A 72,089-nucleotide genomic window follows, 5' to 3' on the forward strand; every position below is an offset into this window, starting at 1 on the left:
CGTGTGAGAACTAAAATCATTTTTTAAAAATAAAAAAAGAAAAAAGAAAAATTTTCTCACAGGGTATACCAAAACCTTTTTATTTGTCTTACTTAATATAATAAGGGACTTATACTCCATATAATATACTACCTGGAACTGTAAGAAGAGGAAGAAGACAATATACTCTTTGCTCTGTTTTACTAGTACCTGGAGAAACTTCTTTTCGTTTTCTTTCCCTCGAGCCAGCTTTCACGCCACCAATGCTAACAAGAACCAGACTCTACGTTCTTTCATTCAAAGGCAAATTTCTTGTCATGGTTCCCTTGGTGGATTTGATGCCAATATTGAAAATTCTCATGTTACTGAATTTTAATTTGCGTGACTATTTTTCAATCTTTAATGGCAATTTAGCCACATCTGTCAGCATCCAATATTGTTATAATTAACATATACTCGAGATTGTTTAACGCAGGCCTCCAAGAAATCTATTAACTGTGTATTCTTCGATTCTACAGCTTGAGCTGTTTGAATGTAATGAAGAACTCCTCAATAGATGGTTCATGACGACGAGGTCAATGAGGCAGATCTTCCTGACCCGCATGTTATTGATGGAATGGGTTCTCTTCCTCTTCCTCAATTTGCTCCATGCCTGACCCAATTCGTCGATGACGACCGGGTTTTCCTTGCTATAAGATGGCAAGGCGTTACTGTATATGTTGTTTCTCTCGCTGCAAATCCTCAATCACAATTTCGTCGACAACATGCTGAAGGTCCGTCCAAGGCGACGCCTTTCCTAATCTTGTGCCACGAGCTTAGGAAAGGTGTTGCCCCAGACGAAGCTTCAACATGCTCTCGCCAAAATGGCACCGCAGGTGGGTCACGAGCTCCTAAGTTTGTCGAATTGTGGGAATCACTGCCTTCACGAACGAGGACAGAGCGTAGGATGGAGTGCAAATCTTGGATTGGAAAAACATCTGAGCCAAATGATTAGGACAATGTGGAAAGAAACCCGTCAAGCTTATATAAAATGGCTGCAGGGCAAAAACAGATGTTGCCCTGTTCTTTACTTTATGTTTACGAACTGATTACCCACAGAAAATGTGTACATGAAGCAAAACATAAAGCCAGAAAAACGGCAACAGTGCATTGAAACATAACCGAAAACAAAATTTGAATTTTTTACAGGGAACAGATCTATATTGCTCTGCGTCAGAGAAAAATTTTTCTGTTTTTCTTCAAGAGAGTCTTTCAGGTGTCCTTTAGTGCTCATTGTCTTCTCGTTCTTGTAGCTGATCGAAGATTGCAGGATGTTGAATGAACCATTCGTTATCTCTGTTACTATTCTTGATAACATTTCATCACCGTTATTAAGCAAACTTTCTGAACATGTTTTTGCGGTGGATCTTTATTTGTTTCAAGTTAAGGGTCTATTTATGACAAAGTTTTAGGCTTCATTTGGTACAACTTTCTTATTTCTTTTTAAAATTAGTTTTTAGTACAAAAATTTATAGTTCAAAGAATTTTTGTACTAAGAAGCTTATTTTAAAAACAATAAGAAAGTTGTCCAAATGTAGCATTAGTTATTTCGCTTTAACACAACAATTACAACTTTAGTTGCTAACAATTTTCTTAATGACTTTTCACTGCTTTTCCTAAATTTCTGTAATAGAAAGTTGATTTCTACAACTATAGTAACGAAATTATTTTTTCCACACCAACTTTACAATCAACTTTATAAAACGTTGTAGTTATCCCAAATAGACCTAAGTAACTGTTGCATCAAATATGAATTGAAAAATGGAGTAAGATTCGATATTAAATTTAGGATCCGTTTGGGATGACTGTAGCTTTTTATAAAGATGTTTGTTAAGCTGTTGTGAATTTTTTTTTTTAAAAGCTGTTATAGAATGCAACTTTCCAGTTCAAAAATTTATTAAAAGTAGTAAAAAATATATAGGCACGCAATAACTATGATTATAGTTTTAAAAACAAGAGAAAGCTATCTCAAACGAAGCCTTTGTTATTTAAGAAAATTAATACTATTATGTGACACATATAGGGTTATAAATGATTGGTGTGGAGTATTAAATTATTTAAGTTTATTCCTTTTTGTTGCCCCGGTTAATAGGTTCTCATATTGGTCTTCTCCCAATTCTAATTGTTTAAAGCTGAATACTCATACTGTGTTGGCTGAGACCAAGTGGTGTATTGGGGGCTTAATCAGGAACTCTGAAGTGATGTACATTGTTGGTTTTGCTGGGATGTCAGGGGCGGTTGATAACCTGGAAGGGTTTTCGTTGGCTGTGCTTTACGGGCTTTCCCTCTGTGTTAGCCTGGATGTTAGTAATGTGGTTGTGGAGAGTAATCTTAGCATTGATCAATCTGTTTTGTTGGACGTGGATGGTACTAGTTGCGGGCATGCTTTATTTTATAGCCATAGAAAGGTTATGGTCTTAACAAACTCTTTGGATTGTTCTTATAATGTGGTTAAGACTGAGATTAATGCTGCTGCCAGTGCCTTGGCCCTCTTTGGTACCAGGTTTTCTGAGATTATTGATTTTACTTTTGCTAATCTACCGGTGCAAATTCAAGGCTTGATCAATTTGGATAAGAGGAAAGTTCCCTATGTTTTGGGTTAATATTCGGTCTTTCCTTGTTGGGGTGTTTCTTCCTCTGTTTGTTGGTTGCTGGGCTTTTTAATGTGGTATTTGGTTTGCTGTTCTCTGCTGGCTTCTTCTTGGTGGTTGTCCTGCTTTATTCTTAGTATTAGCTGCTGCATTTTTCTGTCTTTTTGTCCCTGCTGGTGATGGGTTGTGCTGGGTGTGGCTGGATGGAGCGGACCTCGGTCGGCTGTTTCTTCATTCAGGGAGTTTCTTTTTCCACAGCTGCTTTGTGTTTTTTGTTTTTTTGCTTTTTTGTTGGACGGCTTAATCCTTTTCTGGTATCTCTGCTTGCCTGGTGTGCAGGTTTTTGAAGCATCGCGCTCGTTTTGTGCAGGGTTCGTGTGCTGATTGGTAGATTAAGCTGTCTTTGTTTTTCTCTTCCCATGGTTTTTTTGGGATCTTAGAATGTTATTAGTGCTCATTGTATTTTGTTTAGCATGGAATTCGGGCTCTTAGGTTTTCTTTCTATTTTTGATTGTAGCTCTTCGAGCGTTAGCGGGCTAGAATTCCCTTTAAGGACTTGTGTATTTTTTTCCCTAATTAACGCGTAAGCCCGTCGGTGGGTTTTAACCAAAAAAAAAAGTTCAATCTAAATTTTAATTTGCATGATTGCAAAAATATTATTGTAATTCATTAATTTTTATTTTTTTATTGACTTTGAACCATAATCTAATTATAATAGGATGAAATTAATAATATAATTGATATTAATAATTTAAAAATAAATTTTATTATTCAACATATTTTATTTTAAATTTTAATCAAAATTGATATAATTCATCAGTAAAGTTATTTAATGAAGTTTAAATACTAACAAAAAATATTATATTCTATATAACTACTTTTTTGTTGGTATTTTCATTATACTTATATTTCTAATTATTGCACGCTAGAATATTTATGGCAATAAAGTATGAAAAACTTAGAGAGAATAGAAATACAAGAATTTTAATGTGAAAAACTCTAAAGAGAAAAATCACAAGACCACACCCAATTGAAATGAATTCACTAGTGTGTTAATAGATTACAAAGGATTGATTCGTCCATGAAGTTGAGAACAATCTGATTACAATATTCAACTATCAAGTTGAAATCTAGCAACAAACAGAGATCAAATGGAATTCTGATGAAGGTTGGTGGCTAGGTGTAAATTCAGCATCAATTGGTGGCCGGGCGGATGTCTGAAGACACCTTATGGTCGGTGTTTGTGTTGAAAGTTGTTTGAAAAACTAGTTTGCAAAGTTAATTTTCTTTGAGATAATTTAATCTTTAGAATTTTAATTTTGAAATTGAGCGCATCATTATGAATAATATATCTCCTCAGAAGGAGAAGATATCGTTCCGTAATGGGTTTGGATGACGAAACTGAAAGTTTCATCCATATTATGATAGTCAAATTCGAGCAAGAACTACATCTGACTCCGAAGGGTTTGAATGACATTTTACTAAGTATCTAACTATATATCATAGTCTGGACAAAATTTCGTTATTTTCACATCCAAAGTCATGACGATAAATGATATATTCTCCCGAGGGAAGAGGACATCACCTATTATTGATCATTCAAACATTAACGATAATGATTGTCGTTGATTTTAATTTTCCCAAAGAAGATTAATTAAATTTTAAAAATTAATTTTGAAAATTGATCTTGGTTCTAAATCTCCTACAAGCACGAGCCCTCATAGTTAAATACATCATAGGAAATCTAAATTTCCTACGAATACTCTTAATTAAAAAATGACATAAATTCTATTTGAAGATTTTCGAGGAGTGATATAAAAGGAAGTGAGGTTTAAATTTTCATTCTAGATTGGATCAAATTTGAATAATTATCTGGAGACCAAAAGGCAAGAGGTATGAGATGTTTTGGATTCTAAAACACTTTAGAAATACTCCAACCTATCCTATGTGTTGGGCTTTAAATTTTGGATTGAAGAAGATTTTAATTTGAGTTGATGATTTTTTAGAATGGTGGGATTATATTTTTGAAGGCGGGGACTTAAGATTTTGATTCTATCATGAATTCTAAATCTAATCTTGGCATTGAATGATAGTATCCTGATCCTAATTAATGTTGTGTAAAACCAAGATTTATCCCAGCCTAGATTAGGGAGCCAGCTAATCACCTAAGTGCTTTAAAACCATGAGTTTGATCTTTTTTATGAAAGAGTGGTAGGATGCTAATTAAATTTTGAGGAATAGGGGACGACATCTAGAGCATATCCTAATTAGCCCATTGACTTTATGTAGGTTAATGCTTTGAGAGGAATGAAATTAAAACTATTGATATTTATAAATTTATTTTTAATGCAATAAATGCTAATTAACTCGATATATGCATAAACTAGATATAAAGTAGTTTTAAAATCAGGCTTAAAATAATTTTATCATAGAGATTACACAATATCTGCTTGACAGAACTGCTCCCTAATATATTAGGTGGTCTCCTAGAACCCGCAGGTGATGAGGTGTCTAACAAGGAAGAGAAGTAATTAATATGATGCATGAAAGACTCTCGGCTGTCCCGAGCTTATTTCCTATATAGTTAAAGTATTTATGTCAGCCTAAAAAAATTTATTTTAATTTTGAGCAGAAAAGATTTTTAAGCGTTCCCTCACAAACCTTTGACTGCATCCATGCTAAAATAAAACACAACATGCAATCAAAAGAAGTTAAAAAAGCAGGCATTTGTAGTGCACAAATAATGTGAACAAATCATCAAATTAATTAAATAAATTAAAATTTTAATGTGATAAGTGACACTTAATATTACATCCCAGAGTTTAATTTTGTATAATTTAAAAGTGGACGGGTACCACAGAAAATAACTTGAATTCTACTCCTAAGATTGACTCAAGTGATTTTGAGAGTGGGATTCCTCTCCATCATCACTTCTTCATCCTTCAAGCTCCTTGGATTCGTCGGGTCTGGGTATCCAAAAGAAAAGAAACTCCTCCAAGAATGAGAATTTTTTTTTCTCTTTAGATATTTAAAAGAAGTCTTGACTTAGCTCTACAATTAGAAGGGAACTCTCGCATAAGGGATGTTCCCTCCTCTTTGGACTCTGTGTTGGAAATGTATCTCATCTTAAAATTTACTTTTATATTACAACACTTGACTTGAATTAAATACATTAAACATTAAAAAAATATATAAAACTACATATCACCAGCAGGATTATCCTAATCAATTAACATTAAAATTAGTTAATATTTACGCTCATATTTCAAATACATCCATTTTGGCCATACTCTTTTAATTTAAAGGGGGACTTAATGTTTTTCATATATATAAAACATATTTATTGAAAGCTTAATTTTTTTCTCCCTTTATTTATATAGCCCTGTACGAGCATGACCACCTATAAAAAATTATGTGAGCAATCAGATTGTTCCTATACTAAGGATAATCTAATGTCCATCAAATTAATTCACAGATTGGTTTAAAATTTAAATAAATAATCACATCAAATAATTCTAGCAATAAGTATGTAGTGAAAATATGGAAAACTTGGCACACATAAGTAACAGAAAAGTAAATACTGGTCTAGCCTAAAATTAGAGTTGATTGTCCTAGCAAATCATCTAAACTATGTGAAATAGATTGTTTGGCTTGGATATGTCCTATGTTGGACAATTAGTTAAAATTATCTAGTGTTTTGATTGGTTGAAAGTTTAAGGGATATTAATTTGAGATTAAGTATTAATGTCTTAATGTCAATTTTAAAGATATATTTTAAGTGTTAATTAATTACTATCTTTATTTATACTAGGGCTGTGAATTTTATTTCTTTTTTTTTTTTGGGCTAAGTTAATAGCCTCATAGGCTCGGATTACCCAAAAGTAATCAGTATAAATTAATTGATTTAATTGGTTAAGTTTAAGATGGTTGATAATTTTTATTTAAATTTTATTTGTTGTTGATTTTAATGTTTTATATTAATTAATTTTCCATCAATCAGTTCATGGCTTTATCATAGTGAGCATGATGAACTAAGCCTCCTTAGGACATGTAGCCTTGCAGCTCAAGCTAGTCTAGCATAAAAATCTAGTTAACGTAGTTGAATTAAAAATTTTAATTTAGTAAGTAATGATTAATCAATTAAGTTTAAAGTTGTATACTTTATTGAATCAGTTCGTGGCATTGACATAGTGGGCTTGAGGAATCAGACCTCTTTAGGACACTTAACCCTGTAGCTCAAGGTAGTCCATCCTAAAAATTCTATCTTTGAGTGATCATTGTGTATTAAAAGGTTTATTGACTGATTTTAGTTAATTATTAGATTTTTGGTTTTTTTGGGAATTATTTAATATATAAATTAGACGGTCAAAATTTGACTTTTTAAATTAAAATGAATTCTATAAAGTTGAGTTTTTTTAAAATATTTGACCTTATGATGCTTAATTATATACTAAGTTTGCTAGAATTTGATTTTTTAGTATTTAGTTATGAATTTTTAAAGTTTAGACTTCAATTTGACTTAAGGCTGACAAAACATGACTTAAATAATTAGAAAATTTAAAGGGAAGATAATTAAATTCTTAATTATCCATCAATTAAATACCCATTAAATTTATTCAATCATAACCAACTTTTGTATAAAATTTCAGAACTCACTCAAATGCATGCAAAGGATTTAAGGTATATAATTTAAAATTAATTTTTCCAAAATTATATATGAAAGTATAAATCTTGAATTTTATGAATTTTAAAATAATATTAAAATATAATTTAAATAATTTTAGAAAATTTAATAAATATTAGAAATGACTTAAAATAATTTTCCTTAAAATTTGAAAATATTTAGATTTATATTTAATTAACTATTAATTTAATACCTAATATTTTAAATTATTTGTATTTAAATTTTGGGCTGAAGCTGTCAACACTGCTGTCTATGTGCTAAACAGATGTCCTACAAAAGCTGTGAAAGATATCACACCTATTGAAGCTTGGAGTGGACACAAGCCTTCTGTTGATCACTTCAGAATATTTGGGTGTCTATGTTATGTTCATATTCCTAAACAAAAAAGGCATAAGCTTGAAGAAAAATAGGAGAAAGGAATCTTTCTTGGGTACAGCTCTCAATCCAAAGGATACAGAATCTTTAATCTCAAAACACAACAACTAGTTACTAGCAGAGATGTCAAATTTGACGAGGATGCTATTTGGAAATGGGAAAACACTGATGATCCCAAGCTATTTCTTCAAGCACAGTCTATCAACAACACTACAGAACAAGCCACAGCCGACACTGTATTACCAGCGGATGACCTCGGGCTAATACCGACATCATCTACCTCAGTCAATAATGAGGAGTACGAAAACACTTCTGAAGGCGAAATTTCTTCCACATCTTCACCAGGATCTACTCCAAGAAGGTATCGGGCACTACAAGAGATCTATGAATCTTGTAACTTCACATTAGTAGTACCAGAAAGCTATAATGATGCCTCAAAAGAGCCTATTTGGACGGATGCTATGAAGGAGGAGCTCAAAATGATTGAAAAGAATAACACTTGGGAGATAGTGCCTTATCCTAAGAATAAGGACATAATTGGAGTTAAGTGGATATACAAGATAAAACTTAACTCAGATGGCTCTTTAAACAAATGTAAGGCAAGACTTGTTGCCAAGGGCTACACTCAGCAAGCAGGAATAGACTACACTGAAACTTATGCTCCTGTTGCTAGACTTGACACCATCAGGACTGTAGTCGCTCTTGCAGCTCAAAAAAATTGGAAGATCTCACAATTAGATGTAAAGTCAGCCTTTCTAAATGGAGAACTCGAGGAAGATGTGTATGTTCAACAACCTGAAGGATTATAAAAGAAGAAAAGATAGTTTATAAACTTAAAAAGGCTCTCTATGGGCTAAAACAAGCTCCTCGAGCATGGTACAGCAAAATTGATAACTATTTTTGCAACCATGGATTCACTAAGAGTATAAGTGAACCAACACTCTATGTGAAAATCAAAGGAAGTAATCTTATCATTGTCTCTCTTTATGTGGATGACTTAATCGTTACTGGAAATAGTCCAAGGCTGATCAACTCGTTCAAATATGAGATGATGAAGACCTTTGAGATGAGTGACATGGGGCATATGCACTACTTTCTTGGGATGGAAGTACATCAAGAAGAAGGAGGTATCTTTATTTCACAGAAAAGGTATGCTACTGATATGCTAATTAAATTCAAAATGAATGAATGCAAACCTGTAGATACTCCTTTAGTTACAAATGAGAAATTGATGAAAGAAGATGGTACTAAAGAGACTGATGCAGCTACATATAGAAGCTTAATTGGGAGTTTACTTTACCTAACTTCTACTTGTCCTGACATCATGTATGCTACAAGCCTTCTTTCAAGATTCATGCAAAAGCCAAGTCAAATTCATTTCAGTTCTTCTAAAAGAATATTAAGGTATATTCAAGGCACAAAGGATTTTGGTATATGGTATAAACCAAGTACTCAATCATCCTTAGTTGGGTTTACAAAGAGTGATTGGGCTGGCTCTCAGGATGATATGAAAAGCACATCAGGCTATTGCTTTACCTTGGGTTCTGGTGTGTTTTCTTGGGGTTCTAAGAAGCAAAGTTCAGTTGCACAGTCCACTGCAGAAGCAGAATATGTTGCTGTCACTGGTGCTACAATTAAATCAGGCAATTTGGCTTTGCAAAATACTTGAAGATATGGGCTCAAAACAGGAACTTCCTATAGTGATCTATTGTGACAACAATTATGCTATCGCTATGGCTAAGAATCATGTATTTCACAACAGAACAAAACATATTGCTATAAAATATCACTACCTACGAGAAGTAGAAGCTAAAGGAGAAATAAAGTTGATACATTGCAAATCTGAAGAACAACTGGCAGGCATTTTCACAAAGGCTCTATCCAGAGATAAATTTCAAAAACTTCGTGATAAACTTGGAGTCACAAAATGAGCAGCAAGGAGGAGTATTAGAAATTAATGCTTCTCATTCTAGAGTATTCCCTTATCTAGATTATTGCACCATTAAGTATTAATGTAGAATCTTCTAGGATGCTTATCTTTTGAAGTAAATGCTTATTAAAAATAGATGTTTCTAGAATATATAGAGAAATCTAGAACTACTTGTAACCACTAGTATAAATAGGGATGATGTATAGTTGAAATGGTAAGAGAAAAAAATATATTCTTCTACTTCCATCAATATCTCTTCATCTCTTCATTTCTCCAACAGAATGTAGAGAGGGCTAAGGAAAACTCAAATGAATTGAGAATTGGGCTGGAGAAGCACTGGATAGTGAGAGAGTCTTGGGGTAAGTGTGAGACTCATTTTGATTCTTTTGGCTAATTCAAAAGTTCAAGACCATTATAGATGGGTAGGATCATTTTGGTTGGATCCCAGATGCAGGAAAACTCAAATGAGAATGTAGAGAGGGCTAAGGAAAACTCAAATGAATTGAGAATTGGGCTGGAGAAGCACTGGATAGTGAGAGAGTCTTGGGGTAAGTGTGAGACTCATTTTGATTCTTTTGGCTAATTCAAAAGTTCAAGACCATTGTAGATGGGTAGGATCATTTTGGTTGGATCCCAGATGCATGCCAAGTGTCCAAAATGACTTTGAGGGTAGGAGAAAGGACAACCCAAGGACACTTGGGTGGAAAGATGTTTTTGGCCTCATATGAACTTTTGGGACCACTTGGCTTAGTTTAAGTTTAATTTAGGGTTTAAAGCTAGCTTAAGAATATTCTATAAAGTGATTAAGACTTTTAGAATGATTTAAAATGGATGAGATTAGATTAAGCATATAGATTTGACCAGTTCAAAGGGATTTAATGGCTTGTTGACAAGTTTGGCTAGTTAAATTGACTACCAAGGTGGTATGTGGGAGGGTCTTGAGTGCTGGTGGTATGGATTGGAAGGGATATGAGGCTAAGGGATTTGAAATTAAACGAAAGTGTAAGACCATAAGGTGATTTGACTAAGTTTTGTTGAGTTGACTAAGTCAACTTGACCATGACTTAGCTCATGGTAGGCTAAGGAATATCTAAATCATCAAATGGCATGGGTTCAAAGATTTAGAGGGATTTTATTTAGTGTTAGAAATGGTTTGATTAAAACCATAGGGGTTTGATCAATTATGAACAGTTGACTTGGTCAAACTTATTTAGTTTGAGTCATGGGAAAATTTATATGTATATAAACCATTTAAACGAATGGATATGAATGTTTGATGGGGCTTGGATACACTTGAAGTTTAATACAATGTAAGAAAGCTTAATGGTGATTGGGGTCAACTCTGATTGACTTGGTAAACCAAGTTGACTCAGGGCTTGGCTTTGGATTCAAGAGGGTTAGTTTAATCAATGGAATATATTAGAGGTGGTCATAAGGGTTGAAATTATTATTTGGGTCAAATTAACCAGGTTTCAACCATCTTGACTCAGGATCTGGGCTTAGGCTCAATAAGTTTGGTTTAACATTTTGAGTTGAATGGAAGTGATCTCATGCAAACATGAGGCCAATTGAATTAAAATGACCATTTTAAACCTTAAGGGATATTTTGGTCAAAATAGATTGACTTGGTCAACCAAGCTTGACTAGGGTCTAAGCTTTAGTTCAGTATATTCCTAATGGTGTTTAAGATGCATTAGAGGAAGTTTTAGTATTTGATTTGATTAGGCATGTTGAAGTTTAAAAGAAAGTTCAATTTTACCCTCAAGAGACATTTTGATCATTTTAACCTCTGGTCTAATATAGGCCAATATGGGTCTACAAAAATATTATTTAGTGCTTAACATATCATAATTAAGGTTTTGGATATGATCAAAGGTCTTGGGGAAGTTCCCAAGATCAAATTCCATAAGGTGGAAGGTCTAGTGGCATAGATAGTAAATATTTGAATGTTTTATAACCTTTGGAAATAGATTTCATTTTTAGGGCTATAGGTCTGAAATTAAGCTCAAATTTGTAAGGTTGATTATAAGGATATTTCTAATCAATATGCAATTAATAGATCAAGAATTAGAGATCATTTGACTATATTTTATAGAGATTAAAAAATCACTCAAAGAGGTTTTCAGGACATAAGACTTTAACTTTGGATTTTGGTCTAGATTTTAGGGTTTGAGCTAGGCTTTAGATTTGAATGATTGAATTTGAATTATCCAAATAACTTACAATAAACTGAATGAATGTTAATGTTTGGGTAGGATTAAAGTTTGATAGGAGGCTAGATTGACTTGAAGTTTGGATAGGTTTGAAGTTTGCACTGATTTGAAGTTTGAATTTATTTAAGATAAGGATTAACTTGAAGAATTGAATAGATTAAGTCCTAATTTAAAATCTAGATGATTGACACCTAGAGCCTTGTCAACGTTCCATCAGATTAATGGCTAGTATAGGTTGGTCCTGATTAACTCACACAAAAATAAGGTCAACAATTAGGAGGAAGTCCAGCAACAGTCAGTGGCCCGGCAAAGTTTAGCGAAAGTCCAATAACAGTAGGTGGCCAGGCAGTGGTAAGGAAAGAGTCTGGTTGCAAGAAAACTCTGATTTATCTTCCTTTCTTGACCCTTTCTCAATAAAGAATGGGGGGTCTATTTATAGATTTTTTTTTGTGTCATGACCAATAAATAGAGAGAAGATCAAGGGCATGTTGAGAGTGTTTTGAATGGATGGATGATATTAACTCCCATGATTGTGAACTAATTATTAAATATTTGAGTGTCTTAATGATATCAAATGTTGATGATCTTAAGCTCGTTGGATTTTTGTCAATGACTTGCTCAATATAAGCATGTCATATTTGGAAACTATTTGGTTATCTAATGCTAGGAAAAATTCTCTGGATGATGTTTTAACCATTGCCTCCCGACTATAATCTTCTGAATACAGTCTCCCAACCATCATTACACATGTATAGTTTTCGACCATCGTCACCTGACTATGATCTCCATATCACCATCACCTAATTATGATATCATGACAACTGTCACTAAAAAATAATCACCCAACCACCATCACTTGACTATGGGCTCCTGACCACCATACTTGATCGCAGTCTTCTAAATCCTATCACCTTAATATAGTCTCCTAATTACCATTATCTGACAATGGATTCCTGACCACCATTGCCTAATAATAGTCTCTTGATCACTATCGTCCAACCATTATTTCCAAACCACCATTGTCCAACTATGACTTCATCACTAGACTACTATCTTGTGATCACTATCACTGGACTAAGGTTTCTTAATTATCATCGCTAAACTGTAGTTTCCCAACTAACATTGCTAGCTTGATTAAGATCTCCCAATCTCTGTCTACTAATTATGGTCTCTTCATTATTGTCTGTCGAGCATGATCTCTTGACTTGTATTACACGATCAGATTTTCCTACTACTATTGTCCGATCATAATTTTCAAACCATCATCTCCCAACCAACATACTATGATGTCAGTTGTCTTCACCAATGTTGATGCATGTCATTGTCTATAAGAATGATGCATGATGTCAACACCAACAATGATACCTGCTACATTCATCGTGTGACATTGTCAATACATCATTGTATGTGATCATCACCTATAAGATCAATGCACAACGTCGATACCAATATCAACACCCACCAACTTTTTTTCTGCCATCATTACCAATGTCGAAACACATTATCGCCAATACTGTAAATGTATGTTGTCTATATCAACTTTGACTCCTATCATTATACTTTTTTTTTTTTTTTATCTTTCTCAACTCAAAAGAGAACAACCAAATCAACTAGCTACAAATGATTTCTTGAATATAGATCCAATGACGCAGTAGTCATTCAGATTCCATCATGAATTTTTTTTTTAAAACAATTCATACCTACCATACTATATCAACACCTTGTCTATTTATATGAAAAATGTATTATTTGTAATCAATAATATTTATTAGTGGAAATATTTTAATTTGGCTAGACCTCATAATTTTTCTTTTTCTTTTTCTCAGTTTTTTTCACATACAAATATTAGTATCTCTTGCAATTATTCTTGTATATGCATGTATATATGCTAAATATTTATACAAAACTAAAACCTTAAACACTTTTTCTTTATCATTAAGAATTATCTAACATGCATTAATTACTACTTATTACATTAATAATTAAAATAATCATAAATCATTTTTTATTTATAATGAAATAAATTAAAAAATTTATTTAAATTTATTTATTTACGTATGTATGAATGACGAATAACTCATACACTGGACAAATGAACTTCTACGCCCTCTTCACAAAAGAGGAAAAATCTCTCCCTTGAAACACGCACACTCGCAAATGCAGATCTTCATTGAAGCTAAACTGTTTCTTCCACCCACGTCACCAAAGCGTGGGACTGAGCTCATCATCACCCTCTCTCTCTCTCTCTCTCTCTCCCTCTTGCGCTCTGCTAGTGGTGGCATCATTCCTTTCTTTGAACGCTCCAGCCAAAAAGGGCTCAAAAGACAACGCCCCTCCTTCCTCTTCCCGGGGACCAACTCGATCACTTGTGTCCACGCTCATCTCCCCCAAACCCTAACACGCCCTAATCTCCTCTTTTCCCACTTCCAACCCCTTCATCACATAATATACTTTACTCCCTGTCCGTACCATTTCTCTCTTTCTCTCCATGTATATATATTTTTATAATCTCTACAGCACTAGCGAGAGAAAGGATCATTGTATATCTCAACTCAGAGAAAGCCCAGCGCAGAAACGCAAGAGATAGTAATAGAAAGAGAGAGAAGCAGACATAGAGTGTATTCCAAGAAAAATCATTACGTGGTTTCGGAGAAAGCAGGTAGAGAGGCGTGGAACTGAAAAGCAGAGATAGAAGCAGAAAGGCAAGTGAGTGAGGGGTCGCAGAACGTGGGCCTTGACCCGACTACTCCTTTCTCTCCACCGCCCCTCTCTCAAACTCTCTTCTTTTTGTGCTTGTCTCTGCTCTCGCCTGCTCGCTGGTCGGTCGGCCTTGCCTGCAAGCCTACACCTTGCTGCTACCCTTGTAATTATGAACCCAGTTTTAACCCTTATAATATTCTTCAGAGAAATGGCGTAAGAGTAAAGTAAAACGCAGCCGCGCAGGGGCTTTGCCGTACTCCCCAACCAGAGACACCGAGAGCCAAACAAACCTACACTTATTATACAATTCCATCTCATTCACTTATATATATATTATATATTTGTATATATATATATATATATACATCGATCTTATTGGAGATCGATTGAATCCCACAGTTTAATTTTATGGAAAACGACGTTGGAGATATGCATCCTTCTTCGTCTTCCCAGTTGGATAGCGTAATTCGTTACTCCACCTTTCGAATGGATCAAGAGTCACACGACGGATCAGGAGACTCTTTGTTCCCTCCAATTCTCCCTTGGCAGGACAACAGGTCCTTTTTCCCTTCATCAGTACTCCCTCCGCTTCCTCCTCCTGCGGCTTTCTACGGCGATTTCTGCTCCCGGCGGCTGACCTTCGCTTACGACCCGATTGGGCTGGCCGCGTCCGACCCGATCGGGCTTGCCGGGCTGTACATGTCAGGACCCTCCGACGCCTTGCTGCTGGGAGGTGGTGGTGTGTCTACAGCTTTTGGTGGGCTTCACGCGGAGCTGGGGAAGATGACGGCGCAAGAGATCATGGATGCAAAGGCGCTCGCCGCGTCCAAAAGCCACAGCGAGGCTGAACGCCGCCGCCGTGAGCGGATCAACGCTCACCTTGCGAAGCTGCGCAGCCTCCTCCCCAGCACCACTAAAGTAGGTCTTTAATCATTTCAGCATAGTCTATAATCATCTGATCATAAATTATCAGGATTTCAAATTTTTTTTTCTTCCAATTTCTTGAATATTCCAAACAAATCTACCCTCATGATAAATCATAAAAAAGAAATCTTTGTAACAAAAAGCAAATTCTCCATTTTGATTCATCAGAGGATTGCAATTGAAGGTTAGTTTGTTGTCATGTTGCCCACAAGCTCTCAAGTGTTCTATGCAATAAAAAAGGAAATGGAATGAAGAGAGAGATAGATAGAGAGAAACACACCTTGTTGATATGTTAAAGAGGGGCAGAAGAACAAAAAGCTTACAGCAGAGTTGTGTCTGCCGGAAAATGGCGACACTGAGTAGAAAGATGAAACACGCGCACTACTTTCAGAGACAGAGACAAAGTTCTATGCGGCCATTATTTTATTTTATTTTTAAGTATAAAAAAAGTTCAATGATAATCAATCACTTCCAAGCCCACAAACACATTCCTTTACCATCTGGAAACGTGCATGCGGGCTTGTCCACCACTCTTTCAACTCCCGCACGCCATATCATTAAAGAAACCCCATAGCTACCATACGCACTCTCTCTGTTACAACCCTATAGCAACCCCACTCTCGTCTTTACCTCGCACGCCTGATCATCCTCTCTACTTATTTTCAGACCGACAAGGCCTCCCTTCTCGCTGAGGTGATACAGCATGTGAAAGAACTAAAGAGACAGACTTCAGAGATCGCCGAAGAGAGCCCATTACCCACCGAAAACGACGAGCTCACCGTCGACGCAACAAGCGACGAAGAAGGCCGCCTCATTGTGACAGCCTCGTTATGTTGTGAAGACCGCACCGATCTCCTCCCTGAACTCATCAAGGCGTTGAAAGCTCTCCACCTCCGAACGATAAAGGCTGAGATCACCACTCTCGGCGGACGGTTTAAGAATGTTCTCGTCATCACCGCCGACGATTACATCGACAGCACGGATCAGCAGCAGTACTCGGTTGAATCGATTCAGGATGCGCTGAAGGCAGTGATGGAGCGCACTGTAGCGGCTGACGAGCCTGCTGCTGGTAGCAGCAGTAAGAGGCAGAGGACAGCTAACCTGTCGAGCATACTTGAGCCCAGGTCGATCTAGCTTGCCAGTCCATGAAGGCCATGGCAAACTGGATGGAGATTTTATATGGTATTCATCATAGAAATTATTTCTCAGCGTTAATTTCTTTTTGTTAATATAATTAGACCAAGAAAAAAAATTCAATGAGGTACAAAAACTTCTTTTATTTATTCTTATATAAAAACAATCTTTATAGATTTATCTTAACAAGCAATGCAACACAACTTAGACTAATGATTGAGAGTACTATCAGTTTTCAATCAGGTTGAGAATCGAATGCCTTGCACTTACCTCCATGCATGTTAGTTGAGATTTATAAAAAAAAAATGTATAAATATATCATAATCTTTCTGTGTAAAATAGGAACAAAAATATTTAAATTCATAATCAAATTAATGTTATATATGATATTAACAATTACATTCAAAATTCACAAGCATTGAAGCATCCAAAATGAGAAGTTATTAGATGCAAATCAAGTCGCATATACATAATATGTGTATAATACACACACTATATATAAGATTGTACGAAAGTTGTATGCAGGCGATGTGACATACTTTAATTTGAGTTCGGATATAAGTTGCATCCAGACTTTGCACATAATAATTTCTCCTCCAAAACGGTTAGATTATCCTATGATAATTTTTCTTTTTTACCAAAATAAAAATCTTGTGAGTAGTTTTTTTATATAAATCTTTATGAGGAAGTGCTTGTTATCATTTAATTGTCATTGAGATTTTTTATATTTTTTATTTAAGAACATACATTAAAATCAAATGATGATGAGCACTTACATATATTACTGTGTGAAATTTCTTATAGGATCTCTGTCTACCAAACGTACCAATAGAAGGTGGAAGATCTCATATGGTATCAACATGCAAGTACTTCAATTTCTTTCTTTTTATTTTATTTACTATTAAGGGGATGGATCTTTTTCGTGAGAAGGGATATGGTTTGCAATAAAGGCTCTGATAGGGGAAAAGAAGCAGTTAATATGGATTTCTGGTGTTCTTCTATCTGCTATCTGATCAACAAGAACTGGTCATCTTCTGCTTCTTTGCTCTACGAGGCATGTGCAGAAGTACGAGTCCTTGTTATGTTTCTTTGGTAGTAAGTGAAGAATGGCTTGCTTCCATGGCTTCTTCATGGCCAGTCGACGTGCATGACGTAGGACTCTTCACTATCGCCATGCTTACTAGGTTTCTAAAACACTTTAAGGTAGTGTATGTATTTATTGAACGCTTCCTTTCTTTCTTTATTTATTTTTTTTTCCTTTCTTTTTCCTTCTTTGGTTTTGCGAACTTGGAGTGTCAGATTTCAGATATACATGAATAGATTTGATGGTCTTAAGTTATGTTAACTAAGTCTGTCTTTCTAAAAAGTGGATGTACTCTATATTTATTGAATTCTGCTTCTCATGCGTCATTGTTTTTGAAATTTTTTTTTTTTTGAAGCTCGAATTTATTGCAGGTGTTTACAGAAGTTTTCAAGATAATTACGAATAACAGTAGCTTGATTGTTTTATGCTGTTGCAGTTTAGATCTTTTGGATTTTTAAAATTTTAACTATCTTGTGGCCATTGAATTGAACCTTTTCACTTCATCAATTGTCAACTGCAGCGTTAAATTTATTTTCCATGCGTTCTATACAGCAGAAACATAGCTCATTAATGTTCTTAATTTTGTTTTGGAAAAATGTTTGTATAACTTTAATAAACTCATCACGAACCAACAATGGAGATGAAACACTTTATTTTTAAATACAAGATTGATAAAATGAGTTTCCTGCAATTGTGGCTGAAAGCCAGTTTGCATTTCAAAGCAATTATTTTTAGCTTTGAAATTTTCAAGCACAAATTTGTTATCAAAGTGATAATCTCATTATGATAATTTTAACACTACTAAGAAACACACGAAACAAGGTCTATTCTGGAGCTAGATTGGCTTTAATCGAACATGCTTGAGCTAGTTTGTCACCTTACCTGTGCCTGCATTTGATAGGGGACCATCCGACCAGGCTCCCAACATCTCTTCTATACTGGCAGAATGTGATAGATATCTAATTGTCAGGATGTATGGGGTGTTCTAGCAATTCAATTCATAAGATCAGGATTTTTTAAGTCTTCTTATTACTTTTATAAACCTCAATATTTTTTTAGCCATTTATGATCTAATGTAACACCTTCATAATTCCCTAGTGCACTAAAGCTAAAAGAAATACTCAGTGTTTTAAAAATTAGACTGGACCGACTGTTTCAACTGGTTAAACTGAGAACTAGCCAGCCGACGGTTCGGTCCTTTTCCTTAACCGGCTTTGTAACAAATCAGAGCAACCCAACTTCAAAACCGTTGTCCAACAACCGCTAGATTGGTGAATCGGGAATGGTTTTAAGAAATTACCAGCTTTCTCTAACTCTCCACACTCATCTCCGTCTCCTTCCCTATCAGTGAATACGAACCACATGCTGCAAGTTTTTTCGTAGTCTTCACCGGCTAATGTAGTTGGATTAGCCAACAAGCATTTGTTTTCCAGCTCGATTCTAGCATTTGAGTCTGACAAAATTGAAGTAATGCCTGATTATGAGGCTGACTGTGATCATGACACTACAGGAAAAACGTTAAAAACCGACAATTTTTTCCGGCGGTTAGGAAGTCAAAACCAGCGGTTCTATATTTTACCGGCGGTTTCTCGACGGTTTTCACGCTGTCGGTAAAATTGGCGTAGGAAACTTTTACCAGCGGCTTATTACCGGCGGTTCTGTTAGGCGGCCATTTTTCGGAGGTGTATACCGCCGGTGACTACCGGATTTGTAACCGGCGGTTTTTCAGCCTTCGAGCCACCGATTATATTACCGACGGTCACTTTACCGACGGTATGCCGACGGTTAAAGAGTCCGTCGTGTGTTCGCTTAACTGCCGGCGAGCGTCGGTACACCGCTGATTATTTTACCGACGGCACCCGGCGGTCAAGGCCGACGAAAATACCAGCGGCATACACCGCCGGCTTTTCACCGGATAACCGCCGGTAGTCATCGGTAATCGCCGGTATTGTACCGACGGTTTAACGGAATTATCAGTGGCTTAGCTTAAGCCGTCCGGTATCGTAGTTACCGGCGGCCTAACCGCCGGTTGGCCACCGAAAACTTGTAGCACCTGAAAAAAAAAATTGACAGCATTCCCTCTATTTGAGGGAGGTTCACCCTAAATTCTAAACTTGCAGAAATGACAATACATAATAAGATATTTTGGGCAACACGTCGTTATATTCATCACAATTATATACATAACCACAAATTAAATAAACAAGTTTACAATCAAACATTAAGAAGTTCTAAATAAGTTCATCAAACATAAAATAAGTTCACCAAGTTCTAAATTCAATAAGGTTACAATCACAAGTTTTAAATACAATCATCAAACATAAAAAAGATCTAATCCTCAGCTATATCCTCACTGTCTGGAGATGGCTACTCCTCTTGCTCCTTCTTCCTTTGATTTTCAACTCTATATGATTGCAGCTCTGCTTGCATTTCATTTTGAACTTTTCTCATTTCTTCAATCTCTCTAGATTGAACCCTTCTCATCTCTTCAATCTCCCTAGTCAGCGCTGCAACCCTCTCGCTTACAGATTCGCTTTCAGATTCTTCAGCTTCACTTGGATCATGAAATGCAGAGGTGGATGAACTGCCCTCAATAGTATAAGCCTGTGAACCCATGTCATATACCCTCCCCCTCTATCTTCAACCAACAACTTCTGACCATGTTTGATACTCAGAAATGTAGCCCGATCCAGAAGATGATCCCTCGCCAGTGGACTGCCGACTTTCTCTATCTCGTACAAAATCATCCTGCGAGTTACAATTAGTTTTATTAAAATAAATTTTTATTCTAAAACTCCAAAAAATTTTACTCACATGAGCCTTCTTAGACTTCTCATCAACCCACTGATGGTCAGCTTGATGTTGATGAGTTCTTGTATGCAACTCCAATGGTGTTGGCTCCCGACCAAGGTACTCTTTCTTGATCTAAATATGGTTAGACCTTTCTTATGCATTCTATTGACATGAATCCAAATTGATTTTGAGAAATAATACTATTAAATTGTAACCTATGCTCAATAACTCCCTCCAATTATTTGAGTATTTCCTTTTGATACAATAATACTATTAAATTGTAACCTATCCTTAAAATAAATTACAAACTCTTACAAACCTAAATCATGGAAATTTAATTATAACCCTAAGACACAATCAATCATAAAATAAATTACAAACTCTTGCAAATGTATAGTGAGAACACATAATCACAAAAAACATTAAAGAATACCTTTAAATCTCGATTTTTCTTCAACTCACATGAAAAATAGGGTAGCCGGTGTGAGATCGACGGCAGCGAGATAACAGACATTGATCGCGCGATAGGCGACTGGTGTGGGGTCGGCAGTCGGACTGAGTTCGTCGGCGGTCGGAGAGCAGTCGTCGGTGGCAAGACAGTGCGTACGATCAAGTGAGACGGGCGGAGGCGACGGCAGAGCTCGTCCGAACAGAGAGAAGGAAAGATTAGAAATGAAATGCAAGGCTCGAGCTCGTTCATTTTAGGGCATTTACCGGCAGTCATGTCCGCCGGTAATTTCATCACTTATCAACGGCTGTATATGCCGCCGGTACACCGCCGGTAAGATTGAAGACCGGCGGTCTAATCGACGGTTACAATACCATCGCTAATACCGGCGGTCCAACGTTACGAAACCCCCGGGTACGCCACCGGTAAGAGCCGGCGGCCACACCGCCGGTAATACTAGCGGTCCTTTAACCGCCGGTCATAACCGCCGATAAGAGGCATTTTTCCTGTAGTGTGAACATGAGCTGAATCACAATTTAACATTGGATCGAGATGTTGCTCGGCATGAATAGGTCAGTCTCTCGATATGTAATGTCTTGTATATGGACGTCGACATGTCCATGAAAGATTGTGCTAAAATGGTTATGAATTTAGTAGTGGATGTGAATGACTTGGGAACTACAACAAACAAGTGTGTAAAATCCATAGATTCAGCCAAGAATAAGGCACAGGAAGTAGCTAACGACCCTCCATGTGTTCGTGGAAATTCCCTAATGCAATTAATTGGGAAAATTTTTAATTATATAGGAGCCTATGATGTGGCACTTGTTTTTAAATGTTTGAGTTGAAGAATTGTGTTTGGCTCAACCCTAACTTTCTTCTATTGAGATTGCATTTGAACACTAAAAATAAAAGAAGGATATAGATATTTATGTTGCCCCTATATGACACTATTTATTTTGTTTATGTTTTGCTAAGTTAAATATAACTTAAACATCCTATTATATTATGTGAATTTTAAGATTAGATTATCATAGTATTATGTTAGTTTTATTAATTTTTAATAATATTATTATTTATTACATCATACCGGTCTAACTGTGAACCTTTCCTTCTTCTAATTCCACCATGATATGATTTCACAACATTTGAAATAACTGTTTATAAACAAAATATTAGTTAGAATATCTTACCTTTTTTGTTGACATTTGGGCCAATTAAGATAAACTCATGCACACAACACTTATGTAAGCTTCGAATCCAAAATCTCTTGGTTGGCAGCCAAAACTCCCAACAACTAGAGCAATATGAGTTGCATAAAATCTAAAAAATTCAATCGATAAGAAGATTGACCTACCAATTTCTAAATTATGAGCATTGGTGCAAAAAAAATAAAGTAATGCAAAAAAATACAATCTCATAAATTTATCAAACACCAAAGCCACAAGAAGATTTACCCACATTAAAAAGATAACATCTCACAAAAAAGCTTTCCTTACATAAGATTCATGAAGCTTTGCTTGCAAATACAAAGGTTACAATAAAAATAAATTCAAATTATGCCAAACACTTTGGAGATGACAAAAATGGATACCAACTAACACTTATTTAAAAATATAATGTAAAATACAATAAAAAGTTTTACATAATCCTATGAAGATTTGAAAGTTCTACAAGGAAATATTTTGGTAATGATAGATGTTTATAGCAATATAAGCCAAGTAGTGATGAAAGATGTCTTCACAGAGTTGATCATATGCATTTCAATTCGATTTGATGATATCTAGAGAAAGCTCATAATAGAGAAGCTTGCAATTGATTTGAATCAAGCATCAATTCATGGGCGATGATATTCATCTTTTTAGGCAAGTCAACTTCAAGTTATTGGAGTTTACACACATCTGCTATTTGCAACTTAATTTGTGCATCATTACTATATTTGAAAATCAATTTAAATATTAAACTTCTTTTATAACTATTGTTTCAAGATGTTTTTGAACTTCACACCTTATGGACTCAACTGAATGGGTATTAGTTTTCTTTAGCTTTTGCAAGATGGGTTTGCATTCTTTCTAACAAGCACACAACCTATGGTAAGTGACATTGCTATCCACTTATGGAATACCAGTGGCTATCCAGGCAAAGAATTTGCCATCATCTTGAGTGGCTTGAATAAATCACCCTTATTGCTTGGCAATAAAAGTGGTACTAATTCAAAAAGTTCATCCCGAGGCTTCATTAATGGCTAGAATTTCCTCCATACCTTCAAATATCTCTAATCTAACTCCTCTTTAAATTGTTAATTTTAGTACTTTTTTAAAGATCCCTACAACCTTCAAATAATAGCTAGACTCTTCATTATAATATTTCTCCTCATAATGTATAACCCATCTTTTTGCTAAATACTTAATAGGAATATGATGGGTGTAGATTATAACTCTAAAGATATTTAATAATGTTCAGTAAAAATTATATAGTAAGTTGTCAATCATGAACATGTACTCGCTTTCTCCATTCCTTAAGTGTAGGCTAGATGATCATTCCATTCGTCTCTTTATTCTCTAGAGAACCCAAAGAAAAGGGCAATAGTTGACACCATATAAGAAGCATATAAATTCATCTTCTCAAAATTGTGTTTAAAAGAGATGTTAATATAACTTCCATATCAATCAAAATGCTCCTAATTAATTTAATAGTTGGTAGTTAAGATCATGATAGCTATAGTATCATTAGGGTTTCCCATTCATCATCCATCTACTTTAGTGAAGGTGATCAGGACAACTTCAACATAAGAGGATCTAAATATACTCATTGAATTCATGTCTTCTAATTGAAGTTATTTAAAGCTTGCTAGATGAAATGCTTCTGCTCATACTCATTAATTCAAGAACAGCTAACACCATACCAACAATGTAAGTTATTTGGCTTAGGATTGAAGTTTTTTCTGATCTATTCCTCAATTGGTGCATTTCCTTTATAGGTCAAGAGTTGCCTAAAGAATTGCTCCCATAGGCCTTTGGTGAGTGTTGCCTAAATTATTATAGACTCTAGGTCTGTAACTTATAGTATCTCCCTTTAAAACAACATAATGAAGTTTCCTAGCTACCGACTCCCTATGCTTCTGATTTATCTTCAGTAATGGTTAGGAGTTCTTAGTGACTTTTGAAAGCTGGTGATTTGAGTACGTAATATCTTTTTAAACTTAACAAAAGATATAATTATTATCGGTCTGAGGTATGAGAATCATCAAAGGGGTAATTATTTGGAGATGATGAAGCATAGATGGTATTTTAAGATATCATTGATGTCAAGTAGGGAATTAGTAATTGACTCAAAAGTAAGCTATAGGATCATCATGATCTATTGTTTCCTCATAAGATTCTAGATAAAGGATTTTGATTTTTTTTTTTTTTCAGGATTGCAACTTTTTGACCTTTTTGGAAAATGTATTTGCTAACTAGCACTTCCATTTTTTAATTCATCAAGGTATGAGAGTAGACTCTCATGTCTTGTCGACTTTGTTCGGGGCAGCTCATATTTGGTTGTACTAGGACATTTGAAATATTTGGATATAAAATCTCCTCTAGTCAAGCCATTGAAGATCCAAACCAAATCAATTTGATAATGTTTGATCAATCAAAGCCTTCATAGCCATTGCATGAAGAGATTTTTCTTAGCTAAGTAGCTAGCTCATGGTCCCTTTACATTAGATCTTTACTCATATTCTGCACATATATCTCTTGCATTCTTGATACTAATTTGTAAAGATTAATAAAAAATATATTTCTCTTCACTAAAGAATAAGACCTATATGCTTACCTAATAATATGTTGATAACTGCAGTAGCGTTAGAGTGCTCTCAACTATATATATATATATATATATATATATATATATATTACATTTTTAATAATAAACAAAGGGGCGCATCTCTCGGGAGGATTAGCACTATTTCTGTCACCTTTGATCATCACAATAAGCCTAAATTAAGGATATAAATCCTATAAGGGATCTCGTGTAGAATCTTCTATAAATTTATTTATGATTATTTATTATGTGAATATAAATCTTAAGGTAAAAATAAATGGATATAATAAGCTCTAATAGATAACTTTTATAGTAATTCCTTATATGATTTTCATCTTTTAATATGTTAAGGGGTTTCACAAGAGTATAGCTGGACATAATTGATGGTGGATATTAGTGCCGTCAAATAATGACACGGCCCAATAATTCAATCCAAATTTGATCCAAAAAATTTGGGTTCCGGTCAACCCATTTATCAAATCAGTCGGATTCAGATTCCTATTTTTGACCTGTTTTAAAAACTAGGACGTCTCTAGGTCAATCCGGTAACCAAAATCAACTTGGATATGACCCACATCCAAGGCCCCTTGCGCTTGCACCACGCCCGCTAGTCCCACCCACACCACTTTATGCATGCTCGCAACCATCTCAACCATAGTTGTAAAAATGCTTCCTCTAAAACAACTTTTTAAAGACAAAATTTTAAATTATTATGAAAAAAACTATTTTCCAAACAAATATTATTTTTTATTAACTATTTCTTTCACATTAAAAGCAATCGAAAAACTCTTTCAAACAAGGTCTTAAATGTTAGACATAATTTGAGACTTTATATAGATGTTTACTTACTAATATTTTATCAAGACCCCGTAGCTAGTCTTAAGCTCCTTAATCCTAGCATATAGTGGAGCATTACTTATAGAGACAAGTGAACTAATATGCCCATAAACTGTACGGTTTCTCTTAAAGTCACAAAGTATACGGCTACTTTTTTCTTTTCGCTAGCATCACACCTAGAAGACTATCATCAAAATCTCTTTCGATTTGCATCCCAACACTTGTAAATTACTTTCAAACCTTTCTCTATCAATCTTGTCCTCCGATCCCAACCAGTTCAGTAAAACCAATAATATAAGAAGGACCTAATGGATGACTCAAACAGTCAAACTATTCCTCAATTTCCTCAGAAAATGAAAATACTTCGCCTAAAAAGTGCTAACCATATGTAAGAAAAACTGAGCATTAGTAGTAAACTCAATCTCATAATACACTACCGTATGTTCTCATAAACCAATTAATCTTAGTAATGACTCATACATCTATTACTGTGTGATTGAAAAAGTGTTGGAGTTTTTAAAAAGGTTAATTATCTTTGGAAGAATTTAATTTTTGGAATTTAAATTTGAAATTGAACGCATCATTAAGAACGATATACTGTCTCAGGTAGTCAAATTTGAGCAAGAACTACATATGACATCAGAATGTCAAAATGATTGTTCAGTCAGGTATTTAACTACAATAATTTGGATAAAATATTATTAATTTCATAGTCAAAGTTACAACAATAATTGATATATCTTCATGAGGGAAGAAGATATCAATCATTATTGCTTGTTTGAAAATGACGATATTGATCATTTATTTTGACTTGAATTTTTTCAAAGATAATTAATTGAGGTTTTGAAAAAAGTTGATTTTAAAAATTTGATCTGGATTTCTAAATCTCCTATGAGTATAAGCCCTCATAATTAATTACATCATTGGAAAGTTGAATTTTCTATGAATATTCTCGATTAAAATAAGAGTAGAAATTTCATTTTAATTTTTCAAATATTGATCTCAAAGGAGTGCGGCTTAAATTTCAACTAAGATTGGATCAAGATTGAACACTTATTTCTATTTGAGATTCTAAAATACTTTAAAAACATCCCATACTATCCTAAATATTGGGCTCAAATTTTGGGATTGAAAGAGATTTAATTTGAATTATCAATTTTATTAGAAAGTTGTGATTCAATTTATGGAGGTTAAGGTCTTATAGTTTGAATCTGTCTTAAAACCTAAGTCTAAGTTGGGAAATCAGTAGCTCGAACCTAGCTAATACAGTACAAATATGAACTTATTATGTCATTTCTAATGTGCAATCAATTAAATTAAATACTAAAATTAAATGTCTATGTAGTAAGTGCCACTTAATATTACAATCCAAAATTTGTAGAAAAATAAAGTGATCAAGTACTAGTGATAATAAGTCTTGATTTTTAGTCTTAAGACACAAGCGACTTTGAGTGAGATTCTTCTCATTATTCACTTCTTTGTCCTTCTATTGGCTCTTTGGATTCATCAGATCTGAATATCTAAATGAAAAGAAAATCCCCCCTCGATGGGTGTTATATTTTCTCTTTGAATATTTAAAAGTATTTTAACTTACGCCTCCATATGAAGGAGAACTCTCCCCTAAAGGATATCCTCTCCTCTTTGGAATCTAAGTTAGATACTTATGTATCCATTCTTAAATTCTATTATAGATGTTACAACTCTTGACTCAAATCAAATTATATTTGAAAATAAAAAAATTTTACACTCAAATATTATGTAGGGTTATCCTGAACAGTTATAATTTGAAACCATACCTCAAGCAGTTATATATTAAAATTAAAAGTACTCAAATCAGTCACACTTGACCATACTCTTTTAATTTAATGGGGGACTTAGCATAACAAAGCACATACAGAAACTTGATTAGTTTAAATTTAATTTAACCCCCTTTTAATTTTAATGTTATATATAAGTATAACCACCAACATAAGATTATATTAGCATTTAAATCACCCATATCCTAAGGGTAATCTAATGCCCATCAAATCAATTCACATATTACAAAAATTAAATAAATAATTACATCAATCATTCAATTTTCAAATAGCATATATTGCTAATTAACTCAAAAAGCCTGGCACATAATAGCAAGAAAGTAAAACACCAAACTAGAGCTTAATAGTAGAGTTGGTTGACCTAGCAAACTATCTAAAGTTTGTGAGATAAGCTATGTAGTTTGGATATATCCCATATAGGGTAGTTGGTTAAAATTATTTGATCTTTTGATTCATTAAAGGCTTAAGAGAATTTTGATTCAAGTCTATGTCTTAATATTTAGAAATTGATTTTAAAGTGTATTTAAGTGTTAAGTGATTACTATCTTTATTAAACCAAGGCCATGAATTTTAATTCTCCTTCCTTGGTGCAAAGTCAATAGCCTCGTAGGCCCGAATTATCCAGCATTATATTTTTCTTAAATGATTGTATACTAGTTTGGATGTTCGATTAAAGTTTTTTGGATTTTAAAATTAAATATTTATTTTTTGGAACTATTTGAATTATTTAAATATATTAATTAAAGGGGCCAAATTTTAACTTTTTGATTAAGATTAATTTCTAGAGTTTTAATATTTTTCTTAAATACTATAACTTAAGATGAGTAATTAGACTATAAGTGTGCTATAATTGGATTTTTTTTATATTTAGCTATGAATTTTTGAAGTTTTGACTTGATTTTTATTTAAAGTTGACCAAATTGCTGACTTTTTTATTTTGAATTAGTTCCGATGGTTTGATATTTTTAATAAATATTAGACCCCAAATAGAGTATAATGCATTTGAGTTTTCTCAATTTGAAATTTATTTAAATTATTTATGATTTTTAGAAGCTTAGGTATTTATTTGAATTTTCAAAATTATTTAATTAGAAGGGTATAATGATTTGAATCTAAATGGACTCCAAACTTCTTAAAATTGCCTCCAAAGATAAAATATGATCTAAGGAGGTGTTCTCAAGTGTTTAAGAATATTTTTGAATTTTTATTTTTAAATTAATTAAATATTTAATTTTAATTAAAATTAAATTAAGATTGAAATTATAGTCCAGTCAATGGACTTTTTTTATTAAGGTTTAATTATTGTTAGCTTGAGATATTATTGTAATTTTAGGATTTAAATTTGATTTATTAGAATTTATAGAAGTCTTAAGGCCTAATTAATGGTTTAAAATTAATTAATTAAGTGGTTTACTTCGAAAATTTTTCTAAGGCAGAGGATGTCACTATTTTTGAATGGTTGAAGTCTCATGCCTATTGCATGTATATTTTTTATTAATATTGTTATTTGTCTATAGATCTGGTTGGATAAAAACTATTGGTTGATTGTGTCTTCTATTTGTGAGTTCTTGTGGTGTTCTTCTATTATTTTTATTCTCTACATTTTATCAGCTTTCCTCAACTTTTGGAATTTTTAGAAAATAAACTTGGCTCTAATTGAAAGCTTCATTTCCAACGATTGGAAATTCTACTATGTCATTGCTCAATTTTTGGTTCCCTGCATTCCTATGAGCAGTTGGTATTATAATTCTATCAATGGATTGTTCTTTTTAGATGCTACACTTGTCTGTCGGGTTCTCTCTTCTTCCCTGTGTATTTTTTATTTTATTTTTTTGTCTATTTATTCTTCTGTTGCTGTTGTTGTTGTTGTTGTGTTTTATTGTTGTTGGCTTGTTCTTTGGTAGTTTTTCTTTTTTGGCTTTTCTTTGAGTCTGGGTGTTGGGGTTCTTGAGCTTTTGGTTGGATTTAGTTTTTTTGGGCTATTTATTGTTTGGTGGGTTTTTTTATTTATAATTAAGGGTGTTAATTTTTTGTCATTGATGCTTGTTGGGATACTAAACTGTTCCTTTGGTTGCTCTATCACCTAGGGTAGGATTGGTAGGCTCTTGTTGAACTAAGCAAGTTGGTGGAATGATGTTGCTGCTTTGCTCTTCTATTTGATTTACTTGATAGCTCCTCTATTTAACTCAGTAATTATTTTGAAATTTTCATGTATGTTGAAGAGTAGAACAAATTGTAGGAAGCTATTTCAAATATAGATAAAGATAGTGCCATGAAGAATTTTTCCCATTCTAGTTCTTGAGGGGACTACAATTTTATTGAAACAACTATGATATATGTTGGATGATAATGGTTGATTTAATGTTCTGGCTTTAGGTGTTTATTGGCTGTGGATCTAGGACTTCATGAAGACTTCTTCCAGCTTGTTTTTTGAAGAAGGTCATTACCTTGATGCGTATTGAATATCTTTATTTTTTTGACAGTTTTTTCTGCTTTTCTTTGTGGTTTGACTATGGTCAACCTTCTTTTTTCCTTCTTGGATTGTAATGTAAAGTGGGACTAATCTCATTAGGGTTTTTTTTTTTTTATAGACCTTTGAGCATTAGGGAGCTTTGGTCCATTTTTAAGGACTTATAATCCTTTTTGATAAATTAACACATAGACTCATAATTGAATTTTAACACACAAAAAAAGATAATCATATGGTGCATATGCTAAGCAACTAGTTCTCCCATGTTTCCCCTTTTTGCACATACATTTTGGATTCGCAAGCATAAAAATATCAATAGCTTGACTTTAACATGGATGAGCAATATATAACATTTAATAAAAAAATTATAAAAAAAAGTAAGGTTTGTGGGATAAATTGGTATACACAATTCAACAGTTATAAATTATTAAATTATTTAGATGCATTATCACTACAGGAAAATGCGTCATTATTGTAAGATTTACCGGCGGACACTTTTTACATCAGTAATACCGGCCCAGTTATTGGCAGATGTTTCGCCGGTAATTTAACGGCGCATTATCCTGCGGAATATTCGCCGTAGAGTTAACGGCGCACATTTCGCCGGCATTTAGCCGGAAACAGAGTGTCGTTTATTCCCGGCGACTATGCGTCGGTAATACCGGCAACTACTATCCACCGGAACTACCGGCACATCTTACGCCGGAATACAACAACAAAATAACCGTCGAATGGTCTTCTTTGTTTCGTCGGAATTGCGCCGGAAGAACAGTAGGAAATAGTTCCAGGGGAAATGTTATGTCAGAATTTTATTTCCGACGTTTGAAATACCGTCGGACAGTTTTACGTCGGAAATGCGCCGGAAATATGACATCTCTGACGTATTTTGGCTGTTACCAGCGCGCGGATTCCATCAGCTAGTAATAGCGCATTTTCCTGTAGTGTATTCATAATATCATTTTCAAGTTTTTATTATTTTATAATAATTTTTATGGGGATCTATATACTTACTAAAATGTATAAAATGCATATTACTTAAAATATCTGATGAAATATTAACATACATATATCAATATAGCCAAATGAATTCGCTAGAAGATATATTACAAATTATACTGTGAGGACTTTTAAAATCTTTGTAGATTTAAGTTTTAGAAATATCTAACCAAATAAAATACTATAATTCACAAAAATAATGAAATTGAAATCTAAATGTAATGATGGCAGATCTCGTGCTGGTTAACTTTCTCAACAAGCCAAACATACGAAATTGGCCCTAAGTACTTGGAACATTAGCTTTCTCTCTCCTATATTGTTTCTAGCTTTCTCTCTCTAAAAGCTCTCATCCATGTAAATGAAGAATGAAATGGCTTAAAACCACCACAAAAGTAAATTTAAGATTTTGTTTGGGACAATTTTTTTGTTGCTTTCTAAAACAGTTTTTTAGTTCAAAAAATTTTCTAGAAATTTTTGAACTAGAAATCCTTTTTTTTTTACAATTAGGTCATTTAAGGCAAACTCACACACACAACGCATACACATAGACTCGAATCCTAGACCTCTTAGTTGGAAGCCTAAGCTTTCAACCAATAGGCCAAATAAGGTTGTGTCTAGAAAGCCGTTTCATAAACCAAGCCTAAGAAACATCTTTATTTTCAAATATGCGATGCTCATAAATATAAATAAAAATATACATAAAATAATGATCTACAATATGGTGAAGATGATTCGTAAATTTGATATAAAATAAATCCATGTAATAAAGACTAAAAAATTGATTGAGGGGGATAAATTACCTAAAGAATCATATAATATTTTTTTTAGGGCCTCCTAAGGTCAAGGGGGTTCCGCCCCTGCTCGCAGCGCTCGCACCCTTGCAGACCTTCAAATTGCGCACTCGCACTGTCACTCCCTCGCCTGTAGTTGCACTCGTTGCTCTTGCACGCGGCGCTCGCTGAACTCTCTTGCTGTCTTGCCCTTGCCAACAGTCCCTCACCTGCTCGAGCTCAATAGTCCCACCCCCGAAGGGTTGGGTCTGGGTCTACGTTTTTTACCCGTTTATCTAGTCAGGTCGGATGAGTTGAAGGATTAACCACCCAAATTCGACCCAAAAACTCATTTTGACTCCTAGTATAAAATGTTAAATTTCGTTCTCTTATAGTACTCATATCTTGGAAAATTTTATTTTCTCCGTAATAGCTTTAGATATTTATAATGCTATTATAACTATCTTTAAATGCTATTATATTTAGATATTTATAATGCTATTATAACTATAATAGCTTTAGATATTTATAATTCTATTATAACTCTTCATGACATCTGATGAGGCCTCAGCCAAGAACTTTAAAAAGAGAAATCATTTGGGTTTTTATGCTCCATCTCATCCCTTCTGTCATCGTTGGTTTCAAAATAATTCTTATAAGACAAATGCAGGTCCCATACTTTCTTTGGAGAATGATGAGATTCATTTTCACCTTATTTACTTTCTGAAGCATCAGCAAAAAATTCACTGAACTTTTAATGAAGAAACTAACTTTTGGGTGAATAAAGATGTGCTAAAATTTATGTAAGTAAAGTTAAAATATTATTTGGCGTGCTGAATACAGACAATGATGCTTATACGAAATGTGCAGCTCTTGGAATTTTGACAAGTATCCAGCAATCATTGCATTTTAGAAATCCTGTGAATATTTTTAGAATTTCTTAAGAACATTACAAGCAACAAATTTTGAAATTCTTAAGAGCATTAGAAGCAATAATTGCTAATCTTTTTTTTTTTTTTGGGTGGTAAATTTGGCCAGAGCCTTATATTCATCATAGAAAGAAACAAAGTACAATGATAAGTGATAAAAACTGGCGAATAGGAAAACAAAAAGAAACAAAAGGAAAATACAGAGAAAGATAACTGACATAGTAGACAGCCAATAATGCATACCAAACGTCAAAAATAACTCGGTGCCATCGACGAGCTCTGAAGTCAGTTAGTCTTGAAAAGATAAGGAGAACACATATACTCTGGTTGTCCGAAGATCGTCCAAGAGTATTCAAACTTAGGCTATCATCATTATTCAGGCTGATAAAGATCGATCAACGCCTGACAGTAAAGCTGATCAAAATAGACCCCACCGAAAAGAACCTGCAAAAAACCGCCTTCTCTATGCACTTTCCAAGCCAAAAAAAAAAAGAATTATGATCTCCAGATTTCATAGCCAACAGAGACAGCACAAACAAAGTGCCAAATAGGAGCCTTTATTTCCCTTTCCATTTCAAGGTCTTTATTCTCACATCCTTTGCAATTTCAGATGCCAAAGTAGTACAACACTTTGCCGAAGAATTAAACCTTCGGTTATTCCTTTCACGCCACAAATGATATATGGTGGCATTGAATAATAAGAGATTGTATGACTTATCATTTTTTCACCCGGTAAACCACCAATAAATTCAAGGGTCTGAGATACATTTGGTCTTAACAGAAAGTTTTGCAAGATAGGAATGAGCCTAATAAAAATTTTGTAGGAATATTCACATTCAAAAAATAGATGGCGCGTGGATTCCAAATTATCATGGCAGAGATAATACTTGGGATTATCAATAGAAATGCCTTTCCAAGCTAAACCTCAGCAGTTTTAAGTTTATCAATAAGAGCCATCCAAGTGTATATAGGGAATCTAGGAGAGTGCCTCTTATGCCAAACTAGATGGGACCACTCCACAAAATCTTGAGCCTCAAAGAATTTTAGGTAATAATCTTTATACGAGTGCACGTGAACACAACCATTTCTTGTGAGCTACGATGACCACTGAAATTACTTGTTGATAACAATAGTGGATACGTAGCAAGTGACGTAAATCCTCTATGGACACAAGTACTTATGACTCTTCGTAAGCAAAGATATAAGGCTACGATAAATCCAAATTCATAGGAGTCGTCGTAGGAAGTTTTTCATGTATGCAAAGTGTCATCTATGATCAAATATAGAAGACATCTAATTGATGACAACATTCATGGGAAAAAGTAGGAGATTAGTTAAAGATGTGGTATTAACTGGGATATCAGAAAGGTTGATGTTTTATGCGACAAAATCATCTAAGGCAATTCTCTCCAAACTTTTAACATATATTCTCGTTTCGCATTCTATTCCTATGAGTGAACTCACTCATCCACCTGAGCATCCTCATCTCTACAACGCTTGCTCTCTTTCTCTCTCTATATCTCTATCCCTCTTTCTAGCTCTCTCTTGCTCTCTCTCTCTCTATCTATCTATCTATCTCTCTTGCTCTCGCTCTCTCTCCCTCTCTCTCTCCCTCTCTCTCTTTCTTTTCTCTATCCCTCTCTCTTTTCGCTCTCTCTATCTTTTCTCTCTCCCTCTCTCTTTTCCCTATCTCTCTCTTTTCGCTCTTTCTCTCTTTTCCCTATATATCTCTATCTCACTTTCTAGCATCCTCATCTCTACAACACTTGCTTGCTCTCTTTCTCTCTTTATATCTCTCTCCCTCTTTCAAGCTCTCGCTCTCTCTCTCTCTATATATATCTCTCTCCCTCTTTCAAACGATTACAACATTACCTCTTGCATATGTCTAGATTATAACCTAAATCATACAATAAATTACAAACTCTTGCAAATGTCTAGTAAGAACAAATAATCATAGAAAAACATTAAAGATTACCTTCAAATTGCAGTTTTTCCTTAACTCACACGAAAATTAGGGCAGCCGGTGTGAGATCGATGGCGGCAAGACAGGAAGCTCGATCGAGCGAGAGGCGGCCAGTGCGGGGTCGGCGGTCGGAGCTAGTTCTTCGCCGTTTGGAGAGAGGTCGTCGGCGGCAAGATAGCAAGGTCGATCGAGCGAGATGCGGGCGGAGGCGAAGGCAGAGGTTATCCGAAGCGAGAGATAAGGAAAGAATAGAAATGAAATGCGAGGCTCGGGTTTGTTAATTTTAGGGCAATTACCGGCGGGCTTCCGGCTGTCAAGACCGCCGGTAATGGGATCACTTATCAACGGCGGGATACACCACCGGTAAACCTCCGGTCATATTGAGACCCGGCGATTTGATGACCATCGCTATTACCGGTGGCTTAATGTTACAAACCCCCCGGTTAGCCGCTGGTACTTGCCGGCAGCTAAACCGCCGGCTACACCGTCGGTAGTACCGGCGGTCCGGTAACTGCCGGTACAGGACCACCGGTCACGATCGTCGGAAATCGACTATTTTCCTGTAGTGATTCTAAAGCATTAGGCGTGTGTTGAGAGAAAGAGACCATACTCTTGTGATTATTAAGATGGAGACCAGACCAGCTGGAGAAATTATCCAAATTATCAATAAGTCTGGAGTAGTTAGAATTGTTAGACTTACCAAAAATAATCAAATCATCAGCATAAAAAAGATGAGACATGTGAAATTCATCCAAGGAAATACCCTTGAACTCTATTGAGTTGGATTGTTCATCTAACAAACAAGAAAGGCTATCCATTATGATACAGAAAAGATATAGGCTTAGTGGGTAGCCCTGCCTTAAACCTAAAGAGGAAGGGAAAAAGCCTTCTAGCGAGCCATTCAAGCAGATGGAGTAGTTCCATTAGTAATGCAGGCCTTAACCTAATTAGTGAACACATTAGGGAACCCTTTTACAGTCATTCTAGAGATCAAAAACTCTCTAGAAACCGTATCAAAAGTCTTCCTAATGTCAAATTTAGCACATAAGTAATCACTTCTTCTAGAATTAATGAATATCTTCATAATTTCCACAGCTAAAATGGGGTTATCAGTGGCCAATCTATTAGAAATAAAAGATGTTGACTCTTGTGTATAATAAGAGGCATAACAAACTTCATACGATCATCTAGGATTTTAGCAATGATTTTGTAAAAAACATTATACAATGCAATAGGTATGAAATCCCCAATACTTCTAGCATGATCGTGTTTAGGAATTAGGACAAGAGCGGTGGCCTTAGCAACAGTAGGAAGGTAACTTTTAGAGAAAAATGATTGAACAGCCCTAAAAACATCAATGCAAATAATGTGCCAACATTTCTTATAGAAATCAAAATTGTAACCATCTGGCCCAGGAGCTGAGTCAGAGTGTCCAGCGAACACGACATTTCTCACTTCCTCATAAATGACATGTTTGATCAAGGATTCAACAAGATGAGGCATAAGACCTGTACCTATAGGAATGTTTATAGTATCTGTAGTAGGAGTGTTAGTCTGATTCAGCAATGCCTTAAAATGATTAATGATTTCCTGAATTTTGGTAGCCCTATCTAAGGAAGGCCCAAAGAGGGCACATTCAATTGTATTGTTATTCACCGCTCTTCTCCTATGAATCCTAGAGTAGATAAATTTTAAATCTTCTTCCCCATGCTTGAGCCAATTGACTTTAGCTCTTTGTTTCACCTAGGTGGTCCAGATAGAATTGTAGAACATCAGCTTGGAGTTGATGTTTTTAAGATTATTACGGTTCTCTGAATTGAGAGGGTCCAAATCAAGAAGCATTTGCAATCCAACTGTTGTTGGGTAAGAGAGTCAATCAAGGTCATGATAGTATTAGAAGAGATCATGTTTGCTCCCTTAATAAGCTTTTTAAGATTTCTGAGCTTATTATAGAAATTAGTGATAGGGTTACCCTCAACAGGCACTGCAAAGACTTCAAACAATACATCCCAGAAATCTTGATATCGAGTCCAGTGATTTTTGAACATGAAACGGTGAACAAAATTATTATGCTCACCTGTAGTAATGATAAGAGGGGAGTGGTCAGAAATAGAGGCACTCTGTCACGACCTGGCCCGGATGCTCGATCTAATGAGGTGGGTATGAAAAGTCGGATAATAGTACATTTCCATCAATATAATAATAACTCATCATCAAAACTTTTCTATTAACTGAAGAGCCACTAAACACAAAAATTTAATTTACCTGTTGTCATTTGGACGACGTCTTCTGTAAACATGTTCTTCTCTTTCTGTCATATCTTTTCTTAGGAATTACCTGAAATATTTAAACTCGTTGTTTGAGTTCACTAAATAAACTCAGTGGGTAACTATTTAATAATCACTATTATTATTCTTTAATAGGCATCGTTTTATTTCTAAACATTAATTCATTCTTTTCAATAATTTACATCACTGGATAATTTCTTTCAAAACAATTTAAAACATTTTATAGCTTTAATGTTTCATTCATATTTCTTTTCTTTCCATTTACTTTGCACAGGAGCACCGTCTCAAAGTACCCGAAGGTACAATCTTTTCCACTTGATTACCTTTTCCATTTCCATAGCCTTTTCCTTTTCCTTTTTCGTGCACGAGTACGGCGTCCCCAGCCAGTACCATAAGGGGGTGAACTCCTGAAATATTAATATATATCCTTTTTCCTTTCTTTTACATTTACCATAACATTTCTATTCTATTTTATATGTCATTTCTTTTCAATATTTCTTTAATACATACGGTATTTTCTTTTCATTCATATGTTAATCAATTCATTTATTTCTTATTGGAATAATAATTACAATTACTTAGGCGGTTAATCTTTCAACATTTCGTACATTGTAGTCTTTATATTAAAACTTTGAAAGCAGAAGAATAATGCTAAAATTTGAATTTCATAATTATAATTACCCACTTTGAACTTTTGAGGCCTTCGACGAAGGGTGTTACTTTGAATCTCTCTCCAAATCTCTATCATCAAGAAATAAAGTTTTCATGAATTTACTTTATCAAATAAAACTCAAGAATAGTTTCATGATAGAAATTTCTTACAATGGGATTTTCCAAATCTCCCAAAAATCCTTCTTCCTCTTCCAAAATTCTCTCTCTTCGCTTCAATTCTCTTCCTCTACCTTTAAGAAACATATTGTTCACTTTAAACGAAGTAAACGAAGGGAATTTATACAAAAATCCGAAAGAAAATTCTACAAACATTTTTCCTTCTTTATCTCGATCGTTTCTCTCGTTCTTTGCAATTTCTCCCAAATCTTTACTTCTATAACAATAAGAACGAAAAGGAGTTGTTAAATCTCACCCTCCAATGCGTTCGTTTGCTAAAATTGGCATAAGAAAGTCTCCCCAAGCCTTCGCGCGAAGATCCGGTCGTCCGCCCTTCTTTCGCGCTCTGTTTCGTGAAACAGCCAATACCGACCCCTTTTTTCGGGGTCGCGGCTATTAAAAGGCGGGTTGGCCGGTTCGTTTGAACCGGCCACCCAACAGTTCATTACAATCTCCCCTTCTTAAAAAAAAAATTTGTCCTCAAATTAAATCAAGTAATAACACATACCTTAGTTAAATAGATGAGGATATTGACTTCTTATTTCAGCTTCCTTCTCCGAGGTGGCATCTCTTTCTGATCCGTACTTCCACAAAACTTTTACAAAAGGTATTGCTCTATGTCTCAGTTGTTTTACATCATAATCCAGTATTCATTCAGGTTCCTCAAAATATTTCAAATCAGGTTGCAATTCAATTGATTTAGACTATATTCTCTTTGAATCATCCGAGACATACTTGCACTGATATATGAAACACATTATGAATTCCTTGCATATGCAATGGTAGATCCAATCTGTATGCCATATTTCCAATCTTTTCGATGATTTCATAGGGACCTATGAATCTTAGGCTCAATTTCCCTGTCTTTTCAAACCTTTGAACACCTTTTATTGGCTAACTTTTAAGAAAACAAACTCTCCAACTTCAAATTCCACTGGTCGGTGCTTTGCATCATAATACTTTCGTTGCCTGTCTTGAACTGCCTTTAGTCTGTCTCTAATAAATCTGATTTTTCTAGTAGCCTCATCTACCAATTCAGTTCCAATTACCTTCCTTTCACCAGTTTCTACCCAACACAAAGGTGTTCTGCATTTTCTTCCATAAAGGGCCTCATATGGTGCCATTCCAATGCTAGCTTGAAAACCATTATTGTAAGCAAATTCAATCAATGGTATATGAGTCTCCCAATTTCCTTCAAAATCTAGAACACATAATCGCATTAAATCCTCTAAAGTCTGAATTATTCTTTCTGATTGCCCATCTGCCTGATGATGAAATGCTGTACTGAAAGTCAGTCGTGTACCCAAAGCTTCCTGAATTTTTTTCCACAATTTAGAAGTAAAACAAGCATCTTTGTCTGAAACTATAGATTTTGGAATTCCATGCAATCTCATAATTTCATCAACATAAAATTTTGCCAACTTCTCTACTGAATATGTCTGCTTGATTGGTAAGAAATGAGCTGACTTGGTTAATCTGTCAATAATAACCCATATTGTATCTCTACTTTGCCTTGACCTGGGTAATCCAATCACAAAATCTATCGTAATTTCTTCCCATTTCCACTCAGGTATGGGTAAGGGTTGCAGTTAACCACTTGGCTTTTGATGTTCTGCTTTAATCATCTGACAGGGAATACATTTTGCTACAATTTCTACAACACTCCTCTTTAATCCTGGCCACCAAAACAATCCTCTAAGTTCCTGATACATCTTTGTACTTCCCGGGTGAATTTCATATGTTGAGAGGTGAGCTTCCTGTAGTATCTCTTCTCTTAAGTTTTCAGCATTTGGAATACAGATTCTACCTTTATACTTTAACAACCCTTCTCCATCAATAACAAAGTTCTCTAATTGCCCTTTTTGCACCTTCTTTATGATGGTCTGAAAATTCTCATCCTGAGACAATGCATTGAGAACTTTATCTTTCAAAGTATATTGGATCATTAGCTGATTCAACATCATATCTTTTAACTCTTTTTGATTGACCACTGAAATCTTTAACTTTTCCATATCTCTGATGATCTGCTTCTGTTGGGTGATTAGCCAATTTGCATTTCCAAATGTTTTTATGCTAAGTGCATCTGCAACCATATTTGCCTTTCCAGGATGGTACTGTATGTCCAAGTCATAATCTTTAATGAGCTCTAACCACCTTCTCTGTCTCAAATTTAGCTCTTTTTGATTGAAAATATATTTTAGACTCTTATGATCTGTAAACACTTCGCATCTGACCCCATACAGATAATGTCTCCATATTTTGAGTGCAAAAACTACAGCTGCCAATTCTAAATCATGAGTGGGATAGTTCCTTTCATGAATTTTCAGTTGCCTTAAAACATAGGCTACCACTCTACCATGTTGCATCAATACACATCCAAGTCCCCTTATGGAAGCATCACAAAAAATTTAAAATCCTTCTGAACCTGATGGAATCGTCAAAATCGGGGCGGTCAGTAGGAAATTCTTTAACTTCTGAAAAGCTCCTTCACACTGATCACTCCATTCAAATTTTACTTCTTTCTGTGTTAATCTGGATAATGACATTGTTATCTGAGAAAATTCCTCTACAAATCTTCTGTAGTAACCAGCAAGTCCAAGAAAACTCCTCACCTCTGAAACTGTCGTTGGCCTTGGCCAATCTGATATAGCTTGAATTTTATTCTTATCCACAGAAATTCCTTCACCACTAATCACATGCCCCGGAAAATTTACACTGCTCAGCCAAAATTCACACTTTGAAAATTTAACATACAACTTATTCTCCTTTAATTTTTGCAATACTTCCTGCAGATGACTGGAATAGCTTTCTTCATCTCTAGAATAAATTAGAATGTCATCAATAAACACAATTACAAATATGTCCAGAAATGCCTTAAAAACTCTGTTCATCAAATCCATAAATATAGCTAGTGCATTTGTCACCCCAAACGGCATTACCACAAATTCATAATGGCCATATCTGGTTCTGAAAGCTGTCTTTTTTATATCTTCCACTACAGGAAAATCACTTATTACCGGCGGAATTTTCCGGCGGCTTTCCGACGGTCACATTTCCGGCGGCTTTCCGGCGGCGTTCCGGCGGTTTTCGACGGCTTAAAATTTCCGGCGGCTTTCCGACGGTTTTCCGGCGGCTAATTTCCCCGCGAAATTTTGCGACGGCTAATTTCCCGCAAAATTATCCCGCGGAATTTTCCGGCGGCTTTCCGGCGGCTTTCCGGCGGTTTTCCGGCGGCTAATTTCCCCGCGAAATTTTGCGACAGCTAATTTCCCGCAAAATTATCCCGCGGAATTTTCCGGCGGCTTTCCGAATTTCCACCGGCGGTTTTTGACCGCCGGCAAACCGCCGGATTTTTTTGCCGCCGGAAAATGCCGTCGGAAAGTATTTTCCTACGCCGTTTTTTCCGGCGGCTCGAAAGCCGCCGGAAAACCGCCGGAAAATTAAAAAACCGCCGGAAATTGCTCAAATTCCGCCGGAAAAAGCCGCCGGAAGTGGGTGATTTTCCTGTAGTGTTCCTCCTTAATCCGTAGCTGATGGTATCCATATCTCAAATCAATTTTAGAGAAAACTGTAGCTCCTTCCAGTTGATCAAAAAGATCATCTATCCTGGGCAAAGGATGCTTATTTTTAATAGTAAGCTTTTTCAGTTCTCTATAATCTATGCACATTCTGAAGCTTCCATCTTTCTTCTTTACAAACAGTACTGGAGCTCCCCATAGTGAGGAACTTGGTCTAATAAACTCCTTATCTAACAATTCCTGTAACTAACTTTTCAGCTCCTGTAACTCTTTGACTGCCATTCTATAAGGTGCTCTTGCCACTGGTTCTGAACCCGGTATCAATTCAATAGTGAAATCTATCTCTCTTTCTGGTGGTAATCCTGGCAAATCATCTAAAAACACCTCTGGATACTCTCTGATTACAGGTATATCTTTCAATTATTTAACTTTCTTATTTGTATCCTTTACTTGAGCAAGAAAACACTGACATCCTTTGGATACAAATTTGTATGCTTTCATATAGGTGATTATCATTGAAGAAATTCCTCTCTCTCTCCATAAAACTTCAATTCTCCTTCTGGAAATTTAAACTTCACAATTTTCTTGTTGCAGTCAATAACCATAAAATTCTTTGATAACCAATCCATTCCCAATATCATATCAAACTCTTGAAATAATAAAACATTCATTGAGGCTTCAAACTCTCTTTCATTTAATTTGAAAGTCACTTTACATACACCTTTCACATTTATAAATGATCCATCTGGCATTAAAACTTTCAAAATTACATTGATTTCACAAACATTCAATCCAACTATTTTAACAAATCCTTCTGAAATAAAAGAGTGTGAAGCTCCTGTATCAAACAGAATTCGTACAGGCTTTCCTTGCATCATAATTATACCTATAAAATTACATAAAAAGACATAAACATACATCATTCTTTTAATAATACTTTCATAATACATATTCATTCACTTCTAATTTTTATCACTTGTAATCACTTCAGGTGACTCCTTAGCATCTTTCTGAGTCAGTGCATATACTCTAGGTAGAGTATTTGGTCGGCTTTGACTTGATCCTGGAGTAGAAGCAGCTGATTCCACTATTCTTGGTCTTCCTACATTCCTCTGAGATCCAATATTTATCTTTGACTCTCTTGCTGGTCTTTGCCCCAAAGTAGAACAATTCTTGGCTATATGACCTGGTTGATGGCACCAGAAGCAATTATTTGTACCAGATAAGCATTCTCCTTTATGTTGTCTTCCACACTTGCTGCAACTATTCACACTTGAACTGTCACTGCTGCTAAAGTTTGTCTTTTTCCAATTAAATTTTCCACCTTGTGAAAAAGACTTGCTATTTGAATCCTAAGGGGCTCCCATAACCTCACCACTTTTCCTCTTCTGAAAATCACGTCTCCTTTGAGTATTTTGCAGGTCTGCTTCTATCTTTCTAGCTTTTTCTACTAGCACTACATAATCTTCAATTTCAAAAGGAACCAGGGGTTGCCTAATTACATTCTTCAGTCCAGATAAAAACTTGTGACATTTTTCCTCTGCCGTTTGTATTAACTGGGGAGCATATCTGGACAAGGTGGTGAATTCAGCCTCATACTGCATCACTGATCTTTCTCCTTATACTAATCTCATAAATTTATCTTGCATTTGTCTTCTCACTGTAAGAGGCACGAACTAATCTCTGAATATCTGAGTGAAGTCATCCCACTTGATTTGTATATTTTGGATTCCTCCAAATTTGTCTTGATACAGTCCTCTCCACCACCTTTCAGCTTCTCCTTCGAGTGCAAAGGTTGCCAAGGCAATTTTTCTCTCTTCTGGACAGTTCATACCTTCTAATATCTTTTCAATTCTCAGCAACCAGTTTTCAACCTCTATTTGTCCCTCTACTCCTTTGAATAATGGTGGTCTCATATCTTGAAATAATTTCAGATATTTATCCATAACCGTCCCACCACCACTACTACTCCTCGATGGTTAATTTCTTGAATCTTGAATTAGCTGAGTCACAACTGTCATCATTTGAGCCAATGCATCAGGATTAATAGGAACATTTGGTGTTGTTCTTTGCACTTCTTCCTCTTCTTCATATTCATTTTGGTTCATGTTGACCATAACATAAACATTTAACCTTATAATCATTTGTAAACATCCTAATGGCTCTTTCAGTATGATTCAGATCTTAATTGGGCTTTGATACCACTTTTGTCACGACCCGGCCCAGATGCTTGATCTAACGAGGTGGGTATGAAAAGTAGGATGATAGTACATTTCCATCAATATAATAATAACTCATCATCAAAACTTTTCTATTAACTAAAGAGCCACAAAACACAAAATTTTAATTTACCTGTTGTCATTTGGACGACGTTTTCTGTAAACATGTTCTTCTCTTTCTGCCATTTCTTTTCTTAGGAATTACCTGAAATATTTAAACTCGTTGTTAGAGTTTACTAAATAAACTTAGTGGGTAACTATTTAATAATCACTATTATTATTCTTTAATAGGCATCGTTTTATTTCTTAACATTAATTCATTCTTTTCAATAATTTACATCTCTGGATAATTTCTTTCAAAACAATTTAGAACATTTTATAGCTTTAATGTTTCATTCATATTTCTTTTCTTTACATTTACTTTTCACAGGAGTACCGTCTCAAAGTACCCGAAGGTACAACCTTTTCCATTTGATTACCTTTTCCATTTCCATAGCCTTTTCCATTTCCATTTTCATGCACGAGTACGGTGTCCCCAGCCAGTACCATAAGGGGGTGAACTCCTGAAATATTCATATATATATCCTTTTTCCTTTCTTTTACATTTACCATAACATTTCTATTTTATTTCATATGTCGTTTCTTTTCAATATTTCTTTAATACATACGGTATTTTCTTTTCATTTATATGTTATTCAATTCATTTATTTCTTATTGGAATAATAATTACAATTACTTAGGCGGTTAATCTTTCAACATTTCGTACATTGTAGTCTTTATATTAAAACTTTGAAAGCAAAAGAATAATGCGAAAATTTGAATTTCATAATTATAATTACCCACTTTGAACTTTTCAGGCCTTCGACGAAGGGTGTTACTTCGAATCTCTCTTTAAATCTCTATCATCAAGAAATAAAGTTTTCATGAATTTGCTTTATCAAATAAAACTCAAGAATAGTTTCATGATAGAAATTTCTTACAATGGGATTTTCCAAATCTCCCAAAAATCCTTCTTCCTCTTCCAAAATTCTCTCTCTTTGCTTCAATTCTCTTCCTCTACCTTTAAGAAACATATTGTTCACTTTAAACTAAGTAAACGAAGGGAATTTATACAAAAATCTGGAAGAAAATTCTACAAACATTTTTCCTTCTTTATCTCGATCGTTTCTCTCGTTCTTTGCAATTTCTCCCAAATCTTTGCTTCTATAACAATAAGAACGAAAAGGAGTTGTTAAATCTCACCCTCCAATGCGTTCATTTTCTAAAATTGGCTTAAGAAAGTCTCCCCAAGCCTTCGCGCGAAGATCCGGTCGTCCGCCCCCCTTCCGCGCTCTATTTCGCGAAACAGCCAATACCGACCCCTTTTTTTGGGGCCGCGACTATTAAAAGGCGGGTTGGCCGGTTCGGTTGAACCGGCCACCCAACGGTTCATTACACACTCAAAACTTTATAAGAAGAGTTAGGAAAGGTAGAAATCCATTTCTCATTGACAAGAGTTCTATTAAGCTTAATGCTAATAGGATTATCACATCTCTGATTGCTCTAGGTGAAGTATATGCCCGTGGAAGTAAGATCCATGAGTGCAGTGTCAAATATCAAGGAGTTAAATTGAACAATCCTATCAATCGAGATAGGATTGCCTTCCGCTTTCTCTGAGATAAATCGACAACAGTTAAAATCCTTGTTGACAATCCATGGATGATCAGTTTTGGGATTGAGTCTTCTAATATCATACTATAAAATGGTTCTCTCCTCATGAGAGTTAGAGGCATATATAATGGATAAAATGATTGGATTGAGAGCAGTGACAGATAATTAGCCAAAAATCAATTAGTTGGAGATGAAGATAGGCTCAAATTTGATTCTATTAGAATTCCATTTAATCCAGATCCTCCCCGGAGAGGCTAAATGGAAGTTATTACAACTTTTCTCATTACTCAAAATCTCATGATAGTGATTGAACCAAGGGTCATTTAGATTTTGAAGGAGAATTCTATTCTCCAATGGAGACCATACCCAATCTATGGTCCTTAACCGACTTCTTGACACCATAAACCTTATCAGGGTTGTTAAAACCCTTGATATTCCACACACCAATGGGTGGAATGGACATCAGGATTTTGAAATGTTGCTCCTTTTTGGAGCCTTTCCCTCTAGCACTGACTTGTTGTAGATAACCCTTGTCAGGGGGGGGCCTTGGGTAGAGGTTTGGGTAATGGCAGTAGGAAGGATTTTTAGCACAGAATCAGATATGCCAAATGAAAGATTAATCTGGGGTTCCCTAGCCTGAATGTCTTGGACTACGAGATCAAAGTCCAGATCAGGATTGTCCTGCAAAGCAAATAATTTATTTGTTGACTGAACAGCAGGTGATTTAGCTTTAAGAGCGGGGGAAGTGTGAGTGGGTGGATTAGAAGACTCAGAAGAAGAAAGTTCCTCATTAGGACAGTTAAGATTGGGGATGTTATGAATGTTTTGTGGAATCTTGTGTGAGCCTATGATAGAAACTTCTGTTATAGAGCTCGGTTCAACTGGGGTGGGGAGGATTCCTTTTTGAACAGCATGATCATCTCTGGGTCTACGACTTGAGCTGCGACCACGAGGATGGATAAGGGGTTTTGGGGAAGTGTTAAAGGATTTGGGTTTTTAGGGAATTCATAGGCCGACCGGGTTAATCAACGAAGAGCAGCATTCACAGGGAATAGGTTTCCATTCATAAAGGATTTTAATGTTAAAAAATTTCCCTTCTACCAGAATAGGAATAAAATCAGGATAAGTGGCAGTAGCGTCTACCTGCACACAAACCCTCGCATAGGTTAAATGGGATTTGGTCACAGTAAGTTCATCTACCGCTAGTGGGATACCAATTTTGGTAGCAATTTTTTAGATTCCAGTACGGGTCCAACAACAAAGAGGCAAGTCAAGAATTTTGATCCATATGGGGACCGAGGTGAACTCTTCCCTTTTAGGACTAAATAGTGGCGACCACTTTTAAAGAACGAAAGGCTTTCCCAGAATGAACCAGACTCATTTGTTCCAAACATACTCAAAGTCTTCAGCGGAAGAAAACTTAAAAAGAAAGAAGCCATCACTCGGGGAAATCATTTTGTGACTACCTTTAAGCTTCCATACCTTGCTTACCGCCGCAAGTAACGAACCATAAAAAGGCCTCTTACCCAGGGGAGTATCCCAGCAAAGCAAGGTTCCATTCAGTAGAAGCATCTACTACGTCCTCGTGCGCGGACGGGATGATATCCTCTAGAGTTTGAATAGCAGAGACAGCAAATTTGCTCGGGTTAGGGTTGTCGGTAAGAGCACGAGTCCAAGGGTCTGATACTTGAAACAAATTTAGAAATTCTTAAGATCGTGATATTAAGCTGTGCTTAGTAATATCAAAGAATTCTTGACAAATATGATTTCTCTTAAATTAAGTAACCTTAGGGGTGTTAATTCGGGTCAACGGGTCGGGTTTGGGTCGAACCAGACTTGACCTGGGCATAAACGGGTTGGCCCGAACCCGACCCATTTAGCTAAATGGGCCAAGAATCCTAACTCAACCCGACCCGCACGGGTTACCAGGTTGACCCGACTCGACCCGCAAACCCGTGAGTGCAGTTGTGAGTCATGAAATAAGGGCGAATGGCGACTTGGCGGGGCGTCGTTGTGGGCGAATGGAGACTTGGCTAGGCATCATCGTGGGAAAATAATGACAGGGTGGAACGACTAAGAGCATAGGGCTTGGACGTCGACGCATCTTGGGCTTCTGGCGGGTCGACTGGAGCCTAGCGGAGGCGGGTCCTGTCGTAGGACAGATCGCCAGAGGTGGGGTGGGTCATCACCGGTGGAGGAGGTGGGGCTTGACTTATTAACCCGAGACGGTGAAGCTCCAACGTGAGATAGGGTCAGAAACCGGGTTATGTCATGTTGGATCTGGGTTAAACGGGTCGACCCGCAAATTGTCAGGTCAACTGAACCTGACCCATTTTTCAAAATATGTCAGAATTCCGAACCCGGACCTGACCCATTTCATAAATGGGTTGACCCGAACCCAAATTTTTTGGGTCGGGTTTGGGTTAGGTTTTCGGCTCGTGTCAGAAATTGACACCCCTAAATATCCTTATAAATGTGGCAAAGGGTTTGACACATCTAGTTAAATTGGAAATGGATTTCCTCTAAATTTTGAATGATCATGGTCCCAACTACATGAGGCTCGAAGGTGGCTTCATCTCAAGGATGGATTAAATTTTAAAGATATATATTTCTCAATGCTTCTATACTTAAAAATAAACCCATGGAACCTATCAAAAGTAACCCAAAATGAAAAGGAGATTCATATTGAGTGTAAAGTGACAAATGTGATAAAAACATATTCTCAAATCAAATAAATGGTTATCACTAACCTCACTCTTAGTCTAACAAATCATTGACATAACCTTGCATGCCTTTGGATATGGCCATAAAAAATATGGGTGTACACCTTTAATGTGTCACTTTAGAATTCATAATACTAATAGGCATGGCCTACTTATAGTATGTACTAATATGGTTTCTAAAAATGATAAAATGCTCATTCTTACAGGTTGTCTTGGTTTTATTATAACCAGATGAGTCATCCATTATGAAAACTAGATTGCAAAATGATTCTAAATCAACCATTAGGTCGAGAATAGACAAGCTAGCTAAATTCACATTCCATGCATGTTTAATTTAGGTCATGGAAATTAACAAGCACAAATCTATCAAATTTCTTTTGGATTAGGATAACATTAGCTAGTCATGAGGAATATTTATCTTTCTTAATAGAGCCAACCTTATGATAGTTCTTTTTAGAATTTGATTATGTCGATCAGTCGAGTTGTTTGGACCTAGCGCAAATGCACTACGAGTCTGTTGAGTCAATTTTTTTTTTTTTCATAATGTACAAGTTGTAATTGACTAGTGGTTATACCTTTCTGTATAAAAGAGTCTGAAGGCTATGAGAAAGTAAGTGGAAGTGGAAGATATGTATTATTTTTTATAGTTTGATAGTGGACTTCTTAATGTGATGTGGCTCCGTAGTTTTTTTCTCATTTTTTAATTTTTCCACATACACCACAATTAATCATTAGTTTTAGAGGACTTATTCCTTAATTTTTTTACCCCATTCGTCAATGGGGTTAATAGTGTCAAGTTGAATAGTAAGGAAATACATTGCTAAATTTATTATAGACCATCATCTAATCATTACGAATTTAGCATTAGTCTAGATTAAAGTTGATTATTGGGACAAGTTAAGTTGGCCAAGCCACCTATAAATACATTTTGGGATCAAATTAATGTAAGTTCAATAAAGGGTTTATAGAGTATGTTCTATGTGTGCAGTTAGCTTGACATGGACCATGTGAGCAAAATTGGTATTAAGATTGACTAGATGAATTTAGCCGCATAGGGCTTGGTTCGAGTATAAGGGTTGCCAAGGTCTAAGTTGGCCCAACCTCACCTTAAGTTTGATAAAGATAAAGCTTAGGCTCAAGATGGTTGATATTCCTAAGGCACTAAAATATTAAATTTGCTAGAGTGCTAAAATTTTCTAAAAAGTATGTGTTTATAATCACATAGGTACTATAAGTCTTAAGATATCGTATAAAAGGGTTCACAATATATCACATAGATATTGTAAGTTTTAGATAATTTAAAAAGGTCCTTAATTTAAGATAATCAAGATCTAAAACATAATAATAGAATATTTAGATAGTTAGAGCCCCAACTTTTTTATTTGTTTTTGGTTAAAACCCACATAGAGGCCTATGCATTGCGAAATAAAAAAGATACAAGCCCTTAGATGACCAGAAGCTCTCTAAAAGTATAGTATTTGAAGCAAAATCTAATGAGCATGATATCCTATCTATTACATTAATAAAACCAGAAAAACCAAGAATGGAGGTAAACCCAAGAACCAAACCTAAGAAAAAAAATCCAAGAAGGTTAGCACCAGCGCCCAACCATGATCAACAACATGAGCACCCAAGATATATGCATCAAGTTAAGTGGCTCCAAAGCAAATAAAAAAACAAATCGAAACAAAAAGGACACCACCCATAGCAGGAAAGCAACTTGATCAAACAAAAGCACAATAACCTAAACACCAAAAGAGCCAAGCCCCCCTGGAGAAAAAGATAACATCACCAAAAGGCCACAAGAGCACCAGAACACCCAAACAATCAAAACAAAATAAAATAACATAGATATAACCAGAAAATAAGAGAAGCCACATGCCAAATGAAATAACCCCATGCCAAAAATATTTGAATTTTTAACTCTTAAATTTATTTTTCTTGCCATTCTTACAAGAACCCACAAAGAAGCCCTCATTTATCACCTGCACCACATTTAAATCACTATCTTCAAACAAACTGTTAGAGAGGTCACCACAAGACCCTCCAGGATCACAATTTTTTTTAGAATTAGAAACTATCAGATTGATCAATTGGATCATTCAAATTAGCATTCCTATGACCACCATCAACAAGTGAAAAAGGAAATAAAGTAAAAGAAACCATTGAAGAAACATCCAAAGTAAAGTTAAATAGAGAATTACCAATCTCAGGGTCAAGAGAGCCGCCATGAGGCTCAACAGTCACAACCAAAGTATTAGCATTCACAACATCCGTGGTAGAAGCGAAAACCCCATAGTGTTGTTAGCCCAACACTCCTTAGGCTCCAAAATGATCACATTAGCGACTTGGGTAACAAAGCAATTAGAAGCATAATTTAAACCAGAATCAGCTATAACAATTTCAGCATGAATACCATTAAAACTAAGAGTCGGGATGGAGCTAGCTATATGATTCACCATACAACTAAAAGTAGTATTGACACCCATATCATCATTAATACCCTCTATATCTTCACAAGAAATAGCCATAGAGATAACATTAGGAGTAGGAGCATCCAGAATAGTATGAATTTCCTCATCATCCTGCACGAAAGCAACATTAAGGAAAGCCTCATTAGGGCTAAATTTAACATGCTTAGATCATCAACATGCAAAGGAATAAAAGGATCAATGGCATGGGTTATTAATGGGTTAGTACCCAAAGAATTATGAGTTTCAATTTCTTCCTGAAAAATATTGCCATACCCCATAGTATCAACAACAGGCTTAGAAATGAAAGCTGGGATCTCTAAAGGGTTAGTAGCCATAGTATTATGAGTTTCAATTACTTCTTGAACAATAGCATCAGAGTTAACCCGATGAGCAACAATGTCATTCCCCACAATATCAACAACAAACTTAGAAATGGTAGGAGCCCTATCTAAAAGGCGGTGAAAAATACGACAGTTAGATTTCTAATGCCCCAGAAATTTTCAATTGTCATAAAATGGATGAAAATCCTCCATAACAACTTGTTGAATGTAACTTAGATTATCAAGAGCAATCCAAAAAGACTCAAGGTAGCATTTGAAAATATCCAGTTTGACAAGGACTTGGGCAACATATGGTCACGATCCAACGACAGTAGTGTTATCAGTTTTCAAAGGACGGTCAAATAAGGAGCACAAACCATGAATTATGCGGGGGAAAGTTTGGGAATGAAACCCAAATTGGAATGACCAGAGATTCCACTGTAAATGATGACCACTTAAACAACCTCATGTAGCAATTGAAAACAAAATAAGAATGATGGTAAAATACTTTACTATAATCCAAATCTTTAACCAGCTTGGTTAAAACATGAATTGGATTCAAAATTGTAACAAAGCATTCACCGATCAACTTGAGGTTAAAGAAAAACTTAGGGATTGAATCGAGAGAGGGTTTACGATTCAGAAATTACCAACCAGAGCATACTCGAATGGTTCAGCAAGAGCAAGGATTTTTTTTCAAAAATCCACAAGGATGGAAGCCTAAGATGAGTAGTTGTTTTAAGATCAGGAAAATCACTCGAGGAAGAAGACCTAAACAAGGATTCAAGAAAGGAATGGGTATTCTTTTTCCCATTAAGAAAAGCATGATTATTTAGAAGATAAATCGCCATTCGAGCTAAGAAACAGACGGAGGTGGAACAATCAAATGAGAATAATCAAAAGACTACCAGAGAAAAGAAGAAAAGGAAACTAGGAGAAGAAATCCCAAATCATTGATGGACATGAAGAGGCCAAAGTAAATGCAATAGAAAATGGCTGCTAGGGCAAAGCTCTAATGAGCTAAAGAGCTCTAGGCCGGATTAAATGAGATCTAATGGACCAACAATAAGTTTTAAGTGTGATATAGAACAAGTTATGAGCCCCAACTAGACTACATTAATATGGTCTAATAATTCAACTCAATGTGCCTAGTTACCTTAAGGTTAGTTTTGTAGGCCCAAGCTCAACTAAATCACATGTTATAAATAATAACATGTCATCTTATGCTAATTTTATATCAATTGCTCCATAGCATAAACAATTTGAAGTAACATAAAATTATTCAAATAGCTAGGTCATGCGAAGTAGTTTCAAATGAGAAACCATTTTAGAAGTACAAGATGTTATGAAAATCGAGCTCCGTCCCTAAAACCAAAAAGAGGATCTCCATAGTTTCTTGGCTGAAAGATTTTTTAACAATAATGTATATAACTATATGTAAGAACAGCAGCAGCCCAAATCCCTATCAAGTTGCATAAAGTTCTAAAAAGCACAACATTATTGATCAAGTTTAAATGTATATATGATTCCATTTGATAAGATAGGAATAGGATAGCTTTAAATCAAATAAAGAAGTTGTAGGTTACAATTCCAACACAAATAACTTCTCAGCATTTTGTATATTCACAACACCTATCTTTTCACTGTAAGTAAATAAAGTCAAACAATTTTTTTGCTTTAGCCAGAGTGATCATGTTCTGATCCAGAGAATTTCATTTTGCTTTCATTTATTTATGCATTTTAAGCATATTAGAAACACAAGAAACCACAAAGTATACATCAGCTAACCATATTCAACTCTGAAGAGAAGGAAAGAAGTAAAAAACAATACAAATTGAAAGTAATTAGTATTAATTATTTCCTTTTCCTCAGCTCTCCTTGCTGACCTCTAAAGTCTCTTAGCATTCCCCACCAATTCACCACTTGCCATGAACCTTATTATCACCCGCACCATCGTCCTTTCCCACCACCGCATCCTTTACCTTCTGTGTCGTATCATTTGCAGCCCCCACCACTCCCTTCACTGTCTCCTTCGCCTTCTCCCCCACATTCTCAGCCACCTCTGCCGCCTTCCCCAGCCCCTCCTTCGTCTTCTCCTTGGTTGACTCCGCGGACTCCTTTGTCTTCTCCCACGCTGAATCCGCAGACTCCTTCGTCTTCTCCTTCGCGGACTCCGCAGACTCCCTCGCATCATCCCCTATATTTCTTGCCTTCTCTGAAGCACTGTTCGTTGCATCCTTGGCCCAGTCTGCTGCAGACTTCGCCCTATCCTCTGCCGTATCCTTCACATTCGAGGCCCTCTCTTTGGCGCTCTCTGATCCTTCCTTCAGCACCTCCTTTGCTCGGTCGGCAGCCTCTGCTGGCTTTTCCCGGATCTGTCTGGCCCTATCATCTTCATGATATGACGCTGATGCCTTGCAGTAGTTCTGAAAAGTATTCATGACAAAATCAGGTAGAAAGAAGATAGAAACTAGAGCCGTAGATTTCATAGCTGTATTAACATTTCATTTCACCTGCGTAGATTTGAGAGGGAACAAGATGTGCTTGGCCTTGAGTGCTGAAGGAGAGCGAACTGGATAAGAGAGCTTGAGAAACAAGCCTCGGCTTCCGTTGAGCATGACAGCCATTTGCGTACGATTTGGAATTCCAACTTCTGTTGCTGGAAGATGAAGATATTTGTGTAGGAGGGTTGGGCAAATTTGGCTGTTAGAAATAGGCGAGGAAGATTGAGGATAGAGAACGATGACAGGTTGGGGATAGTGATGACACGTTGCATGCATGCACGGAGACTGCAGCTTAGTCACCGGGAGAGGAACGGGTAACGAACACCTGTGATGTTATGCATGTACTGTTAAGTGAAATATGCTCGGCCTTATTTTTTGTTAATAAAATGTCTGTTTGAGCGTGTAGTTTGAACTGTTTTTTTCTTCTTTCTTTTTTTTTACTCATCTTACAGAAAGGATAAGTGATCATCGATATAAATATTTTTTAGAGTAACAAAAAAATTTGTGGCTAAAAAACTCTCTATTTAAGTAATAATATCTCTAAAATTAAATAAAATAATTGAATAAAATTTATTTAATTTGCTAGAGTAAGTAATGGAGGTGATTCTTTTTTTTTTTTTTTTTTTTGAAGAAACTTTATAAAACTTTTATTCAAGGAAATAAATACAAGTCAAGTGATAATTAACCTATCACATTCATCCTTCAAGATAAAGAAGCGAGTTGAAGGACAATTATTATCTAAAAAATCTTCCCAAAATAAATTATCTAGTCTAGCATAATTAGTATAAAAAACTGCTATTTTATTACAATTTCTAGGAACATAATTAAAATTTACATTCTTAAAATCACTTACAAAGAACATATCAGGATCCATAATACTTCTCGATCTTCTTTTGTTTTTGTCCATAGAATTCTGCACATTTATCTTCATCCAATTCGAAGGTGGAGGCCAAAAGTTATTTTCCAATCCTAGAACTGATTAGCATCCCAGATTTTCTTAATTGGATTTATGTGAGGTTTAGATATAAGTGTTGAAAATTAAACTTGATTAATTGGGCCTTTAATTGAATGGGCTTTCTAATTGAGCCCATAGTCTAGAAAAGTCTTTAGAAAACTCTAGAATCCTACTTTATGATGAATGTTTTAGAGTATTCTAGAAATATATTCTAAAAATATTTATTTAGAGTATTATAGAATATGCAATTAATGACTTTTGTAAGAAGATAGGAAAATATTCTAGATAGTCAATATTAGCCATTAGATTGAAATGTGTTGGCACAATCCTAAAAGGGAAGTCACTAGTATAAATAGGTGTGGAGTCTGTGTTTATGTATGAAGTAGAATCAAGAAGTTAAAGAGTGAAATAAAAGTGAGTTTTATAAGTGTTCCTCTTCTCTTTTAGAATTCTTACTCCTTCTATAACTTCTTATTCTCCAACAGAGTGGTATTAGAGCCAAAGTTTCTTCCTAAAGAGATGGCGAGCAATGGTATATTCCATTTCCAAGTCCAAACTCTCAACAATAGCAACTATGACAATTGGAGCATCAAAATGAAGGCTCTTCTTAGAGCGCAAGATGTTCTTCTTAGAGCATAAGACATATGGGAGATGATAGAAAAAGGCTACAAGGAGCCACAAGATGAGTCAAGTTTACTACAGGAAAATCACCTATTACTGGTGGAAATTGATCATTTTCCGGCGGCTTTCCGACAACAAAATTTTTCTCCGGTAAAACCCGCATAGGAAAAATATTTCCGGCAGTATTTTCCGGCGACAAATATTTCTAACGGTTTTCCGGCGGAATAAGACCACCAGAAAATTAAAATTAAAATTTAAGCTGCCCGCATCGGCCACCTTGGCTGTGTGCTGCCCCCCATGCTTAGCCCGCCAGCCCACCCAACCAAGCATGCTGCCAGCCCTTCCCAATCTCGCCCGCTGCATGCCTACGCCGGCTCGCAAGCTCGACAGCCCGCACAAGCCCGCCAGCCCGATTGCGCCCACTGCCCGCCTGAATCGGCCAGCAAACCCCACGTGCCAGCTGCTCGCGCTCCTGCCTGCCTGACCGTGTTGTCCGGGATTTGAACTCAGAACCTGTCTGTGGAGTACAAAGACTTAACCACTTTGCTCTGAAAAATTTTCTAAAAAATTAGGCCGCTAGAAAGCCACCAGAAAAATCCTACGGTAATGGATGATTTTCCTGTAGTTGTTTATCCCAAGCACAAAAAGATAGTCTAAGAGATTCAAGGAAGAGAGACAATAAGGCTCTCTATCTAATCTTTCAAGGATTAGATGATGATGCTTTTGAGAAGATTTTTGATGTGAAGTCTGCCAAAGAGGCATGGGAGAAGCTTCAGACCTCTTACAAAGGAGTAGAGCAAGTCAAAAAGGTGCGTCTCCAAACATTATGAGGTGAGTTCGAAGACTTACATATAAATGAGGTCGAAGTCATCTCTGACTACTTTACTAGAGTCTTAGCCGTTTCTAACCAATTAAAAAGAAATTGAGAGAAGCTAGAAGATGTAAGGATTATGGAGAAAATCCTTCTATCACTAAATCAAAGTTCAATTATATCATCACCATAATTGAAGAAACTAAAGACTTAGAGACTATGATAATCGAGCAACTCTTGGGTTCTTTACAAGCCTACAAAGAAAAGAAGAAGAAGAAGCAAGCAATCACGGAACAACTCCTGAAGACAAAAATGAATTCAACCAAAGAAGAGAACCTCTAGTATGGTAGAAGCCAATAAGGAAGAGGCCGTGGTCGAGGACAAGGCCGTGGTCATGGACGTGGACAAGGTTGGAGCTCTAATAATGATAAGAACAATAATACAAATTTTGGTCAAGGAGTAAGTTCAACAAGAGGACGTGGAAGAGGAAAATCAAAATCACGGTATGACAAATCTCAAGTGATGTGCTACAACTATAAAAAATTTGGTCATTATGCTGCAAAATGTAGAACTCCCAATAACAATAAAGTTGAAGATAAGGCTAATTATGTGGAAGAGATAAGTCAACAAGATTACACTTTGTTATTGGCATATAAAGAGAATGAAAAAGGTGGAGATAACACATTGTATCTGGACACCGGTGCAAGCAACCATAGGTGTGAAAGAAAAAGCATGTTCGTGGAACTTGACGAATTAGTGAGCGGCAATGTATCCTTTAGAGATGAGTCCAAGGTTACTATGAAGGGCAAAGGTAATATTCTTGTCCGATTAAAGAATGAAAAACACCAATTCATTTCCAATGTCTATTATGTACCAAATATAAAGAGTAATATCTTAAGTACTGGTCAACTCTTAGAGAAAGGTTATGATATTCATTTGAAAGATAAAAATCTTTCTATAAGTGATAATATGAGCAACCTAATTGCAAATATTCCAATGTCAAGAAATAGAATGTTCTTGCTCAATATTCAAAATGATATTGCTAAGTTTCTCAAAGCCTGCTACAAAGACCCATCTTAGCTCTAGCATCTTTGATTTGGGCATCTTAATTTTGGAGGACTAAAGCTATTATCAAAGAAGAAAATGGTGAGAGGTCTGCCCTACATCAAACACTAGATCAGATATGTGAAGGATGCTTACTCGGAAAGAAATCCAGGAAGATCTTTCCAAAAGAGCCAAATTTGAGAGCACAAAAGCCACTTGAACTCATACATACATATGTATGCGGCCCAATCAAGCCAAGCTCTCTCAGTAAGAGTAATTATTTTCTTCTCTTCATAGATGATTTTTCAAGAAAATCATGGTATATTTTTTAAAGCGAAAATCGGAGGTATTTGAAGTATTTAAAAAGTTCAAATTAAAGCCTTTGTGGAGAAAGAAAGCGGCCTCGAGATCAAAGCCATGCGATCCGATCGAGGAGGGGAGTTAACTTCAAAAGAATTTCAAGAATTTTTTGAAGCCAATGGAATACGTTGACCATCCCAAGATCTCCTCAATAAAATGGTGTAGCATAAAGAAAGAATCGAATTATCCTTGATATAGCTCGAAGTATGCTTAAGAGTAAGAGACTACCTAATAAAGAATTTTGGGCTGAAGCTATTGCATGTGCAGTTTACTTATCCAATTGTTCTCCAACAAGAAGTGTGTGGGGAATGACACTAAAGGAAGCATGGAGTGGAAGGAAGCAATGTATCTCTCATCTAAGAGTGTTTGGAAGCATAGCCCATGCGCACGTACCCAATGAGCAATGAAGTAAACTGGATGATAAGAGTGAGAAGTACATTTTCATCGATTATGACTCCAGCATAAAAAGCTACAAGTTATACAATCCAAATACTATGAAGACAATAATCAGTCGTGTGAAACTCTTAAATTTTCAATTTATGTTTGGAAAAAAAAAGAAAAAAAAAATTTTTTGTGCTATCAGTACGGGACGAACCGTCTGGACGAACTGAAGAAATGTTGAAAATCTGTATGGTTAGTACGGACGAACTACCAGTACGAACAGAGAAAATATGCATGTTCATCTGGACGAACCTGGAACTGTCGGGACAAACCGTCGGGACGAACCAAACAGAGAGCATCGTCCAGGGACAAAGAAATTGGAATTTATTTTCGTCTTGACGTTTTGAGTCCAGAAAAGGTCGTCCCGGGACGATCGGACATCGTCCTGGATGATCCTGCTTGATAAATATTTTAATAGTGTCATTTTTGAAGAGAGAGAAAGCTGAGGAGAGTGAAAAATGAAGAAAGAGGAAGAAAAAGTGAATTTTTGAGCGACTTTGACTCGTTTTCGTCCGTCACCGTAGTTGGAAAAGTTGACCGACTCGAGGTAAGGCACATTATGCCTTTCTCAATTTTCAGAAATATGATTTTTTACGGATTTTCTGTTTCAAATTCATTTTCCGTTAGCGAAAAACTGGTATAACTTTGTACCGGTAAAACTTTTACTGCGTAAATTTTGGTATGTTTCTGAGATGATGTTTTTGCACGTTTTGAGTATTTTCTGAAAGATTTTTACCGGGTATTTTGAATTATGCGGTGTTTAAATAGAATTACGAATTATCTGGATGTTAAAAAATGTTGCTTCAGTATAATGAAAGTCTTACAATGATGTTTTATACTACCTGTGATAATTTGGTAAAATTTTGAATTTGTGAATTTTGTGGAAATTTCGTATACTGTCGTTATGCTGCTGACGAATTTTCTGAAGTATCTGATTTTTATGATTTGAATGCTTTGATATGCTGTAATATCAGAAGAGAGTTATAAAGGGCCATAATCCTTCGTGATTCCATTGTCTGGGTCCGAGAAATCTGAAAACAAGTTCTATTCTGAAAATTCTGTATATCTGTTCTGTTTTGGTGCTTTAAGCACAAAGGGATACATAAGGGCCAGAATCCGTTGAGATTTTGTCTGTGTCAGGGAAGGGAGGCATAAGGGGCCAGAATCCAATGAGATTCTATCTGTGTCAGGGAAGGAAGGCATAAGGGGCCAGAATCCGTAGAGATTCTGTCTGGGTCCGGGGATCTGATATGTGAAATATGTATTATATGATTTTATCCGATTTGACCATGTGCTTATGATTTGTACGGATTTATACGATTCTATCTATTCTGTAATTTGAAGATGATTATGATTTGAATATTCTGCTATATGAATTCAGTTCTTCTGTATCTGTATTCTGTCTGCTTATACGCTTATCTGAATTATGTACGGCTACTCTACTGATGTATTTTAGTTGTGTGTTTATAGAGATTTTGATTGGCTGGTGTAGTCTTGCTGAGATGTTAGCTCATTCTTGTTATATGCGTGGTTTTTAAGTTCTGGGAAAGGGAAGGAGGTCTTGGACTAGCCGTTCTGTGTCTGATCTGAGATTAGGTATTTTGTACTTCTGATTTTGTACAGTCATGGCTTTTCAGTTCTGTTCTTTCTGTCTGTAGCCATGCACTGTATTGTATATGATTATTTTGATGAAAGAAATGATAGGTGAACTATTCTGTATTTGGATGTTGATAGTACCTCTGTGTTTTTCTGTCTGTTTGATATTTGGAAGAAAGTCTGAAACAAATTCCAAAGCTAGATCCTAAATTTTCAATGGTTCTGCCGCGGCCCGATGCGAGCGGGATCCATCCCGGTCGGGTTGGGTCGTGACAAACTTATGTGGTATCAGAGCAATTGTTTTGGAATTTGGATTGTTAAAACAGAGCTATAGGAATTGATCTGTAAGTCTGTCGGGGTAGTTCTGGTTTGTCTGAACTTTTATTATGTTGTTTTATGTGCATAGTTTTATGTGTGATTATGGATCTGCCAGACCCAGATATGACTAATGGACAGAGTGCTAGTCAGGCAGCTCCTGTGAACAGTTCTGCTCCAGTGATTGGTTCTGATACAGTTTCGCAATTTGCACGCTGGTTGCTCAGATGATGAGCGAGACTCAGAATAGAGTTTCTGCAGTTAGATCTGAAGACATAGATAGACATCTACAAATGTTTTTGGGATTGAAGCCTCTGAGGTTTGAGGGCACTATTGAGCCCAAAGCAGCTGAGGATTGACTGAAGAGGTTGGAAAGGACATTTGACGGCATGTGATGCCCTTCTGATAGGAAGGTACCGTTAGCAATTTTTCTGTTGAATGGAGAAGCAGAGCGCTGGTGGATGGGTCAGCAGGAGAAGAAATTTCAAGGTAAACTGAACTCCTTGATTTCTTGTGAAGAATTTTCTGAAGTATTTAGTGGTTTGTACCCCCTTCTGCAAGAAAACAAATGCAGGAGAATTTCTGAGGTTGGTTCAAGGGAGCAAGACAGTTATGCAGTATGAGGCAGAGTTTACTGCTTTAGCTATATATGCTCCACAATTAGTTAGTACTTCTGCTGAGAAGTGCTACAGATTTCTGAGGGGACTACGAGATAGTCTGAGGCAGCCCCTGGTGCCATTTCACATTTCTAATTTCTCTAAGCTTGTGGAGAGAGCTCGTCTAATAGAGAATGATCTGATGGCTACTCAACAGCAGTGGACTGCTAGTAGGAAGAGGTTCAGTAGTGATTCTTATGGCAGCGGATTTTCTAGAAAGAAGATGTTTGTTTTTAGAGACTCCAGTAGGAATGGACAGTCATGATCAACTATAGTTTCTGGTAGTGGCAGTGTGATCAGTTCTGGGTCAGTCAGTGGGGCACCTGTGTGTCAAACTTGTGGACGACGACATTTTGGCCAGTGTTACAGGATGACTGGTCAGTGTTTCAGATGTGGTCAGCCAGGACATCGGATTGTAGAGTGTCCACAAGCTGAATTTGATCGATGATATGAGTCTAGATCTGAGGGTTTTGCTAGACCAGCAGGAAGGCCGAGGATAGTTCCTCCACGTACTATTTCTGAGGGTTCATCTGATAGAGCTGGTGGTTCGGGTTCTGTGGCGAGGAGACCACCAAGTGGTATTCAGAGGGAGCCTAGTGGTTCTGCGGCTTCAGCTCCAGTTCAGTCACGTGTGTATAGTTTGAATCAGCAAGAGGCTCGAGATGCTCCGAATGTGGTGACATGTACGGTTTATATTTCTAATCATCCCTATCATATTTTGTTTGATTCTAGAGCTAATCATTCATTTTTGTTCGAGCGTTGTTTTGATGCTTTACATCTGGATTCTGTGATGTTGCCGGTTTCTCTTTTTTTTCTTTTGCCGGCTGGGAATAATTTGATTGCTCAAAATTTTTGTTTCTGTGAGATTGATATTTCTGGTAAGAAGTGAAAATCGTGTTTGATTTTATTGCCGATTTCTTCGTATGACGTGATTTTGTGCATGGAATGGCTGAGTCTGTATGAGGCTCAGACTGACTGTTTGAAGAAACAAGTGAGCTTGCTTATGGATGGCAAAAGATGTGTATTTTAAGGGTTAAGAGGAGTTTTATCCTGTTTGATTTCTGTATTGGAAGACAGAAGAATGTGGAAGAAGTGTTGTACTGTGTTTTTGGCATCAGTACGGGATATGAATATATATGCGGGTTTTGTTTCTGATATCCCAGTTATACGAGACTTTTCAGATGTATTTCCTAAGGAGTTAGTTAGATTACCTCCGGTCAGAGATGTTGAGTTCTGTATTGATGTTTTTCCGTGTACAGCTCCAATATCTAAGGCTCCGTACAGGATGGCACCTAAGGAACTTTCATAATTGAAAGTTCAACTCCAGGAGTTGGTGGATAGAGGATTTGTTCGCCCTAGTGTTTCTCCTTGGGGAGCACCTATTCTGTTTGTAAAGAAGAAGGACGGAACAATGCGCATGTGTGTTGATTACAGATATTTGAATAAAGTCACTATCAAGAATAAGTATCCGTTGCCACGGATTGATGATTTGTTTGATCAGCTAGCCGGATCTTCTGTATTCTCCAAGATTGATTTGAGATCTGGATATTATCAGATGAAGGTAAAGGAAGCTGATGTGATGAAGACGGCTTTCAGTACTCGGTACGAGCACTACGAGTTTTTGGTTATGCTTTTTGGGGTAACCAACGCACCAGCTATTTTTATGGATTTGATGAACAGAGTGTTCAAGGAGTATTTGGATTGATTTGTGATCGTCTTTATAGACGATATTCTGGTATATTCTTGTTCTGAGGAAGATCATGCCAGACATTTGAAGAGTGTGTTGGAGACTTTGAGGCAGCATCATTTGTATGCAAAATTCTCCAAATGTGAATTCTGACTGAAGAGCGTTTCTTTTTTGGGTCATGTGGTGAGCGGTGAAGGTATTTTTGTTGATCCCCAAAAAATTCAAGCAGTTGCTAATTGGCCAAGGCCTACTACGGTATTTGAGGTACGTAGCTTCTTGGGTATGGTTGGATATTATAAAAAATTTGAAAAGGGGTTTTCCCAGATTTCTACACCTCTGATGAGACTAACTCAGAAGTTAGTAGCTTTTATTTAGACATCGGAGTGTAAAGCTAGTTTTCAGATATTGAAGGATCATTTGACTTCTGCTCCAGTATTAGCACTTCTATCTGGTACGGAAGGATCTCAGGTATTCAGTGATGCTTCACTTAAAGGTCTAGGCTGTGTTCTGATGCAGCATGGTTTGGTAATAGCTTATGCTTCGAGGCAGTTGAAACCACATGAAAAGAATTACCCGACACATGATTTGGAATTGGCTGCAGTTGTATTTGCTTTGAAGATTTGGCGTCATTACTTGTATGGCGTCAAGTGCGAGACCTTCACAGATCATAAGAGTTTGAAGTACATATTTACTCAGAAGGATCTGAATTTGAGGCAACGAAGGTGGCTTGAGTTGATCAAGGACTATTGAAAATCTGTATGGTTAGTACGGACGAACTGCCAGTACGAACAGAGAAAATATGCATGTTCGTTTGAACGAACCTGGAACTGTCGGGACAAACCGTCGGGACGAACCAAACAGAGAGCATCGTCCAGGGATGAAGAAATTGGAATTTATTTTTGTCTTGACATTTTGAGTCCAGAGAAGGTCGTCCCGGGACGATCGGACATCGTCCTGGACGATCCTGCTTGATAAATATCTGAATAGTGTCATTTTTGAAGAGAGAGAAAGCTGAGGAGAGTGAAAAACAAAGAAAGAGGAAGAAAAAGTGGATTTTTGAGCGACTTTGACTCGTTTTCGTTCGTCGCCGTAGTTGAAAAAGTTGACTGACTCGAGATAAGGCACATTATGCCTTTCTCAATTTTCAGAAATATGATTTTTGACGGATTTTCTATTTCAAATTCATTTTCCGTTAGCGAAAAACTGGTATAACTTTGCACCGATAAAACTTTTACCGCGTAACTTTTGATATGTTTCTGAGATGATGTTTTTGCACGTTTTGAGTATTTTCTGGAAGATTTTTACCGGGTATTTTGAATTCTGCGGTGTTTAAATCGAATTACGAATTATCTGGTTGTTGAACAATGTTGCTTCAGTATAATGAAAGTCTTACAATGATGTTTTATACTACCTGTGATAATTTGGTAAAATTCTAAATTTGTGAATTTTGTGGAAATTCCGTATACTGTCGTTATGCCGCTGGCGAATTTTCTGAAGTATCCAATTTTTCTGATTTGAATGCTTTGATGTGTTGTGATATCATAAGCGAGTTATAAGGGGCCGGAATCCTTCGTGATTCCGTTGTCTGGGTCCGGGAAATCTGAAAACAAGTTATGTTCTGAAAATTATGTATATATGTTCTGTTTTGGAGCTTTAAGCACAAAGTGAGACATAAGGGGCCAGAATCCATTGAGATTCTGTCTATGTCAGGGAAGGGAGGCATAAGGGGTCAGAATCCATTGAGATTCTCTCTGTGTCAGGGAAGGGAGGCATAAGGGGCTATAATCCGTAGAGATTCTGTCAGTGTCTGGGGATCTGATATGTGAAATATGTATTATATGATTTTATCCGATTTGACCATATGCTTATGATTTGTACGGATTTATACGATTCTATCTGTTCTGTAATTTGAAGATGATTCTGATTTGAATATTCTGCTATATGAATTCAGTTCTTCTGTATCTGTATTATGTCTGCTTATATGCTTATCTGAATTCTGTACTGCTACTCTACTGATGTATTTTAGTTGTGTGTTTATGGAGATTTTGATTGGTGGGTGTAGTCTTGCTGAGCTGTTAGCTCATTTTTATTATCTGCGTGATTTTCAGGTTCTGGGAAAGGGAATGAGGTCTTGGACTAGCCGTTCTGTGTCTGATCTGAGATTAGGTATTTTGTACTTCTGATTTTGTACAGTCATGGCTTTTCTGTTCTGTTCTTTCTGTCTGTAGCCATGCACTGTATTGTATATGATTATTTTGATGAAAGAAAAGATAGGTGAATTGTTTTGTATTTGGATGTTGATAGTAGCTCTATGTTTTTCTGTCTGTTTGATATTTGGAAGAAAGTCTGAAACAAATTCCAAAGCTAGATTCTGGATTTTCAATGGTTCTGTCGCGGCCCGATGCGAGTGGGATCCGTCCCGGTCGGGTTGGGTCATGACAAACTTAAGTTGTATCAGAGCAATAGTTTTGAAATTTGGATTGTTAAAACAGAGCTATAGGAATTGATCTGTAAGTCTATCGGGGTAGTTCTGGTTTGTCTGTACTTTTATTATGTTGTTTTATGTGCATAGTTTTCTATGTGATTATCGATCTGCCAGACCCAGATATGACTGATGGGCAGAGTGCTAGTCAGGCAGCTCATGTGAACAGTTCTGCTCCAGTGATTGATTCTGATACAATTTTGTAATTTGCTACACTGGTTGCTTAGATGATGAGCGAGACTAAGAATATAGTTTCTGCTGTTAGATCTGAAGACGTAGATAGACATCTACAAATGTTTCTGAGATTGAAGCCTCTAAGGTTTGAGGGAACTATTGAGCCCAAAGCAGCTGAGGATTGGCTGAAGAGGTTGGAAAAGATATTTGACGGCATGTAATGCCCTTCTGATAGGAAGGTACCGTTAGCAGTTTTTCTGTTGAATGGAGAAACAGAGCGCTGGTGGATGGGTCAGCAGGAGGAGAAATTTCAAGGTAAACTGAACTCTTTGATTTCATGGGAAGAATTTTTTGAAGTATTCAGATCTTGGTTTGTGCCCTCTTCTACAAGACAACAAATGTAGGAGAATTTCTGAGGTTGGATCAAGGGAGAAAGACAGTTATGCAGTATGAGGTAGAGTGTACTGCTTTAACTAGATATTCTCCACAATTAGTGAGTACTTCTGCTGAGAAGTGCTATAGATTTCTGAAGGGACTACGAGATAGTCTGAGGCAGCCCCTGGTGCCATTTCACATTTCTGATTTCTCTGAGCTTGTGGAGAGAGCTCGTCTGATAGAGAATGATCTGATGGCTACTCAGCAGCAGTGGACTGCTAGTAGGAAGAGGTTCAGTAATGATGCTTATGGCAACGGATTTTCTAGAAAGAAGAGGTTTGTTTTTGGAGACTCCAGGAATAATGGACAGTCATGATCAACTACAGTTTCTGATAATGGCAATGTGATCAGTTCTGGGTCAGTCAGTGGGGCACCTGTGTGTCAAACTTGTGGACGACAATATTTTGGCCAGTGTTACAGGATGACTGGTCAGTGTTTCAGATGTGGTCAGCAAGGACATCGGATTGCAGAGTGTCCACAAGCTGGATTTGATCAATGATCTGAGTCTAGATCTGAGGGTTTTGCTAGACCAGCGGGAAGGCCGAGGATAGTTCCTCCACGTATTATTTCTGAGGGGTCATCTGGTAGAGCTGGTGGTTCGGGTTCTGTGGCGAGGAGACCACTAAGTGGTATTCAGAGGGAGCCTAGTGGTTTTGTGGCTTCAGCTCCAGTTCAGCCACGTGTGTATAATTTGAATCAGCAAGAGGCTCGAGATGCTCCGGATGTGGTGACAGGTACGGTTTATATTTCTAATCATCCCTGTCGTGTTTTGTTTGATTCTGGAGCTAGTCATTCATTTTTTGTTCTAGCGTTGTTTTGATGCTTTGCATCTGGATTATGTGATGTTGCCAGTTTCTCTTTCTGTTCTTTTGCCGGCTGGGAATAATTTGATTGCTCGAAAGTTTTGTTTCTGTGAGATTGATATTTCTGGTAAGAAGTGGAAATCGTGTTTGATTTTATTGTCGATTTCTTCGTATGACGTGATTTTGGGCATGAATTGGCTGAGTCTGTATGAGGCTCAGATTGTCTGTTTGAAGAAACAAGTGAGCTTGCTTATGGATGGCAAAAGATGTGTATTTTAAGGGTTAAGATGAGTTTTATCCTGTTTGATTTCTGTGTTGGAAGTCAGAAGAATATGGAAGAAGTGTTGTACTATATTTTTGGCATCAGTACGGGATATGAATATATATGCGGGTTCTATTTCTGATATCCCAGTTGTACGAGACTTTTCAGTTGTATTTCCTAAGGAGTTAGTTGGATTACCTCCGGTCAGAGATGTTGAGTTCTGTATTGATGTTTTTTCTGGTACAACTCCAATATCTAAGGCTCCGTACAGGATGGCACCAAAGAAACTTTCAGAATTGAAAGTTCAACTCCAGGAGTTGGTGGATAGAGGATTTGTTCGCTCTAGTGTTTCTCCTTGGGGAGCACCTGTTCTATTTGTAAAGAAGAAGGACGGAACAATGCGCATGTGTGTTGATTACAGATATTTGAATAAAGTCACTATCAAGAATAAGTATCCGTTGCCACGGATTGATGATTTGTTTGATCAGCTAGTCGGATCTTTTGTATTCTCCAAGATTGATTTGAGATCTGGATATTATCAGGTGAAGGTAAAGGAAGCTGATGTGATGAAGACAGCTTTCAGTACTCGGTACGGGCACTACGTGTTTTTGGTTATGCCTTTTAGGGTAACCAACGCACCAGCTATTTTTATGGATCTGATGAACAGAGTGTTCAAGGAGTATTTGGATCGATTTGTGATCGTCTTTATAGATGATATTCTGGTATATTTTGGTTCTGAGGAAGATCATGCCAGACATTTGAAGAGTGTGTTGGAGACTTTGAGGCAACATCAGTTATATACAAAATTCTCCAAATGTGAATTCTGGCTAAAGAGCATTTCTTTTCTTGGTCATGTGGTGAGTGGCGAAGGTATTTCTGTTGATCCCCAGAAAATTCAAGCAGTTACTAATTGGCCAAGGCCTACTACGATATTTGAGGTACGTAGCTTCTTGGGTATGGCTGGATATTATAGAAAATTTGAAAAGGGATTTTCCCAGATTTCTACACCTCTGATGAGACTGACTCAGAAGTCAGAAGCTTTTGTTTGGACACCGAAGTGTGAAGCTAGTTTTCATAGATTGAAGGATCATTTGACTTCTGCTCCAGTATTAGCACTTCCATCTTATACGGAAGGATTTCAGGTATTCAGTGATGCTTCACTTAAAGGTCTAGGTTGTGTTTTGATGCAGCATGGTCGGGTAATAGCTTATGCTTCAAGACAGTTGAAACCACATGAAAAGAATTATCCGACACATGATTTGAAATTGGCTGCAGTTGTATTTGCTTTGAAAATTTGGCATCATTACTTGTATGGAGTCAAGTGTGAGATCTTCACAAATCATAAGAGTTTGAAGTACATATTTACTCAGAAGGATCTGAATTTGAGGCAATGAAGGTGGCTTGAGTTGATCAAGGACTATGATATGACGATTCCGTAACAGCCTGGTAAGGCTAATGTGGTAGCTGACGCTCTGAGCAGGAAGTCTTTGGGATTATCCTGTATTCAACTCACTTCCGACGAGTATTTGATATGAGATATGGAAAGATTACAGTTGGAGGTGATTTCCTCTACTGATTCTGGTATTTTGACTCAGATTAATATTCAGCATTCTTTAGAAAAGAAGATTCATGAAGCTCAGAAGTCAGAAGCTGACTATTTGAAGTTGATTGATCAGATTAAATCTGGTAAGAAACCTGAATTACGAATTTCTGATTCTGATATTATTTTCTGTAAGAACAAGCCGTGGATTCCTATGTTTGGAGACATGAGGAAAGCGATTCTGCACGAATCTCATTATTCAGGCTATAATATTCATCCAGGAAGTGGTAAGATGTACGGAGACATGAAAATTTTATTTTGGTGGCCTAGAATGAAAAAGGACATAGCTGAATTTGTTTCGAAATGCGAAGCTTGTCAGTTAGTGAAGGCATAGCATCAGCGACTAGGAGGTCTTTTACAGTCGTTACCTATCCCTGAGTGAAAGTGGTAGGAGGTGAAAATGGATTTTGTTATGGGTTTCCCCAGATCGAGGCAAGGGCATGATGCTATTTGGGTGATTGTTGATCGATTGACAAAGTCTGCACATTTTCTTCCGATCAAACAGACTGATCTGGTGGATAAGTTAGCTCAGATTTATATTAAAGAAGTTGTTAGATTACATGATGTGCCAAAAGTGATTGTATCTGATCGGGATGGATGATTTACCTCCAAACTTTGGAGAGGAATTCAACAAGGCTTGGGCACGAAATTGCATTTCAGTATGGTTTTTCATCCGCAGACTGATGGACAGTTTGAGAGGACTATTCAAGTACTTGAAGATCTTCTGTGATTATATGTTTTAGATTTTGGAGGCAGTTGGGAAGATCACATCCCACTGATAGAATTTGCATATAATAACAGTCATTAGTCAAGCATTGGTATGTCACCTTACGAAGCTTTGTATGGCCAAAAATGTAGAACTCCTTTGACTCTGACTGAGGTGGGAGATAGACAAGTGATGGGTTCAACTTTTGTGGATGAAACTGTTATGAAGATCAATTTGATTAAAGAAAGATTGAAAGCTGCACAAGATAGACAACAGAAGTATTACAATTAGAAACATAGACTGGTTGAATTTCAGATTGGTGACTTTGTGTATGTCAAAGTTAGTCCGATGAAAGGTGTTAGCAGATTTGGTAGAGTGAGCAAGCTCAGTCCAAGGTATGTCGGACCTTTTAAGATCATCGAAAGGGTTGGTAATTCTTCTTACAGGTTGTGATTTCCTAATCAGATGCCTGATATACATAACGTGTTTCACGTATCCTCTTTGAGAAAGTGGATATCTGATTCTGAAAAGAAATTATCTGTTGATGATGTGGAGATTCAGGAGAATCTGCAGTACAAAGAAGAGCATGAAAAATTTTGACTTATGATGTGCAAAAACTGAGAAGTAAACAGATTCCTATGGTTAAAGTTCAGTGCAAGTTCAGAACGGCAAGAGAAGCCACTAGGGAGAAGGAATCGGATATGAGACAGTTGTATCCAAGTTTGTTCTGACTTAATTTACTTTGGGAATGTCGAGGACGACATTTTTCTTAAGGTGGGTAGATTGTGAAACCCTTAAATTTTATATTTATGTTTGAAAAAAAAAATTTGTGCTGTTAGTACGGGACGAACCGTCTGGACGAACTAAAGAAATGTTGAAAATCTGTATGGTTAGTACGGACGAACTGCCAATACAAACAGAGAAAATATGCATGTTCGTCTGGACGAACCTGGAACTCTCGGGACGAACCGTCGGGACGAACCAAACAGAGAGCATCGTCCAGGGACGAAGAAATTATAATTTATTTTTGTCTGGCGTTTTGAGTCCAGAGAAGGTCGTTCTGGGACGATCAGACATCATCCTGGACGATCCTGCTTGATAAATATCTGAATAGTGTCATTTTTTAAGAGAGAGAGAAAGCTGAGGAGAGAGAAAAACGAAGAAAGAGGAAGAAAAAGTGGATTTTTGAGCGACTTTGACCCGTTTTCGTCTGTCGTCGTATTTGAAAAACTTGACCGACTCGAGGTAAGGCACATTATGCCTTTCTCAATTTTCAGAAATACATTTTTTGACGGATTTTCTGTTTCAAATTCATTTTCCGTTAGCAAAAAACTGGCATAACTTTGCACCGGTAAAACTTTTACCGCGTAACTTTTAGTATGTTTCTGAGATGATGTTTTTGCACATTTTGATTATTTGCTGGAAGATTTTTACCTGGTATTTTGAATTCTGCGGTGTTTAAATCGAATTACGAATTATCTGGATGTTGAAAAATGTTGCTTCAGTATAATGAAAGTCTTACAATGATGCTTTATACTACCTGTGATAATTTGGTAAAATTCTGAATTTGTGAATTTTGTAAAAATTCCGTATACTGCCGTTATGCTGCTGAAGAATTTTCTGAAGTATCCGATTTTTCTAATTTGAATGCTTTTATGTGCAGTGATATCAGAAGGGAGTTGTAAGGGGCCGGAATCCTTTGTAATTCCGTTGTCTGGGTCCGGGAATTCTGAAAACAAGTTCTATTCTGAAAATTCTGTATATCTGTTCTATTCTGATGCTTTAAGCTCAAAGAGAGACATAAGGGGCCAGAATCCGTTGAGATTCTGTCTGTGTCAGGGAAGGGAAGCATAAGAGGCCAGAATCCGTAGAGTGTTAGGGTCCGGGGATCTGATATGTGAAATATGTATTATATAATTTTATCCGATTTGACCATGTGCTTATGCTTTGTACGGATTTGTACGATTCTGTCTGTTCTATAATTTGAAGATGATTTTGATTTGAATATTCTGCTATATGATTTCAATTCTTCTGTATCTGTATTATATCTGCTTATACGCTTATCTGAATTCTGTACGGCTACTCTACTGATGTATTTTAGTTGTGTGTTTTTGGAGATTTTGATTGGCTGGTATAGTCTTGCTGAGCTGTTAGCTCATTCTTATTATTTGCGTGGTTTTCAGGTTCTTGGAAAGGGAAGGAGGTCTTGGACTAGCTGTTTTGTGTCTGATCTGAGATTATGTATTTTGTACTTCTGATTTTATACAGTCATGACTTTTCTATTCTGTTCTTTCTGTATGTAGACATGCACTGTATTGTACATGATTATTTTGATGAAAGAAAAGATAGGTAAACTGTTCTGTATTTGGATGTTGATAGTAGCTATGTGTTTTTCTGTCTGTTTGATATTTGGAAGAAAGTATGAAATAAATTCTAAAGCTAGATCCTGGATTTTCAATGGTTCTGTCGCGGCCCAATGCGAGCGGGATTCGTCCTGATCGGGTTGGGTCGTGACAAGTCGAGATGTCATCTTCAATGAAGAAGGAGAATGAGTTTGGGACCCACATGAAGATCACTATAATTTATTTAAAGATGAAGAAGTTGAGTAGCCAAGGATAAATAAAGAAAGAGATGAGCCCATAACACCACCAACTACACCAATTGCAAGTACTCAAGAGTACCCATCATCGTCAAGTGAAGGCTCAAGCAAAAAAGTACCACATTTTAGAAGTTTACAAGAAATATATGAGTTAACTGAGAATCAAGACAATCTCACTCTCTTTTTCCTCTTTGTCAATTGTGAACCTATGAATTTTTTAGAAGCCATGCAAAGTAAAAATTGGAAGGATGCAATGGATGAAGAAATTAAAGCAATCGAGAAGAATGATACATGGGAGCTAACTGCACTTCCAATAGGACACAAGGAAATTGGTGCAAAGTGGGTGTACAAAGTAAAGAAGAATATCAAAGGAGAAGTCGAGAAATATAAAGCAAGATTAGTGGTGAAAGGTTAAAGCCAAATAGCTGGCATCGACTATGATGAGGTATTTGCTCCTGTTGCTCGACTTGAAACTTTAAGGCTAATCATTTCTTTGGCAGCTCAAAATAGGTGAAAAATACATCAAATGGATGTAAAGTCCGCCTTTCTAAATGGAGTCCTTGAAGAGGAAGTCTACATTAAACAACCACCGGGCTATAAAGTCAAAGGGCAAGAAGATAAAGTTCTGAAGCTAAAAAAAGGCTTTCTACTATACGGGTTAAAAAAAGCACCTAGGGCATGGAACAACCGCATTGATAAGTATTTCATTGAGAATAACTTTAGCAAATGTTCCTTACGAGCATGCCCTCTACATCAAAGTCAAGGATGGGGATATTTTGATACTGTGCTTGTATGTGTATGATTTGATCTTCACTGGAAGTAATCCAAGTATGTTTAAAGAATTCAAGAAAGTGATGACTAAAGAGTTCGAGATGACGGACATTGGATAAATGGCATACTACCTCGGTATTGAAGTTAAGCAAAAGGATGAAGGCATCTTTATTTCTCAATAAAGCTATGGAAAATAAATACTCAAGAAATTCAATATGTATGATTGCAACCCTATAAGCACTCTGATGGAATGTGGAGGCAAGTTATCAAAAAGGGAGGATAACGAAATGATTAATCCAACATTTTTCAAGATCTTGGTCGGTAGCTTGCGCTACCTGACTTGGACTAGGCCGGACATCCTTTAATAGTTAGTCATTATATGGAGGCACCAACAACTACTCACTTAAAGGCTGCCAAGAGGATTCTTTAATATATCATAGATACTAATGACTTTGGCTTATTCTATTCATCATCAAATGATTTCAAGCTTGTCAAATATAATGATAGTGATTGGGACAGAGACTAAGATGAGTGAAAAAGCACTACGGGGTTCGTGTTCTACATGGGAGACACTATTTTCACTTGGATGTCAAAGAAGCAACCAATTGTTGCCTTTTCTACTTGTGAAGCTGAGTATATTACAGCAAATTCATGTGTCTGTCATGCAATTTGGCTTCAGAATTTATTGGAGTTAAAATTATTGCAAGAAGAGCCAACAAAGATTTGTGTTGATAATAATTCAGTTATCGCCTTAGCCAAGAATC

General features: G+C 36.3%; 2 protein-coding genes across 2 annotated transcripts; one reads left to right on the top strand and one right to left on the bottom strand.

Annotated features, from left to right (window-relative positions):
* The first annotated feature begins 14,406 nt into the window (after positions 1–14,406).
* LOC110112072 (transcription factor bHLH30) lies at positions 14,407–17,940 on the top strand. The gene is made up of 3 exons (XM_020844159.2): positions 14,407–15,429; positions 16,102–16,617; positions 17,374–17,940. Exons 1-2 carry the CDS (start codon positions 14,920–14,922, stop codon positions 16,567–16,569), a joined length of 978 nt encoding a protein of 325 aa, XP_020699818.1. The 5' UTR covers positions 14,407–14,919; the 3' UTR covers positions 16,570–16,617; positions 17,374–17,940.
* A 34,442-nt stretch (positions 17,941–52,382) lies between these two features.
* LOC110112073 (uncharacterized protein ECU03_1610) lies at positions 52,383–53,193 on the bottom strand. The gene is made up of 2 exons (XM_020844160.2): positions 53,017–53,193; positions 52,383–52,929 (listed from the first exon to the last, which is right to left on the bottom strand). Exons 1-2 carry the CDS (start codon positions 53,128–53,130, stop codon positions 52,420–52,422), a joined length of 624 nt encoding a protein of 207 aa, XP_020699819.1. The 5' UTR covers positions 53,131–53,193; the 3' UTR covers positions 52,383–52,419.
* Positions 53,194–72,089: the final 18,896 nt, after the last annotated feature.

This window comes from Dendrobium catenatum, unplaced genomic scaffold (genome assembly GCF_001605985.2).
Source record: "Dendrobium catenatum unplaced genomic scaffold, ASM160598v2 fragScaff_scaffold_370, whole genome shotgun sequence".
In the NCBI taxonomy this organism is placed as follows: Eukaryota; Viridiplantae; Streptophyta; class Magnoliopsida; order Asparagales; family Orchidaceae; genus Dendrobium; species Dendrobium catenatum.

Coding starts and splice junctions, on each gene's coding strand:
- LOC110112073 (XM_020844160.2), bottom strand. CDS start 53,130: ATGGCTGTCATGCTCAACGGAAGCCGAGGCTTGTTTCTCAAGCTCTCT. Junction 52,930..53,016: donor TCCCTCTCAAATCTACGCAG/GTGAAATGAAAT, acceptor AATACTTTTCAG/AACTACTGCAAGGCATCAGC.
- LOC110112072 (XM_020844159.2), top strand. CDS start 14,920: ATGGAAAACGACGTTGGAGATATGCATCCTTCTTCGTCTTCCCAGTTG. Junction 15,430..16,101: donor TCCTCCCCAGCACCACTAAA/GTAGGTCTTTAA, acceptor ACTTATTTTCAG/ACCGACAAGGCCTCCCTTCT.